Source organism: Petromyzon marinus, assembly GCF_048934315.1.
Source record: "Petromyzon marinus isolate PM22_M1 ecotype Great Lakes invasive population chromosome 68 unlocalized genomic scaffold, UKy_Petmar_22M1.pri1.0 chr68_unloc.1, whole genome shotgun sequence".
Classification (NCBI taxonomy): Eukaryota; Metazoa; Chordata; class Hyperoartia; order Petromyzontiformes; family Petromyzontidae; genus Petromyzon; species Petromyzon marinus.
Window position 1 is genome coordinate 5680752 of NW_027422597.1, and position 72089 is coordinate 5752840.

At 46.8% G+C, this 72089-nt stretch overlaps 2 protein-coding genes across 2 annotated transcripts; one reads left to right on the forward strand and one right to left on the reverse strand.

Moving 5' to 3' along the window:
* Positions 1–28894: 28894 nt before the first annotated feature.
* LOC142908057 (aerolysin-like protein) lies at positions 28895–31119 on the reverse strand. The gene has a single exon (XM_076058226.1). The coding sequence runs from the start codon at positions 31088–31090 to the stop codon at positions 30149–30151; it is 942 nt and encodes a 313-aa protein (XP_075914341.1). The 5' UTR covers positions 31091–31119; the 3' UTR covers positions 28895–30148.
* A 17281-nt stretch (positions 31120–48400) lies between these two features.
* On the forward strand, positions 48401–50672 carry LOC142908038 (aerolysin-like protein). The gene has a single exon (XM_076058181.1). It carries the CDS (start codon positions 48411–48413, stop codon positions 49350–49352), a length of 942 nt encoding a protein of 313 aa, XP_075914296.1. The 5' UTR covers positions 48401–48410; the 3' UTR covers positions 49353–50672.
* The last annotated feature ends 21417 nt before the right edge of the window (positions 50673–72089 follow it).

Consider the following 72089-nt stretch of genomic DNA (forward strand, 5'->3'; position numbering starts at 1 on the left):
CTCAACCCCCCCCCCCCCCCCTTGGCACCAGACACTGTTGATCCTTGAGCTTGACCTTTGCTGGAGTGTGCTCGGGGCTTCCGAGTCAGCACGCTCGTGGTTAGTTGTTAGCCGCTGCACTGCTTGGTCCTGTGAGTAGCAGCTGGCTTTGCACGACCACCCTTTGTGCCCCCCCTCCCTTCCTCCAGGAGGGCTTCTCCTTTGAGCTGCTCGTCGCTGCTCATCGCAGCTCCTCACTCATTTCTCCAAACTCATACAATGTATTCGCACACCTCTTAGCTTCTCAAAACTCTTATAGCTTAAGAAAATACAACTTATCGCAGTCATTAACTTTGCAAGGGACTCAAAACATCAGGATGAATGCAGAAGAAAACTTTCGGCAATACTCCATCAGCGCCGAACTCAATACTTAGCAACACATCGCCCCTCCTCTGCCAGACTCGACACCCAAAAATGGCAGAGCCAGGATTTTCATCGCGCTCGCTGAAGGTGAATGCCTTCAGGGAAGTTGTGGACTGTGTACATAACTGCGCACAATTCTGTATGTCACTTATAACTGCTTTGCCGTTACTTATTGCCAATTATGGACTCGGTCTATTGTCCTATCATCTCATAGAGTCCCTTGCACACAATCATATGCTACACAGTAGCAGTGGGGGTCGCAAAATGCCGATTTATTACTAATAAACCCCAGTGATCCTATGTAATTGAGGGATTTCAATCGGATCTTTGTGGGGGCACGTGCCACCACACCCCCCCCCCTCCCAATGGCTCTGCCAGTGACACCTAAGGTTGATTTCGAAGACCATATCCAGAGCTTGTCGTTGCAAGACTGATTTGGGTCGTTTGGCTTCTCTATTCTATCCAAAATGTTTCGCCTCCGTCTCGTCTTCTCACAAAGGACCGGAATGCCTTTTATTTCGTTCCTCGGCCTGTGATTGGTCAGTTTCCTCTTACGACATTACCTTCCTTTTGATTGTGACCGTTTGTCTGGTGAACTTTTGTGTCTGTCTCCTCTCCCCTTCCTTCAATCATCATGGACACTCTGACCATGCCATGGTCCACCTGATTCCTGCATACAGGCAGAAACTAAAACACTGTAAACCTGCTGTGAGGACATCTAAACAGTGGACCAGTGAGGCTGTGGAAGATTTGCGGGCGTGCTTAGACTGTACTGACTGGGATATGTTCACGACTGCTACCAATAGTCTGGATGAACTCACAGAGGCTGTGACATCCTACATCAGCTTCTGTGAGGACTGCTGTATCCCAACACGTACTATGGTGAACTTTAACAACAATAAGCCCTGGTTCTCAGAAAAGCTCAGAAGGTTGAGTTTGGAGAAGGAGGAAGCGTTTAGAAGTGGAGATAGAGACAGATTCAAGGAGTCGAAGAACAGGTTTAGCAAAGCGGTGAGAGAGGCTAAACGACTGTACTCAGAGAGACTAAAACACAAGTTCTCTACTAACAACGCTGCTTCTGTCTGGAGAGGGCTCAGGCAGATCACCAACTACAAACCCAGAGCCCCCCACACCACTAACGACTCCCGCCTAGCCAACGACCTGAACGAGTTCTACTGTAGATTTGAAAGACAATTGAACTGTCCTGAACCACCCCTTCCCACCCAAGAGGCCCCATCCCCCACCCATACTACAGAGACGAATCTATCCTTTCAGGAGGGAGAAGTTAATAGACTGTTCAAGAGGCAGAATCCACGCAAAGCAGCCGGGCCGGACTCTGTCTCTCCAGCCACCCTCAGGCACTGCGCTGACCAGCTGTCTCCGGTGTTCACCAACATCTTTAACACCTCCCTGGAGACATGCCATGTACTAGCCTGTCTCAAGTCCTCCACCATCATCCCTGTGCCCAAAAAGCTAAGGCCAACAGGACTAAATGATTACAGACCGGTCGCCCTTAAATCTGTGGTAATGAAGTATTTTGAGTGCCTGGTCCGGGCACACCTCAAAGCTATCACAGACCCTCTTCTGGACCCCCTTCAGTTTGCCTACAGAGCCAACAGGTCTGTGGACGATGCAGTTAACATGGCCCTCCACTTCACCCTACAGCATCTGGACGCCCCAGCATCCTACGCCAGGATCGTGTTTGTGGACTTCAGCTCTGCCTTCAACACCATCATCCCTGCCCTGCTTCAGGACAAGCTCTTCCAGCTGAACGTGCCGTACACCACCTGTAAATGGATCACAGACTTCCTGTCTGACAGGAAGCAGTGCGTTAAGCTGGGAACACAAGTCTCTGACTCCAGGTCCATCAGCACCGGAACTGCTCAGGGCTGCGTCCTCAATGGGCTGATCTCTGGTGGGGATGAGTCTGACTATAGGTGGGAAGCTGACAACCTGGTGACCTGGTGTAGCCAGAACAACTTAGAGCTAAATGCTCTAAAGACAGTTGAGATGGTTGTGGACTTCAGGAAGAATACAGCCCCACTCACCCCCATCACCCTGTTAGACTCCCCAGTCAAAATTGTAGAGTCCTTCCGCTTCCTGGGCACTATTCTCTCCCGGGACCTCAAGTGGGAACTGAACATCAGCTCCCTCACCAAGAAAGCTCAACAGAGGATGTACTTTCTACGGCAGCTGAAGAAATTCAACCTGCCAAAGACAATGATGGTGCAATTCTATACAGCGAACATTGAATCCATCCTCACCTCCTCCATAACCGTCTGGTACGCTGCTGCCACTGCCAAGGACAAGAGCAGACTGCAGCATATCATCCACACTGCTGAGAAGGTAATTGCCTGCAATCTACCAACCCTGGAGGACCTGCACACGACAAGGACCATGAGGCAAGCGAGGAAGATTATGGCCGATTCCTCCCACCCTGGACACTCTCTGTTTCAGCTACTCCCCTCCGGCAGAAGGCTTCGGTCCATCAGGACCAAAACCTCACGCCATAAAAACAGTTTCTTCCCATCTGCTGCTGGCCTGTTAAACAAGGCAAAGGGCTTACACTGATTTTAACATTTTATCTACATAATGACACCATGCCGATATTAACTTTGTTTACCTACTTGGATTTTTTATTTTAAATTATATCTTAAAGCTATTTTATATTCGATATTTATTCAATTTTATATACTTCAGCCGCTGGGTGTTAGTTAGACTTTTAACCCTTATTATTATAGTAAGACTTGTTTAAAACTTATTTAAGATTTTAGATTCCTATATGTTGAATGTATGCACCATCCTGCCAAAGTAAATTCCGTGTCGGTGTGAACTTTCATGGCGAATAAAACCCTTTCTGATTCTGATTCTGATCTCATGGCCTGTGGTGAACACATATACTCTCAATTGTCCCTCCGTGTAGCTATTCCAGTTTTACTATTTTTTGCAGTAATTAACTGGGACCACAGCTCAGGGCAAGGTTCACGTGATGGAGACTCGTTGATCGGAGAACGTAGAATGTTGATAAAGTTTTATTCAGGATGAACAACAACGCCGGTCCCTCTGGGGACACGGCTTATATTCTATGCAGCGTGGCTGGCTCCACCCTTGGCCACGACCACCTTCCAGAATCCCCGGGAAAAATCTGAATGTTCAGCACGTGACCACCCCTCGCCCTCACTTGGGCCCCTTTGTAGACTTCATTGGTCACGTGTACTCTCGGGTCAACCAGAGTGCCATGGCCTTTAGTAACCTCATTCCTATGGCCGGCACTCCCACACCCTGTACAGTAGGGCTGACACTACACGCCAAGCGTGGTGCTGTCTAGCGCTATCAATTAGCATTCACCGGGCCCCTCTAGGGCCAGTACAACACCCACACCAATGTGGTGTCCGCGATGTCACTACATCAACCCCCCCCCCACGTACCACTCATGCATCCCCCATCAACAAATGAACCAAACCCCTTAGTGTGCCTCAACAAATAAATACCACAACCCTTTCAATACATTATGTACACTACATACAGAATAAACAGTAACTAACGGGCAAAGGGGATAGAAGAACAGAACAACAATAGGCATAAACAAAGGAAGAGAGAGAAGGGAACATAGAGAAAAAAAAAACGCAGTAACACGCAAAACCTCGGGACCCCCTCCAGCACCAGCATCTACCACCCTCACCATGTAACAACACCCGCAAGCACAATAAAGGCCAGGCCTGCCGAGTGTGACAACCAACTGATGGTGTAGGAGTGTGTATGTATGGGGATCACGAAAACCGAGAGTCTTTGATCGAGTCCTTGTGGCCAGGCAGCAAGGGGAGGTGGGCTTACTCTGCCTGGGGGTCCCTGGGGGAATTTGAAAATGTCCCATCGAAGTCAGAGTCCTGTGCAAGCGCTCCACCATTCCATCCGTTTGTGGAAGGTATGGTGATGTACATATTTTCTTTGCTCCCAATAAGTCACACACCTCCCGCAGCAATTTCGAAGAAAAATTCTTATCCTGATCAGTCAGAAGATGCTTACGGGCCCCCTTGTTCATCACATAGACATCGAGGAATGCCTCGGTGATGGCTGCCACTGACTGGTTGGGAAGCGGCCAGGCCATCGGCCAGCTTGAAAAATATTCGATGCCCACTAGTAAACACTTCTTACGGCGAGGGAAATGGACCAATGATATAAAGAGCGACCAGCTCATTTATCCGGGAGACCTGAATGGATTGCGACATCTTCCGCCATGCCAGGCTAGAAGAAGTCGAGTTTAAGTGTGCCGAGTATCTTATGCACACCAAGGTGCAACAGTGGCTCGTGCACCGCCCAGATGACTTTACCCCGAAAGGCAGTAGGCACGACAATGTTGTAACGGTGCAACCCTTCATCCCAATGCATGAGCAATCTGCCTCTGAGGATGACAGAGGCAACACCCCGTCGATCCCCACCCCCATTCGCCTCCTTGACACGGCGTCGTAACTTGAACAGGGAAGCGCTCTCAAGCTGGAGGTGCCCCCACTCAGCATGGTCCATGCCAATGACAGCGTCATGCGCCATATGATTCTCTGCTTCCTCAGAGGTTTCAACCACGGCCGATGCGACAAGTGGAGGTGGCGAGTCCTTGGTAGGCGTCTTACAGTGCCCCGAGCCCGAGAAAAACGTACACACATCGTTCGTGTGTCGGGTACCTTTGCGATCAAAAACAGTAAAGGAATAGTCCTTGAGGACTGTCAACCAATGTGAAAGTTGGCCAGACGGCTGCTCAATAGGCAGTGCATACTGTAGTGCTGCATGGTCAGAGCGCACCTCAAAGCGTCTGACATAAAGATAGGGACAATACTGTTGCACAAAAAATACAATAGATAAAAGTTCCCCGGCGTGTGACAGAGTACCGTTGTTTGGCCAGAGACAGCACTCTGCTGACATATGCGACAACACTCTCGACGCCATTAACGACTTGAGACAGAACAGCGCCAATTCCGGTGTTGTAAGCATCTGTATCAAGGACAGACGGCAAGGAAAAGTCGGGGTATCGGATGGGAGGGGCGTTCACCAAGCCATCCTAGAGCGGAACAAATCTGGCCTCCTACCTCCAATGGAACTTCTGATCCTTTGCCCTCAAGGAGGGGAGAGGTTTGGCGAAAGTGGCGAAACCGGGGACAAAACGGCTGTAATAAGACACAAGAACGCACACACGTGGTTTTGTCCGGGTCCATCGCTATCCCTGATTAACTGACCATGTGGCCAAGATACCAAACAGATTTTTGGAGCAGGTGCCATTTCTGTGGTTTAAATTTGAGGTTCGTTGCATGCATTTTAAGAAAGACAGCACGTTACCGTTCCAGATGTTCTTGGAACGTACGGCAAAAAACGAAAACATCGTCGATATAAATCAGGCACGAGTCCCACTGCAGGCCAACTAGAACCAGTTACATCAATCGCTGCAATGTAGACGACACGAAATGAAGACCCATCGGAAGCCGATTAGATTGAAACAAGCCTTGTGGTGTCTGAAAGTCTGTCTTGGGCTGAGAGGATTCATCAAGTGGCAACTGCCAAAATCTAGATAGGAGGTCAAGAGTCGAAAAATAACGTGCTCCTGCTAGAGCATCCAGGGAATCGTCCATCCGAGGAAGTGGGAACACGTCAGCCGCATATTACTTATTAAGCTTATATAAATTTTACAGAGAAGTGCAAACTACCATTCTGCTTTTTTAACAAGAACAACCGGGGCTCCCCACGGGCTGGTGGACGGCGAGATAATATCAGCGGCCAACATTTCATCAACCGCCAGCCGTACGTGTTATTTTCCCATTTGGCGCAGTCGGTAGGGGTTCTGCCGGATGGGAGCAGCATCACCCATATCGATGTGGTGATTCAAAAGCGTAGTACGGCCGATGTCTAATTTTCCCTTGCTAAACACATCGGAGAATTCACGCAAAAGCTCCATCAACTCCCCCCTCTGGGACTCGGCCAATTCGTATCCATCCACTTTTCATCAAAAACCACCAACGAGGTTTCCTTCGCGATGTACGGGTGATGCGTGGGCTAGCACGGTGCCTTCCTGTATGACAGATGTATCCAATCCTGAATTCAGGACTTGAATGAACGGTTCCTGGTCATTGGATACCTAAGTTTGGGCCCCCACCAATGTCAACCCACGAATGGCTTTGTTTGAGGGTCCTAGGAGGATTCCTCCCACAGTCGCCTCCTGATCTAGCAGTTTGCGCAATTGTAAGGGAACCGACATTTCTGCGCCAAGGGGAATCTTTACGGTCTTACTCGCAAGCGCTTGTAGAGTAGTGGGAGAAGCCAAAATGGCCATTCGACGGCCTGATGGTAACTCAAGGCAACGCTGATCGATCAAAATTTTCAGGAGCATCTGCCCCAAGAAGTAAGTTCCGAGCAAGCAAGGAACAGCAAGAGACATTGATAAAAGAACTGGTCCTGTCAAATTTGACATCTCCAATACACACCTCCGATGTTATTTTCCCAATAATGCCCAATGAGCTGCCATTTGCAGAAAAGCAGAGAGCCCTGACCAGACGTAGTGTATTACATTTAGGGTGCAGAATGAAAAAAAATCAATTCGGAAATAATAATCGCGGACGCATGTTATATATATTAGGTCTTGAAAAATAAAAAAATATATATAAAAATTAAATGACAATTGACAAATGTTTGATTCCCGAAATCACGCATATCAAAACAAATTATGCTAATCATGATAATTATGCATTTATGCTAATTATGCCCAGCTTCGTTGGCTTGGTGTATTACCTAACGTAATAATGAAATGAAGGTGCAATTGTATGAAGTTATGCAAGTGTAGGTAATTATACTATTTAGGCTTGGCTTCGTTGTCTAAGGGTGTATTATCAATCGTGATAATACAATGTTTCTTGCTTTAACTTTTACTGATTATGTTTTAGTATTTTTACGTCAGGTCTCAAATTCAGATCTTACCACAGGAAACAGCACTTATAATTAAGATTATTATTCATTAACTTAGGAAAGCACCACTCAGACACTTCTGGGTTAAGCAACTTTAATATGTAAAACAAACATAACACTAAAATATGCGAACTCTCATGCTAGGAATGTCAACACAGTACACCTGGGGATGTTCTCCTCATTGATCCGTACATTTAACCCTCAACGGTTAACTTTGTTAAGCGGGATAAAATAACTATCGGCTAATTCCTCAGAGTAAAGCGAGCATACACAGCGATAGGAACAAGTGCTTAAAAATGTATGTGACAATATTCATACGAACAGTAATAAAGAAACATGTGCTTAAGGCAAAAGTATATTTCAATGAATTCATTGGTAAGATTATGCAATTTACGAAATGCCCTGGAACAATAGTGTGCGGCAGTGTCTGTTAGCCTAACATATGCTTATCAATTGGTTATTGGGCTTGAATTGATTTATGGGCAAGATTCCGTCATCAAAATAAATAAATCTCGAAATAATATGATTCCTGTGATTGTGTAGATTCGTAACATAGATGTTAATAAATGTTAGTTTTCTCAATAAATTCATTGGTAGAGTTATGCATTTAACGAAACGAATGACTAAAATACTTCTAAACGACCGTATTCATGCAGCTCAATGGACCCAATAATGTTTTGCACGATCACCTAATAGTTAACGCACCACATTGGGATGGAGTAATCTTATTAGTCCTGATATGTGCGTTATGTGTGTGTGGGTGTATTTTCTTTTTAAGCAGACGTCAAGGCGCCTTGGCGTCTGGTTGTACCGAAAATGCCTTGGTTCCCTGCTGGGCAATGAGTCGTGTGTGTGCGCCTGTCATACACATGTCACTCTCTCTCTCTCTTGGTGGCAACTGCAGGCCTCTCTGCTGCTGGATGACCGCTGAGTTGGCATGACACTCGTCCCTGACGTTGCCCGATTGCGCTTGAAGCTCGTCTGCTGTTCGCCAGCTCCGACACACTTCCTCTCAATGTGAGTATATTTTATATCAGTAAAATATTGTGTGCATTCATTATCGTTTTATTATTGCAACAACGTAAAACACAAATGTCTTAAAAGTGGTGACAAAGAGGAGGAGTGGAGATGTCTAGTTTGCAGAGGTTTGTGGCTCAATTTAAGTGACCAACCCAGTAAATACGGCGGATGTAAAAGTCATCTGAGCAATATAGATTTTGTGGAGAAGCGACTTTTCCACCAATGAAAAGCTCAAAGAAGTGGTTTATTACGTGGAAATGTATATAAGCCAAATACTCTAAACGCGTGATGTTGATATGGAGGGAAAAAACGGAAGACCCGGAGAAAAAATCCATGCGACCACGGAGACGGAGTGGAAACTTCAAATATACAGGTGTCGTGGTCGGGATCGAACCCAAATCCTTCTGCATACAAGGCAAGGGAGCAACATTTCACAACTGCGGCGCTAATTAAGAGTGGACCTTGTGTATGTATATTCTTTGGTTCTTTCGGTAAAGTCACGTAGGTAGAAAAAGAAAACAAAATAAAAAAACAATTCTCACGGCGTTTCGATCGCAACACAAGCAATCGTCCTCAGGCGGAAAAAATAATCCAGCAGTGGAACTGCTGAACCAGCGAGAGAGCTGTTATAACAAGTGGTTATATATGTGGCGATGGGCAAGCAAGCTGGGTCTGAGATAGAAAGCAATTCCATCCACGGACGCAAGCAAGTCAGTTGTGTTAATGGGGGAGATTTATTCTGCCTGAGGACGACCGTTTGTGTTGCGATCGAAACGTCGTGATATATTATTTTTATTTTGTTTTATTTTTCTACCTACGTGACTTTACCGAAAGAACCAAAGAATATGGTTTCCTGCAGTCACGAAAGCTTCAAATCAAGATTGTGTATGTATGTTGAACTTCTTAGCCAACCATACTAATCGGAGGTGTAGGCCAACAAGATGGTCCAAGTTTTGGCACATTTCAGAAATTTCCCCAAATGACCTCATCAGCAGTGAGTGTTTGGATAGCGACCCTCAGCGAAATCCTAATGTGAGGGTTAAGCGATTGGCATGAAGTGCTATGAAATTGTGATTTCATTCCAGTGTATTATTTTCCTACTGCCAAAATTATTTCAGTACGATTTATTAACTTAATATGAAACAACTTTCCATGAATAATGAAAAAATAAATAAGGTACAAATAGTAATAAAAAATAAATTTACAATTGTAAATGTTGTACATTTAGGCTCCTACATAGCCCGCAACATTTACAATTAATGACACGTTGTAAATTGTTAATGTTGGATGATAAAGGTTTACAATGATGGTGAATGGTGAAACGTTTAAACTAAACTATTGCATTTGCTATGGAACACCTTCCAAGCTATTCGCTACTTTTCAGAAGCAACCTGTTGACTAATGAAAGCTGAACGTAGAAGCTTATCACGTTGAAATTCATAGCAGCCAAATAATCTAAAGGCAAATTTGTAAATGTGTAAGGGTAACGTGAACAGCAAGAGAAGGTAGTTTCAATGGGAATGGAGCAGCCTTAATCGATAGTGGTGGCGAGTTTAACGACACATTTATATTCAAAAGATCTAACCCAAAAACCTCTATTATGGAAAACATTGGTCACGAAAGCCGACGTGTTCAACGGAATAAAAACAAACATTTGAATCGAGTGTAAAATAAGTGTGCCCATTGATTTAATGATTATCATATTAAATTTGCAATGCAGAGGTTTCGTTGATCAAATCTAGCGTACATTAGTGTAAATGTTTTTTTCACCCAAACGAAATAATTACTGTGCAGTCGTGCTTGTGATGTCACAGGGGATTTTATAACCACGTGTCATGACAGGAAACCTGTAACCATGCGTCACGGCCGGAACTGATGATGTCACCACTGGGAGTGCTATAAGAACGCACGCTCGCACTTGGCACTCACACACGGACTTTGACAACACGAGCGGCAAGATGCTGATGCTACTACTGCTGCTGTTGCAATTCTGCATCTAATTTGTCCGGTTCCTCTTCTCCCTCTTCGTGGGCAACAGATGCAAAGCTTCACATCTCATCCCCAAGCCACCATGCCCGAACCCTGGCACGGATTCACTGGCATGGACTTTGGTATTGCTCATGATTGGGTTGATGGTCATGACGGTTTTCATTCAGGTCATGAAGCGACGTCATTGGAAACATGGTAAGTAGAAACATGTGGTGTGGGTGTATGGGTCTTGATGTGAGGTTGTGGATCTCGATATATATCTGTCTGAAAGTGCGTGTGTATGTATTTCTGTGGGAGTGCGTGAAGTTTCGTGCTTTTATTTTGTCATCACCTTTCCTTCGTTGATTAAAAAGAAATTTGTAATAAGCGGAGTTGAAAAAAATTGAGCATAGCTGTAAACACATCTCATCATGTGCTGGCAACGTTACCCATTACATGCTTTAATTGTAAAGTTATCTTCTATATTACCCGCTGATAACTCAAGACACTTCAAATTTCTAATTTTATCGAGGGTAACTTTTCCACTGGTCTGTAAACAGACGTGGAGATATGTCAAATACAATACAGTTGCAAATAAAGTTATCACTACATTGCAGAGAAAGTACATTTTCTATTTCAGTCCCTTTCCTAATGATGATCCCTGTTTCACACTTTTCAGCCTTGTTAACGTTTGAAGTGCAAAACGCGATGCTTCGACAGCAGAACGAGAATCTGGGGCGGAGAAGATCGAAGCTGCACGAGGAAAACACGACGCTACGTGCAGGGATGGAGGTGACTCGTCAGGAGTTTGTGGCGATGCAAGCGGAGACGATGCTACAAGAGCGAGCGATGTGGCAACATGAGATGCTGCGTCAAGGAAATGAGAGGCTGCATTTGGAGAACGTGACGCTGCTTCGAAAGAAGGAGACCCTCCTTCAGGAGATTGAGACGTTTCATCTTGCCACTGCCGCCGCCACCGCCGTTACCAACGCCACCCCCGCCAACACCGACACCAATGCCAAGGAAATCACCGCCAGCGCCACTGCCACCAGCACCGCTATCAATGCCACCAACAGTACCCCCATGGCCAAGAAGAAAAAATCCAAATTTTCTTGGTTCAAAAAACATTTTCATTAATTTATGATTGGGGCAATTTTTGGAATAATTTAGTTTTAAATTTACCCATTTAAAAAGTCACACACACTTACACACAAAAACATCGACAACCTTCAGCATAAAATAGCCATACAGGTGCTTTGTTTTCGTGGGGCCGTGTGATGGTTGAGGCCCCACCACTGAGTGAAACTCTTCAGGTTCATCCGACTAGGCATTTGCTCTCATTACGAGACACAGAGAGATACGGATATAGACATGGAGACAGTCAAGGAGACACACACACGGACACGGAGATGAAGACAAAGGTCCCCCTATAGCCTTGTTGTATATATTGTTTTGAAAAATAATAATAATAATAATAAATACATTCTAAAATTGTAATTTTATCAAAAGAAAATAGTTATTGAAGTATTATTGCCACCACAGTACTCCTGTATATGTCCTACTCATCGATCCATACAATTAACCCTCAATGGTTGCGTCGTTAAAACTGAGCAATAGAACAATAGGCTAACTCCTCACAGTAGCACGTCAATACACGACGATAGAAAAAGTCCTTAAAAATGGCGGAACCGTGCTCAAGAAACATGTGGCCAATGGCAAAAGTGCACATCAATGAATTAATTTGAAAGATTAAGCAATTAACAGAATGTCTCTAAACAATAGTGTATGTTCGGCCGTGTAGGTTTGCCTAACAGATGCTTATCAATTGGCTAATGGCACATCAATTAATTCGCCGGCAATATTCTGTGATCAAAATAAATATCTCAAAACAATGGTATTCATGTGAGTGTGTAGATTCATAACATAGATTATTATAAATGTTTAGTGTGTCATCAACGAAGTCATTGGTAAGGTTACGCGATGAAGAAAACGAATGACTAAAATAATTTGAAATGACCCTATTCATGCAACTCAAGCGACAGAACAATGTTTGCACGATCAGCTAATAGTTAACACACCACCTTGAGATGGAAACCCTTTTAGAAACTTGGAACAATCTTATTCGTACCGATATGCGTGAAGTGTGTGTGTGGGAGGGCAGTCACCACGAGGTCCAATAATTATAGCGGACCATATGGTTTGAGTTGTCCACCTACTATTACTGCTAACTGTGGTTCTTACGAATCAGTGGCTTCCGCGGTTCAGCATTCCTTGTACGGAAAATACCTCAAGTCCTCAGCAGGGGCGCCTGGTCGGCGTGTGTATGTGCATCGAACACACGGCGCTTTTGGCTGCACGCTGCTCACACTGGCGCCCGTGCCTGTACTGGCAGGGATGATGGATCCGACTCCGTCTGCATCGATGTGCGCGATAGTCCCATCACAAGACAGCGCTCAGAGATCGTCCTCCTTTGAGCTGCTCGTCGCTGCTCATCGCAGCTCCTCACTCATTTCTCCAAAACTCATAAAATGTATTCGCACACCTCTTAGCTTCTCAAAACTATTATAGCTTAAGAAAATACAACTTATCGCAGTCATTGACTTTGCAAGGGACTCAAAACATCAGGATGAATGCAGAAGAAAACTTTCGGCAATACTCCATCAGCACCGAACTCAACACTTAGCCATACATCGCCCCACCTCTGCCAGACTCGACACCCAACAATGGCAGAGCCAGGATTTTCAGGTAGGGGGGGCAACCCCCCCAACAATGAAAAATGATAAAGGAGTTGTTAGTAAGTAAGGACTTGTCCCTTGCTTTTTATTCGACGCGTGTGCGGCGATGGCGCAGCCATCGATCGAAGGTCGAATTCGAACCGCGTTGTGTGATCGGCATCGCGCTCGCTGAAGGTGAATGCCTTCAGGGAAGTCGTGGACTGTGTATGCAACTGCGCACAATTCTGTATGTCACTTATAACTGCGTTGCCGTTACTTATTGCCAATTATGGAATCGGACTATTCTCCTATCATCTCATAGAGTCCCTGGCACTTAATAATATGCTGCACAGTGGCAGTGGGGTCGCAAAATACCGATGTATTACCAATTAAACCCCAATGATCCGATAGAAATTAGGGATTTCAATCGGATCATTTTGGGGGGCACGTGCCACTCCACCCCCCTCCCTACCACTGGCTCTGCCAGTGACACCCAAGGTTGATTTCGAGGACCATATCCAGAGCTTGCCGTTACATGACTGATTTGGGCAGTTTGGCTTCTCTATTTTATCCAAAATGTTTCGCCTCCGTCTCGTCTTCTCACAAAGGACCGGAATGCCTTTTATTTCGCTCCTCTGCCTGTGATTGGTCAGTTTCCTCTTACGACGTAACTGTCCTTTTGATTGTGACCATTTGTATGGTGAACGTGTGTGTCTGTTCTAATTTATTAAAGTAATTTCCTAAGTGACATTAAGACCTGTCCCCCTCTCTCCCTTTCCTTCAGTCATCTTATGGCCTGTGGTGGACACAGATGCTCTCAATTGTCCCTCCGTGTAGTTATTCTAGTTTTACATTTTTTTGCAGTAATTTACCGGGACCACAGCTCGGGGCAAAGTTCACGTGTTGGAGACTCGTTGAGCGGAGAACGTAGAATGTTGATGAAGTGTTCTTCAGGATAAACAACAACGCCGGTCCCTCTGGGGACACGGCTTGCTTATATTCTATGCAGCGTGGCTGGCTCCACCCTTGGCCACGACCACCTTCCAGAATCCTCGGGAAAAATCTGAATGTTCAGCACGTGACCAGCCCTCACCCTCACTTTGGCCCCTTTGTAGACTTAACTGGTCACGTGTACTCTCGGGTCAACCAGAGTGCCATGGCCTTTAGAAACCTCATTCCTATGGCCGGCACACCCACACCCTGTACTGTAGGGCTGGCACTACACACCAAGCGTGGTGCTATCTAGCGCTATCAATAAGCATTCACCGGGCCCCTCTAGGGCCAGTACAACACCCACACCAATGTGGTGTCCGCGATGTCACTACATTAACCGACACCCCCCCCTACGTAGCACTCAGGCATCCCCCCTCAACACATGAACCAAACCCCATAGTGTGCCTCAACAAAAAAATGCCACAACCCTTTCTATACAATATGTACACTACATACGGAATAAACAGTAATTAACGGGCAAAGGGGATGGAAGAACAGAACAACAATAGGCAAAAACAAAGGAAGAGACTGAAGGGAACATAGAGAAAAAAACGCAGTAACACGCAAAACCTCGGGACCCCTCCAGCACCAGCATCTACCACCCTCATCATGTAACAGCACCCGCAAGCACAATAAAGGCCAGGCCTGCCGAGTGTGCCAACCAACTGATGGTGTGGGAGCGTGTTTGTATGGTGATCACGAAAACCAAGAGTCTTTGATCGAGTCCTTGTGGCCAGGCCCCGAGGGGAGGTGGGTTTACTCTGCCTGGGGGTCCCTGGGGGAATTTGAAAATGTCCCATCGAAGTCAGAGTCCTGTGCAAGCACTCTACCATTCCATCCGTTTGTGGAAGGTGTGGTGATGTACGTACTTTCTTTGTTCCCAATAAGTCACACACCTCCCGCAGCAATTTCGAAGAAAAAGTCTTACCCTGATCAGTCAGAAGATGCTCAGGGGCCCCCTTGTTCATCACATAGACATCGAGGAATGCCTCGGTGATGGCTGACACTGACAGGTTGGGAAGCGGCCAGGCCATTGGCCAGCGTGAAAAATATTCGACGCCCACTAGTAAATACTTATTGCAACGAGGGAAATGGACCAAGGATATCAAGAGCGACTAGCTCATTTATGCGGGAGACCTGAATGGATTTCAACCGTGGCCAACAGGGTTTAGATGGGGGTTTCCACTGCGTGCACTGCACACACCCCTTCAATAAATTAGCGACATATTCCACTATTCCATGCTAGAAGAAGTCGAGCTTAAGTGTGGCGAGTATCTAATGCACACCAAGGTGCAACAGTGGCTCGTGCACCGCCCAGATGACTTCACCCTGTAAGGCTGTAGGCACGACAATGTTGTAACGGCGTAACCCTTGATCCCAATGCATGAGCAATCCGCCTCTGAGGATGACAGTGGCTACACCCCGTCGATCCCCAACCCCATCCGCCTCCTTGACACGGCGTCGTAACTTGAACAGGGAAGCCCCCTCAAGCTGGAGGCGCCCCCACTCAGCATGGTCCAAGCCAATGACAGCATCACGGGCCACATGACTCTCGACTTTCTCAGAGGTTTAAACCTCGGCCGACGCCGCAAGGGGAGGGGGCGAGTCCGTGGTAGGCGTCTTACAGTGCCCCGAGCCCAAGAAAAACGTGCACCCATCGTTCGTGTGTCGGGTACCTTTGCGATCAAAAACAGTAAAGCAATAGTCCTGGAGGACTGCCAACCATCGTGAAAGTTGGCCAGACGGCTGCTCAATACGCAGTGCATACTGTAGCTCTGCATGGTCAGAGTGCGCCTCAAAGCGTCTGACATAAAGATAGGGACAATACTGTTGCACAAAAAAACAATAGACAAAAGTTCCCGGCCTGTGTGACAGAGTACCGTTGTTTAGCCGGAGACAGCACTCTGCTGACATACAGTGAGGGAAAAAAGTATGTGACCGCTGCTGATTTTGTACGTTTGCCCACTGACAAAGAAATGATGAGTCTATAATTTTAATGGTAGGTTTATTTGAACAGTGAGAGACAGAATAACAGCAACAACAAAATCCAGAAAAACGCATGTCAAAAATGTTATAAATTAATTTGCATTTTAATGAGGGAAATAAGTATTTGACCCCTCTGCAAAACATGACTTAGTACTTGGTGGCAAAAACCCTTGTTGGAAATCACAGAGGTCAGACGTTTCTTGTAGTTGGCCACCAGGTTTGCATACATCTCAGGAGGGATTTTGTCCCACTCCTCTTTGCAGATCATCTCCAAGTCATTAAGGTTTCGAGGTTGACGTTTGGCAACTCGAACCTTCAGCTCCCTTCACAGATTTGGTCTGGAGACTGGCTAGGCCACTCCAGGACCTTAATGCGCTTCTTCTTGAGCCACTCCTGTGTTGCCTTGGCCGTGTGTCTTGGGTCATTGTCATGCTGGAATACCCATCCATGATTCTTTTTCAATGCCCTGGCTGAGGGACGGAGGTTCTCACCCAAGATTTGACGGTGCATGGACCCGTTCATCGTCCCTTTATTGCTGTGAAGTTGTCCTGTCCCCTTAGCAGAAAAACAGCCCCAAAGCATAATGTTTCCACCTCCATGTTTGACGATGGGGATGGTGTTCTTGGTGTCATAGGCAGCATTCCTCCTCCTCCAAACATGGAGAGTTGAGTTGATGCCAAAGAGCTCCATTTTGGTCTCATCTGACCACAACACTTTCACCTAGTTGTCCTCTGAATCATTCAGAAGTTAATTGGCAAACTTCGGACGGGCATGTATATGTGCTTTCTTGAGCAGGGGAACCTTACGGGTGCTGCAGGATTTCAGTCCTTCACGGCGTAGTGTGTTACCAATTGTTTTCTTGGTGACTATGGTCCCAGCTGCCTTGAGATCATTGATAAGATCCTCCCGTGTAGTTCTGGGCTGATTCCTCACCGTTTTCATGATCATTGCAACTCCACAAGGTGAGATCTTGCATGGAGCCTCAGGCCGAGGGAGATTGACAGTTATTTTGTGTTTCTTACATTTGCGAATAATCGCACCAACTGTTGTCAACTTCTCACCAAGCTGCTTGGCAATGGTCTTGTAGCCCATTCCAGCCTTGTGTAGGTCTATAATCTTGTCCCTGACATCCTTGGAGAGCTCTTTCGTCTTGGCCATGATGGGCAGTTTGGAATCTGATTGATTTATTGCTTCTGTGGACAGGTGTCTTTTATACAGGTAACAAGCTGAGATTAGGAGCACTCGCTTTAAGAGTGTGCTCCTAATCTTAGCTCGTTACCTGTATAAAGACACCTGGGAGCCAGAAATCTTTCCGATTGAGAGGGGGTCAAATACTTATTTCCCTCATTAAAATGCAAATCAATTTATAACATTTTTGATATCCGTTTTTCTGAAATTTTGTTGTTGCTATTCTGTCTCTCACTGTTCAAATAACCCTACCATTAAAATTATAAACTGGTCATTTCTTTGTCAGTGGGCAAACGTACGAAATCAGCAGGCGATCAAATTCTTTTTTCCCTCACTGTATATGCGACAACACTCTCGACGCCATTAACGACTTGAGACAGAACAGCGCCAATTCCAGTGTTGCTAGCGTCTGTATCAAGGACGGACGGCAAGGAAAAGTCGGGGTATCGGATGGGAGGTGCGTTCACCAAGCCATCCCAGATTGCAACAAATGTGGCCTCCTCCTCCTACCTCCAATGGAACTTCTGATCCGTTGCCGTCAAGGAGTGGAGAGGTTTGGCGAATGTGGTGAAGCCGGGGACAAAACGGTGGTAATAAGACACAAGAACGTACACACGCGGTTTTTTCTGGGTCCATCGCTATACCTGATTTACTGACTATGTGGCCAAGATACCAAACATATTTTTGGAGCAGGTCACACTTCCGTGGTTTAAATTTGAGGTTCGCTGCACGCATTTTAAGAAAGACAGCACGTAACCGTTCCAGATGTTCTTGGAACGTACGGCAAAAAACGAAAACATCGTCGATATATATATCAGGCACGAGTCCCACTGCAGGCCAGCTAGAACCAGTTCCATCAATCGCTGGAATGTAGCCGATACAAAATTAAGACCCATCGGAAGCCGATTAGATTCAAACAATCTTTGTGGTTAAATTTCGATTTAAAGCTTTCGTAACTGCAAGGATTCATCTTCTTTGGTTCTTTCGGTAAAGTCACATGAAATGAGAATAAAATAATAAATTGATAAAATAAAATAAAACAATAATATTCTCATGACGTTTCGGCCACAACACAAGCGGGCTTCATCAGGTGAAGGGACGAGACTGTCTGGAGGACAGTGCTGGAGTGAAAAAGCCACGCTCAGATCGCGACCTTTAAGCTGTGTGAGAAGAAACAAAGCGCCTTGACAAAGGAATTAGCATAGAATTTAGCATTGAAATGGCTGAGTGATTAGCTTGTGACTGGTCACAGAAATGGCTTTGTTAAAGTTAAAGCATACACATCCGCAGAGGCACCCCTTGACAAAGGAATTAGCATAGAATTTGGCATTGAAATAGCTGAGTGATTAGCTTGTAACTGGTCACAGAAATTGCTATGTTAAAGTCAGAGCATATACATTCACCGAGGCACCTAGTACATGTGTGTGTATGTGCATAAGTCCATGTGTGTGTGTCAGTCCATGTGTGTGTGCCTCTATGTGCGTGTGTCAGTACATGCATGTTCGTGTGGGAGTCTATGTGTGTCAGTTGATGTGTGTACGGCAATGTGTGTATGTGCGTGAGAGTTCATTTGAGTTTGTGCTTAGATATGTGTGTATAAGTTCATATGTGTGTGTGTCAGTCTATGTATGTGTGTGTGAGTCGATGTGTGTCTGTAAGTCGAAGTGTGTGCATGGGTTCTTGTGTGTGTGTCTTAGTCGATATGTGTGTCTTTGTAAGTCCATATTTGTGTTTGTTTCGGTCAATGTGTGTGCGAGTCTATATAACATCGGACACTCCAAGCGACGCTCACAACAACGAGCGGAGCGCCGGGTGGCTAAAGCACAGCAAGTTGGCAAAGAAGGGGGCACAGGTGCTGCATCAGCCAGTCGTCTCAGTCAGTCGACTTGTTGCATCTGGCTCTGCCCCGTGATCTCCTGCCAGCGGGCGTTATAAAACTTCACGTGGCCTCAAGGTGCACATAGCCTGCCACAAGCGTTGTGGTTACGTCACCGCCACTTAGTGGCGAATGGCAGTTGTTATTATTGTTGAGTCTATGTTGGTAGCGGGTAGTTTGCAATAAACTTCCTCAGGGTTTGACGACCCTGCTTTACGAGAGTCCCAGGCACAGCTGGCCCGGCTTTCGGTACCTGGTAAGGGCCCCTCTCAGGGTTACGTGGTTACCTCACTGCCTTGTGAGTGTCTCGGGAGAGTCAATGGCTAACGGAGTAAACCTCTACAGAAAATCAGGAGTGGGGCCCCTCAGGCGGTTTTGTGATGCACTGCGGCACATTCTCGGCAGCTCCTGCAGCCAAACTGGTACCAAACGTCATGCTACGTACCCCTGTGGACATACCAGCAAGGCCGAGGGGGGGGGATCCTGACGCATGGGCAACACCAGGATTTCCAGAAGTAACCTGGCCGAACATTGCGCCAATAAGAGGTGCAAAAATGGGGAGAGGACACTCCTCGGCCACCTAATCGTGGCCAAAAAACACGGATGGCAGCAGTCATGGGTTATAAGCTCATTTTAGATTGGCGTAGAAAACGGGCACAACGGGTTGCCATCGTCGGTGGGAGGGGTCATTGCACCCATTGGATAGCTACCGCCCGCCTCAAGCTGGGCTGCCCCCGGCCAATAAGTGCTTTCCCGCCACGGCTCACCTGCTCCAATGGGTGCTTGGAGCTTTTGGTTCACCACCAGACAAGTGGGCTGCAACACCTGCACCAGAGAAAAGCAAAACAAACGAAAGAAGGTTCCAGCCCTTCATTTTGCAAGCTGGAATGTACGTACAATGTGTTATGGACTCTCCGAAGATCTATTCCTGGTCGCCCAATCCTGCGCTTCTAAGATGTCTGGTAACGGGACATGAAAAGCTACGACATCAACCCAAATGACTGGAAGAAAACTGCCAGTCACCGACTCAGCTGGCAGCAGGCTGTGAAAACAGGCCTCAGGAGAGGCGAGGAGAAAAGACACACTGCTTGGCAGACCAAGAGGGAGCGACGTAAAGAAAAAGCAAACACCTCTGGAGCTGCCACCGCATTCACTTGCCATTGCTGTGGTAAGGATTGTCACTCAACAATTGGCCTATTAAGTCATTCTTGGCACTGCAAAACCTACAGCTGACCTCGTAAGGCACAATAGAATTGTCTCTCGAGACACAAAGGCCGATGATGAATTTATATATGTGTAGTGGTTGATTTTACTCGGACAACTTTTGTCTTTCTTCCAACACCACTTTATTTACAGTTATCCACATGTCCTCAATGCTTCACAGTTCCCTTGCTTGCCACGGCTCGCTCACCGTGCTTCACTCGACTCGCTCGCCGCCTTAGTCTCTCCAATCTCTACTTCTCCGTCAGCTACAATGTCACTGTGCTCTCTCCACTGCTGGCTGCTTCGTCTCTGCTCTCCGCTCTATGCTATCACTGCGCTCTCTCCACTGCTGGCTGCTTCTCTCTGCTCTCCGCTATCACTGTGCTTCCTCCACTGCTGGCTGCTTCTCTCTGCTCTCCGCTATAACTGTGCTCTCTCCATTGCTGGCTGCTTCTCTCTTCAGCTCCTGCTTTCCTCTCTCCACTGCTCGCTGCCTTCACGCTTGTGGCCGTCAAGATGCTGTCGCTGCCCTTGTGGTGAGTCGCACGGCCTTCCGCGGTGGCCCTCGCTCTTGGAAAATAATCATCAAATGATTGGAGGCACCACCTTGAAACTGCCACTAACTATGGACTCACTGACAAAATACTAACTGCCATAAAACTGCTGCTAACTATAAACTAACATAATTTTACTGTCATAAAATTGCTGCTAACTATAAACTAACAGAATACCAACTGCCAAAAAACTACTTCTAAATATGAACTGACAAATGTATAACTGCCGTAAAACTTAATGCTAACTATGAACTCACCAAATATTAACCTGTCGTAAGACTACTGTTATGAACTGAAGTTAACTAACAAAATAATAACTGCCATACAACTATTGCTAACTCTAAACTAAAAACTAACAGACCCTTAGAGACCCACAGAGATATGCACAGAGACTCCCAGACCCTTAGAGACCTACAGAGACACCCAGACCCTTAGAGACCCACAGAGACACCCACAGAGACACCCAGACCCTTAGAGACCCACAGAGACACTCAGACCCAGAGACCCTTAGAGACCCGCAGAGTAACCCACAGAGACACCCAGACCTTTAGAGACCCACAAAAGGCACCCAGACTCAGAGACCAACAGAGACACCTGCCGAGACCCCCAGTCACCCACAGAGACCCCAAAGATACCCCTGCCGAGACCCCCAGTCACTCAAAGAAACCCCCACAAAGACCCCCACAGAGTCACCTACAGAGACCCCCACACAGACCCCCACAGTGTCACCCACAGAGACCCCACAGACTCAGCCACATAGACCACCACAGAGTCACCCACAGAGACCCCCCAAGAAACCCCCACAGAGACCCCCACAGAGACCCCCACTTAGACATCCACAGAGACCCCCACAAAGTCACCCAGAGACACCGACAGAGTCTCCCACAGAGACATACCTACAGAGACCCACAGAGACCCAGAGAGTCACCCAAAGAGACCCCCACAGAGACCGCCACAGAGACTCTCACAGAGTCACCAACAGAGACACCCACAGTTACCCACAGAGACACACACAGAGACCCCACAGTGTCACCCACAGAGTCACCCACAGAGACACCCACAGAATCACCCACAGAGACCACCAAAGAGTCACCCACAGAGTCACCCAAAGAGCCACCCACAGAGTCACCCACAGGGTCACACACAGAGACACCCACAGTGTCACCCACAGTGACCCCCTCAGTCACGCACAGAGACCCCAATAGAGTCACCCACATAGTCACCGACATAGTCACCCACAGAGACAACCACAGAGTCACCCACAGAGACACCAACAGAGTCACCCACAGAATCACCCACAGAGACAAAGACAAAGATCCCCCATATAGCCTTAACAGACTGTAGGGGCAAGTGCTGTTAGCGAGCACCTATGAAGGCCGGTAACGGTACACGAGGGGGTGGGTGGCCAGCACCACGCCCGACCGCCTTTGTCTCCCTAGTGGCAATGTTTACACACCGCACCAGGTACTCATTTCAGGCTGAGTCGACCTAGGGGAGGCCCGGGACCGGCTCAGATAATTGTCACTGGTGTTGGCCGTGAGCGGGAATCGAACCCGGGTCGCCAGATTCATAGCGCAGCGCGCTAACCGCTACACTACACCCACAGAGTCACCCACAGAGTCACCCACAAAGACACCCACAGAGTCACCGACATAGTCACCACAGAGACATCCACAGACTCTCCCACAGAGACACCCACAGAGTCACCCACAGAGTCACCCACAAAGACACCCACAGAGTCACCGACATAGTCACCCACAGAGGCACCCACAGAGTCACCGACAGAGACACCCACAGAGTCACCCACAAAGACACCCACAGAGTCACTGACATAGTCACCCACAGAGACACCCACAGAGTCACCCACAGAGTCACCCATAAAGACACCCACAGAGTCACCGACATAGTCACCCACAGAGGCACCCACAGAGTCACCCACAGAGTCACCCATAAAGACACCGACAGAGTCACCGACATAGTCACCACAGAGACACCCACAAACTCACCCACAGAGACACCCACAGAGTCACCCACAGAGTCACCCACAAAGACACCCACAGAGTCACCGACATAGTCACCCAAAGAGGCACCCACAGAGTCACCGACAGAGACACCCACAGAGTCACCCACAAAGACACCCACAGAGTCACTGACATAGTCACCCACAGAGACACCCACAGAGTCACCCACAGAGACACCCACAGAGTCACCCACAGAGTCACCCACACAGAGTCACCCACAGAGTCACCCACACAGAGTCACCCAGAAAGATGCCCACAGAGTCACCGACATAGTCACCCACAGAGACACCACCCACAGAATCACCCACAGAGACACCCACAGAGTCACCCGCAGAGTCACCCACAAAGACATCCACAGAGTCACCGACGTAGTCACCCACAGAGTCACCCACAGTGTCACCTACAAAGACACCCACAGACTCACCCACAGAGACACCCACAGAGTCACCCACAGAGTCACCCACAAAGACACCCACAGAGTCACCGACATAGTCACCCACAGAGGCACCCACAGAGTCACCGACAGAGACACCCACAGAGTCACCCACAAAGACACCCACAGAGTCACTGACATAGTCACCCACAGAGACACCCACAGAGTCACCCACAGAGTCACCCACAAAGACACCCACAGAGTCACCGACATAGTCACCCACAGAGGCACCCACCGAGTCACCCACAAAGACACCCACAGAGTGACCGACATAGTCACCACAGAGACACCCACAAACTCACCCACAGAGACACCCACAGAGTCACCCACAGAGTCACCCACACAGAGTCACCCACAGAGACACCCACACAGAGTCACCCACAGAGTCACCCACACAGAGTCACCCAGAAAGACACCCACAGAGTCACCGACATAGTCACCCACAGAGACACCCACAGAGACACCCACAGAGTCACCCACAGAGTCACCCACAAAGACATCCACAGAGTCACTGACGTAGTCACCCACAGAGTCACCCACAGTGTCACCCACAAAGACACCCACAGAGTCACCGACATAGTCACCCACAGAGCCACCCACAGAGTCACCCATAGAGACACCCACAGAGTCACCCACAGAGTCACAAACAGAGACACCCAGAGAGACAACCACACAGAGTCACCGACATAGTCACCCACAGAGACACCCACAGAATCACCCACAGAGACACCCACAGAGTCACCCACAGAATCACCCACAAAGACATCCAGAGAGTCACCCACAGAGTCACACACAGAGACACCCAGAGAGTCACCCACAGAGTCACCCACAAAAACATCCACAGAGTCACCGACATAGTCACTCACAGAGTCACCCACAGAGACACCCACAGAGTCACCCACAGAGACACCCAGAGAGTCACCCACAGAGTCACACACAGAGACACCCAGAGAGTCACCCACAGAGTCACCCACAGAGACACGCACACAGAGTCATCCACAGAGACACCCACAGAGTCACCCACACAGAGTCACCCACACAGAATCACCCACAGAGATACCCACACAGAGTAACCCACACAGAGTCACCCACAGAGAGTCACCGTTGATTTCGTGGCCTTCCACCTCCCGCTGCACAGTTCCTCGACAGCGGCCCGCCAGAGGATGGAGCCAGAGGTGGCCACGGAGCTGCAGGGCAGGGCCAGCGATGAGCGCTACGGAGTCATCCGGGTCCTGTACACGTTCGAATTCCGCGGCCACAATTGCCTCGTCGTCGAGCTCTTGAAGTACATGAACATTCTCCACCCCCCCACCACCCACCCACGTGCGTGCGCATGTCCATTGCTCCGCTTGATTGTTGATTTATTTCGGAATTAATATTTATTTAATATTTGATCAAGCAACTAGATTAATCGATTTATCACATTTATTACGGCTTTTCGCGACCAATATCATCCATAATAGAGGTATTTTCGGTTAGATCATTTAAATATATACATGTTGTGTCATTAAACCCGCCACCACCTGACACAGTCAACTAGTAAGGGTTGTCACGCAAACATAACGTGCCAATTCGTTACTAGTACAGCACTAGTGTGCAGTGTATAGTGCATTATAATGGTACAGCACAACGATGTGTTGGAGAGCCATGCCACAACATTTACAATCTCTGAGTATGACGTTTCGCCAGTAATTACAACCAGATTCATCAGGCGACAGCTAGATTTTGTGGATAATTCCACCTGTTTCGTTCCTTATGTAGAGGCTCAGATCTGGTAACCACACTTCTGTGCTCTTGCGCAGAGTGGGGGGGGGGGGGGGGGGTGGGGGATTGATTTTCTAATTTGTTCCCCAATAGCTTTATTTAATAACTTTCATAATTATCTTCTTTTGCAGTTTATTTTATGAGTTTAAAGATAGTTAACAATTCTTCAAACGATGTCTCGCCTCGTTAAATAAATTAACTTCATTGAATACATAACTTATTTAATTGCTATTTTGATAATTAATTTATTCAATAATTAAGCTGACAATTTTACAATCACAATTTGTTTGGCAACCGAGTCTCCAAAGCTCTGGGAAGTGGAGCAGCACGCGCCCACGTGGCCCCGTGGGTCAAGCAGCTGAGCGCGGAGAACCGCTGCATTATCGATAACCACAGAACACCGTGGCGACAAAGCAGACGCAGGAAGTCCCCCGGGTTGCGGAAGACGCGACTCACGGAAACGCTCCCCATAAATCACACATTCGATTTTTTCATGAGAATCTATGTATATATAAAAGGGAAATTTGTGAATGTGTGTCTGTTCGAAATGTTTAGCATACTTGCCAACATGCAACAAACTTTAAATTTAAGAAATGTTGATAATAAGGTAATCATTAAAAATAATACATTTATTATTAAATTGTGATATGATAGTAATAAAATGATAGTAATGAAATAATAAAATAGAAATTGTAATAATAACATAATCATGGTGAAATTATAATAAAATCATAATAATGAAATAATTATCATAAAATATTCCACACGCGGCAATGTTCTGTGCGCATTAGTTCCCTCGGCGCTATTGCGGCACGGCGAGGCCGTGGATGAATACCGCGGAGCGACGAGGCGTTTCATGACCCCACCCCCCAAAACTAACCAAGTGGCACAGTCGGTTTGGAGTCTGGGTCGTGGACGTCATCGGAACGGGAAAAGGGTTTTAACGTCATTGTCGTTGTCGTTGTGGTGCCAGGAAGAGCCTCTACGGCGTCATAAGCAAAGGGAGCATCGGGCGAATCTGAGTGAGGCGGTTGAGGGAGTACACCAGGGCCATCCTCGACTTCCTGTTGTACGCCAAGGGGCTTGGCATTGTCCACGCGGACATCAAGCCGGTGAGCGGAGCGAGCGCGGTGGTCGCGCCATCTCGTCGGGGCGCTCGGTTAGCTGGCGTGGAGGCAGTCCAGCAACTGCTGATCGCGGGGTCAATGCGGTGGCTCAGTCCATCTGGAGGGAGGTGGTGGTAGCGGTGGTGGTGGGGTCACGGTACCCTCAGCGAAGAAGATCCGGGGCGAGGTGGACACTCGTACCGAAGAGGCAGCCCGGCCACGGTTGATCGTAGGGTCAACGTGCTGGCTCCGTCCATCTACTGTGACTCTGCCACCTCCTCCTTCCAGATGGAGGTAGCAGGTTGATGGTAGGCCGCGGTTGGTAGGATATGTTAACTACCTCGTCTGGTATACAGGGGTCGTGGGTTCGATCCCCACCCCGACACCTGCTGTATATTTGGAGTTTGGGTCTCTCTCTCCCCGTGGTGGTCACGTGGATTTTTCTCCAGGTCCTCCGGTTTTTCCCTCCACGTTCAGAATCAACATCACCAAGCGTTTAGAGTATTTGACCGCTGCTGTAACAATTCCCCGTGATGATGATGATATCAGCCCACTTCGTTGAGCTATAATTTGTAATGGCCAGGTCGCATCTGTGACAAAAGAGCTGCACAGTGGCACAGAGTGGGGCCTTACAACTAGTAAATTAAAACATAGCTTAGGTTTAGTTTGGGTCTCTCTATGTCTGTGTGGGTCTCTATGAGTATGGGTCTCTCTATGTCTGTGTGTGTCTCTATGAGTATGGATCTCTGTGGGACTGGATGGGTCTCTATGAGTATGGGTATCTGTGGGTGTGTACAGGTCTCTATGAGTATGGGTCTCTGTGGGTCTGTATGGGTCTCTATGAGTATGGGTTTCTGTAGGTCTTTATGGGTCTCTATGTGTATGGGTTTCTATATTTCTGTGTGGGACTCTATGAGTATGGGTCTCTGTTGGTCTATGTGGGTCTCTATGAGTATGAGTCTTTGGGTATGGGTCTCTGTGTGTATGTTTGGGTCTCTATGGGCCTGTTGAAACACGTCTCTAGAGTGTTTGGCTGTGTTGTATATGTGGGCGTGTGAAAATTGATGAAAATAATTAAAATTAAATGAAATTCGAAATTTGCATAATTAATCCGAAATTATGCTAATTCGTGTAATTATGCGTGTAACTATGCTAATTAGAGAGGTAATCGTATTAATTGATACGAGTGGGTGTGGTTGTGTTAATGATAGCCTTTATGATAATCAGGCCCCGCCTCGTTGACGAGGTGGGGTTATCAATCAGGATAACGCAATCAATCGTGTGCAGTTACGCTAGTGTCAATTCGGCCTCGTTGTCTAACTTCGTATTATTGATCAGCATAATACAATGATTCTCGCTTTAGCACTCCCCGAGTGTTCATATTTTAGGTCCCATGTTCATATCGTTCGCTTTAGTTTAATGAGTGTGTATTGGTGTGTTTATAGTTTAGGTTCCCGTGTTCCTATCTCGTCGCAGGATGCAGATCTTATGTAAACATTTCTGGAAAGAATCACACGACCACTTCTGTATTAATCAATTTATTTTCTAATTAAACCTTAACTATAATATGTATGTGAACTCTCAATCTCGGAACTTCAACACGGTATCCATACGGTATCAAGACAGTATCATCAACGACTGTACGATTTCACTTTGATAACACATGCACCCCGCATAAAGCGATTGCTGTTAGTGAGAGAGAGAGTCAGGGCATGCAAATGCTATGCTACACAAAAGCTTATACTTTATAATATGAACGATCATTATGCTTGAAATGGTCAGCACATTATCACAGGCGATTGATTACATGCAACGGTATTCATATAAAAAGACAATCAAACAGTTATTATTTCCAAAGGCATAAATGTAACAACAGATCCACCGGACAGACTATAATATTACCGAAATTTAGTGAGTCGAGGGGCTTGGGCAGGCTGGTGCAAGCGACGTAACCCATTCCATTTTGTTAGGTGGGGGTAGCAGTGAGGCTCTTTTGTGGCGGGGTGGGGCTGGGGAGGGCTCTGATTTCCCGGGGGTGGGGGGTGGGGTTTGGTTTGGGGCTCCCAGTAGCAGTCGTTAGGAAGCAAAGGTGGGTGGGTGAGTGAGTGGGTAGGTGAGTGGGTGGGTGAGTGGGTGGGTGAGTGGGTGGATGAGAAAAATACAGACACACATATGGACTTAAACACACGTATGGACCTACACGCACACATATGGACTCAAACACACAGACAACTCGACTCAAACACAAACACATTGACTTACATACACACATATGAACTTACACACACATATGGACTAACACACACATGGACTAACACACACACACACATTTGGAGGTTTGATTGATGAGCTGGCACTGCTAAGGTTCTGGATTCGAAATTAGGTCAGCACTCAGACCTCTGAGCGATGTGGCCATATCTCTCTTGCGAGAATCGAGAATATAGGTTTATCATGCGCGATTGAAATTATATCTAAAAACCAAGATCTCACTTCTGCTACGTGTTATCTGCACACATAATAGCTTACGTTTTGATAACTGTGATGGAAGGGGTTATCTTCGTGCAGTCATTCGTGACCGGGTTGAGACCATCAACTCACCACACTTGACTGTGCAGTTTCATTACCGGCGAATGCCTGGATTCGAACAAAGGTTTTCATTGATGCTGGCTAAAAGGGGTTGTGGATGTGATAATCATGACACTGAATGCAAAGACAATCCAATGAATTTTTAAAGATATTTTATTTTGCATCACAAGCCCAAAGCATTGCATAACATGCAACTGACTAGTTGCATGCAATTCCCTATAATTAAAGAGCATGCAATTGTAATCTAAATGCATTAATCCAGATGGTGGTGCTGATGGAAATGATAGTACTACAAGAGAAGTTCTTTAATTTTCTGGTGTCACCTTTGGAGAAATTGTTGGTCATTCGAGGCCAGTTATCATTATTTGTATATTCATTGTAGTGTGAAATGGAAAACAAATATGAGCGTTTCTGAAAATAGGTGTCCCAACACAAATGAAGATTGGTTGATTGTTTGAGGAATCTTTATCTTTCCGTCATCGTTTTGTTTGGTATCATTCACACGTGGATGTCTTCTCTCTATAATTTTAGTGGAAATGTTGGTCAAGTCCATCGATTATTCTGTTCGTGGCAGCATGCAGAAACTGTATTGTCAAGATATATGTTTGTATGATTTGCCGTGGAGAATGTCCTTAGCTGTGTGCTTCATTTGGGTTTTCACTCTTCACCTTCTAATTTCTGAAGCCCATAAAGCATCACCTCTTTCACCTCCTTCCAGTCATTTATGTCGTTCATCCAACTTGTACTTTGATGTTTTGAACCCCTCCAGATTTGCACTCTACCGATGAACGATGCCTATGCCAGTGTGTATTGTCTTGTTACATTGCCCAAACCACTGCAGGAAGTTTATTTCCATTTGCTTTTGCTAGTTGGGGCTCATTCTCACGTAAGTAAATGGCAAAACTGACGTTTAAATGTACTTATGCTATTTGTACTTATATACTTTATTCTTATTTCTTTATATAAGTTTTAGCTACTGGCTTACCATTGATCTACTTTTTCCTCCTATCGTGTTGTGTATTGTTTGTTGTTGTAACTTGCTGACTCGCCCATACTGGACATCTGTAAAAAAGAGATTAATTTATCGTCGGATTCCTCCGGGATAAAGACAGATTATGATCATTCCATTGTGATTTCTGAGCGAACAGACTCAATTACATGCGGTATGTGCGAGAAAAATTCGTTGAAATAACTGCATCTCCGTGTTAATTATTTTTTCACCGATTCAAAGGTTCCTTAATTGCACCAACTGAACTCTCCCAAATGGCATATGTATTGCATCATATTTTATACCGCAGGGTTCAATAAACTATTAAAGAAAGATAGGCAGCGTTGAATGCAGCATGCAGCTAGTAAAGCGCAGCACCTGCGTGCTTTTCCGATGCCGTTTCACTTTTCGTTTGTTACTACAGTCGCCTTGGTGTAGGCGAGGCCCTTGTAGACACCCTCCATAGGGATGTCGTAGGTGGCGCCGTTCAATAAGGAGATGCGCACCGTACCCTTGTACGGGAGGTCGATTTCCGCGCGACCGATATTGATGTCGATCGCAGTGGTCTTGCGTGGAGGAACCGTGACGTCGAATGAGAGGAGCTCGGTTTTCGATTCTGAATTCTCCACGGCGTGCGTACTCTCGGTGCTAACGGTAAAACTAAAGCCATATTCAACCTCCACGACATCCGGAACGCCGGCTGAGACGCTGATGCTCACGGTTGCCTCCAGCTTGTTTGTGATCGACCAGGAGGAGGTTTTGGTCACGGTCTTGGAGGTTTCAATTTTATAGGTTTGGGGGACAGAACCAGTGTTCTTGTAACTGAGTGATTTGATCTCTTCCATCTGGACTTTTGGAAGCTCCCTGTGCAGTGTAGGGTATGTCACGTTGATGAATTCTGAACTTTTAACCGAATTGATGAAGAGGAAGCCCATGCTGTCGATGTCTGAACCGCCTTTGCCCTGAATTCCAAGGCAGATTCCAGAGCGGACGTCGACTGGGTACTCGGTCTTTAGGCCCCAGTCTGTCATCTTCACGAAGAATTCCCTGCCTTTGGTTGTCCTGAACTTGAAGGCGCCCAGGCGTGAGCCAGCCCCATTCCCCCACAGTGAGAGGGACGAAAACAGCTCCCCGGGCTGGAACACAAACTCTTTGTGAGATCCCGAGGGACTGCCGTACTGTGCAGTCCTTCCGTCCGTCAGCCAGGCCTTCACGCACTTGATCTGCCACCCTCCAACCCACACCCAGATTTTTTCCAGCGTTGCTCCATTTCTCCACCCATCAAAACTGAAGGCTGTTCCTCCTTGTCCTCCACAGGTGTGTAAGGCCAATGCATAAGGCATTTTCTCCTTTCTTCCTGCACATTACAAGATACAGATTTGTTTAAATAATGAAAGGAATTTAAAACATCGTGATTTTCACAGTTTGACTTTCAAAACCACATTTTATTGACACATTTGTAATAGTTATGCACTTCTAAATTTGCATGTCGACTCAGATGTTATCGACAATTCAATAACAAATATCACTATTGCGAAAAAACGGTGAAAAAGCAGTACATCATCATGTTGGGAAATTAAAAAAAACACACACATTGGATCAGATTATTAACTCGTAATGGCTAACTTACAGCTAAAGACAATGAAAGAAGAGCAGACAGTGACAAGGTTAGATAATTTACAAGAATAACTGTTTGAGGTTAAGAGAGCCTTGTCTGCAAGAGAAATACAGCTTCTCTGAAATAAAAGTTGACACAACACAGTACAGCAAATCCTTCCCTCGAGGTTTTACTGATTTTGGCCAAATGTATAGAGGTACTGTTCGCCGATTGTGCCCCTGTGGCTCGACCATTCGCAGTTGATCTAGAGATTCCTGTATGCATGGTAAATTTACTGCTCGCGATTATGCTGCCATGAAAGTACACAATGCGCCATCTTGTCCCCATCTTATTGCCCAAGTGGCCCATCGTGGTATCCCAGGCCACGTGGTGTTCCTAGATTCCAGTGGATAGACAGTGAGGTTCAGCCGCTCACGATTTTAACTTCCTGCAGTGAACAGTACTGTACACGGTTACCTATACAGTACATCTACGAATAGCCCCTCCTGTATTCAAAAAGCTTTCTTTAAGATGTTTGATTCAAGCATAGCCTCATCCATATGGAATCACAAATTAGCGCAAATAGATTTTCATTCCCTTACGTTACTTAAGAGACATCGGGGCCTGACCCTTTTCAGATTTCCTAAAATAGAACAAAGCAATCGCTTTCAGAACTTTATTCAATAGATCAACAAGAAAAAGTATAGGACATGGAAAAACTGGGAGAAGGCTCGGTGAGCTGCTGGTTATTTGCTGCCGTTACCTAAGCTCCTATCAAATATAGATCGCGGGTCCTGAAACCATTATTCACGGTTTCTAACACATTGGGGAAATGCAACCACAGGTGAATCTCATTCCACTCCTTAAACACATTGGGGAAATGCAACCACAGGTGAATCTCATTCCACTCCTTCATATGTAGACAATCGCCTCTGTGGGGCAACCAATCACTAACAATAGGATGCACAAGGGCTAACTGGCCTGGCTGGAGAGAGATAGGCTTGGAAAGGGTGGGGGACCTTCCAAATAAGGTTACCAAAATATCAGGGACACGATCCAAAGCTACAAACAAAAACTTTTACCACATCACTCACCCAATCTTGGATGGTCTGGTGGAAAAAGGAAATGAAAAGTTTGTGCAGGAGATTGAGACCGGGTTAGAGCCAAAACTAGAAAGCTGAGGGGGAAAGGCTGCTGGGACAGGACATTCCTCACCAGAAATGGACTCAAATATGGTTGGGCTCTGACAGCAGACCGCAGGTCCCTTCCTCTAAACATAATTTAGTTCAAATTCACACATTCCTCTCCTAATTGCCCTAGATACCACAATGCACGGTACAGATGTAACTGAATGCCTTCTGGACGTGCCCAGATATTTTAGAATTTTACGAGAATTTAACGGATTATTTTAATCGGAACTTGGCACAGAGCTAAGCCCCTCAGTGGACTAAACTTTGCGGGGCATGAAACCAAAAGGGCTATCGGTACGCCAATATGCCTTACTGAAAACCGGCTATATTGTAGCAAGAAAGACAATACTAGCAAATTGGAAACAAGAACCCCCTCTTGGGGACTCTGGCACAGAACTATCCGTGCCTTGGCGGGAATCAGCTCCTTAACCAGGATCTACCAGGGATATAATAAGAGTAAGAGGCAATGTGGTCCCCATTTTTATTGACCCTGCGTGAATAACCAGAAAAGTAGGGAGCGGGGCAAGGGGATGAACTCCAGACACTGAAACATTGCAATAGGCACCGTTGCTCCTAGGGGAAAATAAGAAGGATAAGCCCAGACATCACGCTTATGTTACTTTGTTTCCTGTCTAGTTTGGATAAATTATTCCCCTTCCTCCCCCTTGTCCTTCTTCTTCCCCTTCCCAGTTAATCTGCAGCTCCTGATCGTTGCCTCTGTGGTAGGTCAGCGAGCCCAAGGGCATCCAGACGGGTCCCCATTTTAGGATTTAGTGCACCGGCTTCGACACACGTTCGTAATTGGTATCTCCCTCTGTGATGGCCATGTTCTGGACTCTTACAAAAAAACATGCATTGGATAAATAAAGGGTGGACGATTGACTCAGGACATCAAGAGTCGTGTTTTTCTTCTTCATGTGATGCAGTGTGGATATCAAAGAGAGAGAGAGAGGAGGGAGACAGGAAGAGAGCAAAGTGAGAGGGGAGGCACGAGTATTGCGCAATCGACGTCACTTTTAGATAGACAAACGTCATCAATGCATTTGTATGTAAAGTTTTTTTCCTGAACATTTACACCAACGTTGTATGATTGTCAATTGAATTCACATCTTTATATTTTTAGGAGTTGCTTGCTGCTGATGCTGTTATACGTTGTTTTTTCACTGATTTGTGACAGTACCTTACAGAACGGATTTGTAGTGAAAATAAACACAGAAATCCGATAGCATCTTGTTTTGCCAACATCACACCAAGCACGCAGGTTCTCAAGGGGTGCCAGCTCAGAGGCACTTACCTGGGAGTCACCTGTCCACCACACACACCACCTGAATTGTTCATAACGAGACCAGTCAGGAGTAACCCACACACTCACCTTAAGGTTCTCTTCCCAGAGCATGCTTTTCTATCACCAGAACACTGTCATTTATACTACTGTTGCACAGGCCACGTGATCCAGCCACAGCCTAAATTATGCATCGCTTCGCATCACTCACGTCAGGATAGTTTATGTAAATAGTTTGGCATATTTACAGAAATTATGAATTTTTAATCTATCATACATATATATTTTTCAAACTTGAACCTCTCTTTCTTTTTCATGATGACGAGGTGGAGTGAATCAATGAGTGGTGTATTATCAAAAAAGGTTCTTCCAACATTATGGAACCTTGTTTCCGCGCCAAACATCGTAAACCTTCCATAAAAATATATTCTGAAGCAGAAAATTAGTAGTGCCAGATACACCAGCCACATTTATAAATATGTTGTGTAACATCGATCCTTACCCACCGTGTAGCAATATTTTAATGTAGATGTAAAATTCAATGAGGGATGTGATTATCTTGGTGTGTTCTGAGACTGTTGTTGTACATATCCGGGAGAGATCTGAGATTGTTGTTGTTGTCTTGGTGAGGGACTGTTGTTGCTGTTGTCTTGGAGTTGTCTGGGACTGTTGTTGTTTTGGTGTATAACTCTTGTACTTGTCATGGTGTTGTCTTGGACTCTTGATGTTGTTTTTGGCCTTTTGCTGTTTTGCCCCAGGCGTGCATTTTGTGTCAAAAAATTGGCAGGAATGTATGTTCTTGTGCAATTTGTACATCTATACAGCAGTATCTCACTTAACGAGCATTCTGTCTCTGCTTATTCGAGCGATTTCAATACAGCTTAATTTGTTCCAAAACGAGCAACACTCTAAAGGCACTACTTTTAGTTGCAAAAATGATCATCTTAAGCAGCGTTAAAACAAGAATAGCCAAAACATAACCCTCGTGCTCCTCCCAAGAGACCTCATTAGTTAACGCGTGTTGGGCTAAAACAAGCGTTCGATAACTCCTCGTTGGGTAAGGATTTCGCGTATTTATAATCTGTTGGTGTACCCAGAAAATCCTTACTGACTCTCAAGATACACTTTCGAAAGGGCCTCTCTAAGTTTCACAGTAGGGGACGATTTAGCTGCTCTGTGTAATCTCAATTGAGTAATTTTGCAGATACATTTTCAACATTGGAATGTTCGGCCACACCAGAAACATTTACAAATAAATTGTGAAAGAAGAAAGGCAGAGAACCCATAGGAAACCCATCCAGGAGCAGGTCAGAAATCGAACAAAGAACATCTAAACTGTGAGGCACAAGTGTTAAAACTCTGCCACCCCGCCTACAGTATCAAATTGAATCCACGAATTGAAATAGAATTGCAAAGAAAAAAAGCCCGCTTCAACTACAATGGAAGTCAAATGGTAATGAATTTTAATTATGACTAAAGTTTGTCATCAGAATCCCTAAAAATATGACGAAAAATGTAGTGCATTTAGTGAAACAGTTAAGCCATAACTGTTTTATTAGATTAATCTGATATACCAGTCGTTCCCAACCAGTGTGTTTGATGTGTACACCTTCCAGCCTAATATCTTGTCCTCATTCCCTGACCAGCACATAATCTACTGCGAATCATCCCTAACTTTACTTTACAATCCCTGTCCATACCCCCTTTGGAGATGGTACACCAGACAGCCACTAATAGAAGATTAATGCAGTAATTTATCCAAACTTTTAGGCTCCACAGTCCCAGAGTGTCAGTCTACTGTATTCCCAATAACTCGTTTGGTGCGACTGAGTAGTTTCTACTTCGAAAATATCCTTTAAAAATACACAGACCATAAAAACGAGACGTGACAAATGAAACACTACAATCGAGCAGACAGAGGTTACGAATCAAGCCATATTACACAATACAAATAAGTAAGACATGCACGTGTAAGATACACGATATAGAAAATTAGCCAATGCAAATGAGACAAACAGCAGAGACAGTTCATAAGATTCAGGGCATTTTAGATGAGTTATTACGAATTGGATATTAGATGGGCAAAGGGAATAGGTAGGATATGTTAAACAGTATCAATTGAGCGCGAATTATAAAGTAAATAATCAAGAGCATCCCCACGCTGAGAAACATGCAAGGAAAGCAATCTTGCTAGCAAGCTGTTATGAGTAGCAAAAAATGTTGCGTAAAGCAGACGTGTCACATAAGAAGTACCGATATAGATGTCTCTTCCATCAGCTGTCAACAGGTGGTTGACAACGAGGCTGAATGAAATAGTTCCTTTGATTTCGGTCACTGGACACGACATTCGCTGTGCCGTGAGGTATGGTGAATTGAATATTGGCTTGGCAACATTGATCGGTAATATTTAACGAATGAATAATCAATAAATAACCGTGATAGTGTTAATGTATTGAGCCTATCATATTTATTTACATAGTATTTTTGGGGGTTTTTTTGGAAGCGGAAATTCCTTAGCCCACAAAAAAAGCATCATGGAGAAGGAAGTGAAGTGGCACTGCTGTGACTCTGCTTATCTGAAACCCGATTCACACCACCATCCATCACAGAAGAATTCTCTCATCAAGACTCTGTACCATAGAGCCCAATGCATATCTGACCAGGAAGACATAGGCAGTGAACTCAAGCACGTACACCAAGCTCTTAATGCTAATGGTTACACCGACTATACAATCCGCAAAGCTATCACTCAAACCATGAAGAAGGACCCTCTTGAGGAGCCTTTCAAAACCATCACCTTACCCTACATTGCGGGGATCACAAAAAAGATCTCCAAAATCTTGAATAAACACAAGATCCAGGTCGTTTCAACACATTACATAAAATCCGTGATCTGGTTCCGTCTGTAAAAAGATGTGATTCCGGACATACGGTAGCCTGGTGTCTACAAACTAAGTTGCCTCAGTAGTAGTAGTTACATTGGAGAAACCAAACGCCATGTCTCGGACCGCATTCGTGAACACAAAGCAGACCTTAAACACGGTAGGACCAACACCTCGGCCATGGCAGATCATTGTTATAATTCAGTAGGCTCACATGACATTGACTTTTCCAAGACAGAGGTTCTTTGTAAGCCATCTGGCTACCATGAGAGATTCGTTCATGAGGCTATCCACATATACAAGCACAGAGAAAATTTCAACCGAGAAGATGGATTCTGGCTTAGCAATCATTGGAAAGATTTGATTAACCATTTCAGGTCTAAATTGATTGTTCACGTTTACAGTGGCTTTCAGACAGCATACATTAATTTTTCGTCTCCCCCCTCCTCTTTTCAGAACATAGATGGACTAGTCCTTCTAAATAAACTGCCAAATCGCTGCGTGTGGCGCTGACGTTTTTTTTAATAAATAAATGAATACACCGTTAAAAATACATTAATTAATGCAAACCGACACACCTGATGACGACCGTTTCATGTGCTATGGTCGAAACGTCGTGAGAATTTTTATATATATTATTATTTTATTGTTTCCCTTCAACGTGACTTTACTGAAAGAGCTAAGATTATACTCTAGAATTAATTAACCCACGTCCCAACGACGCTGCGCGTGCCCGTGCACCTGTTACTTCTCCAGACTTTAAGACGCCAATTCAGCCCTGACAACAACACCAGCCAAACACAGCCGTCTCTTGCTCCATAGCTTAATTGGCCTAATCATGACATCATTGTCCCAACCATCGCATATGTTTGTCCCAATATGACCCATACTCTCCTGCACCCACGCGATCTCACCATTTACCCTCATGCGCCTATTTGTTCCACTACATATGTATGTATGTGTGAGTCGATATGTGTGTGTAAGTCTATGTGTGTGTGAGTCCATTTGTGTGTGTAACTACATATGTGTGTGTCTAAAGTCGATGCCTGTGTGTGTGCGTGTAAGTCGATGTGTTTCTATGTGTGTGAGTCGATGTCTGTGTGTAAGTCCAGGTGTGCGTCTGCTTTTTTCACCCGGGCACCACCGGGTACTTACCGCTAGTTAGATATAAATCTAACAATGAATCAAATTTTTGTTTCATGTACAGCATATACAGTACATACAAATACATATTTAGTTAATCGGTACTAATATATTAGGGGCCATCCATAAATTATGTCATGCACTTGGGGGGGGGGGTCAGACATTTGTGACGATGTTTGACGAGGGGGGAGGGGTTTGAGAAATGTCACGTCACATCAAAATGTGCAACTTTAAATAAATATAGGCAGCACCTTCTACTTAATTAATTATACGTTTTAATGAATGTGTTTTTCCTACAACATCAGAGTGCAGCGCCACATTAAAAATGCACTACAATGACAATAGTTTAAAGCGATTTGAAGCATATTCTTAGTTTTTTCGGTAAAGTCACGTTGAAGAGAAACAACAAAATAATAAAATATATATAAAACAATAAAAAACATTCTCACGACGTTTCGACCATAACTCAAACGGTCATCTTCAGGTGTGTTGGTTTGCATAAATTAATTTTTAAACGGCGCATTTATTTATTTATAAAAAACGTTAGCGTCACGCGCAGCGATTTGGCAGTTTACCCAGGACTAGTCCATCTATATTTTGAAAAGAGGAGGGGGGAGACGAATTTTTTTATAATGTATGCTGTCTGAAAGCCAATGTAAGCGTGAACAATCAATTAAGAACTGAAATGGTTTATCAAATCTTTCCAATGATTGCTAAGATAGAATCCATCTTCTCGGTTGAAATTGTCTCTGTGCTTGTATATGTGGATAGCCTCATGAACGAATCTCTCATGGAAGCCAGATGGCTTACAAAGAACCTCTGTCTTGGAAAAGTCAATGGCATGTGAGCCTACTGAATTAGAACAATAATCTGCTACGGCCGAGGTGTTGGTCCTACCGTGTTTAAGGTCTGCTTTGTGTTCACGAATGCGGTCCGAGACATGGCGTTTGGTTTCTCCAATGTAACTACTACCACAGAGGCAACTTAGTTTGTAGACACCAGGGTATTGTATGTCCGGAATCACATCTTTTACAGACGGAACCAGATCACGGATTTTATGTAATGTGTTGAAACGGACCTGGATCTTGTGTTTATTCAAGATTTTGGAGATCTTTTTTGTGATCCCAGCAATGTAGGGTAAAGTGATGGTTTTGAAAGGCTCCTCAAGAGGGTTCTTCTTCATGGTTTGAGTGATAGCTTTGCGGATTGTATAGTCGGAGTAACCATTAGCCCTAAGAGCTTGGTGTACGTGCTTGAGTTCACTGCTTATGTGTTCCTGTTCGGATATGCATTGGGCTCTATAATACAGGGTCTTGATGAGAGAATTCTTCTGTGATGGATGGTGGTGGGAATCCGGTTTCAGATAAGCATCCGTATGGGTAGCTTTCCTGTAGACAGAGTGGCTCATTGAACCATCAGGTCTCTTTTTAATTAGGACATCCAAAAAAGGTATCTTGCCATCTATTTCGACTTCCATGGTAAATCTGATGGCTGGGTGTATGGAATTGATGTGGTCGAAGAATTGGTCTAGAGCAGGCCGGCCATGTGGCCAGATGACAAAAGTGTCATCCACGTACCTCTTCCATAAGGATGGGCGCAGAGTGGCAGTCTGGATGGCGTCAGTCTCAAATTTCTCCATGAAAATGTTAGCTATAACTGGAGAAAGGGGGGAGCCCATTGGGGTGCCCTCAGTTTGTTTGTAGAAAGTTCCATTCCAAGTGAAGTATGTATTGGTTAAACAGTGTCTCACCAGGGGGGATACCTCAGTGTTTAGTCCTTGATGAACCAAGTCTTCAATGATTGCAATGGTGTCAGGTACAGGAACCTTGGTGAATAAGGAAACTACATCAAAACTGACAAGCAGGTCGTCTGGGGACAGGGAAATACCCTTGATTGTCGATACCAGGTGAGTAGAATTTTGTACCGCAGAGGTGGTCTTTCCAGTGAAAGGACGCAGGATTTCAGACAAAAAACGAGCTAGTTTGTAGGTGGGGGAGCTGATTGTAGAGATTATGGGACGAAGAGGTGTATCAACTTTATGTATTTTTGGTAAGCCATATAATCTTGGTGGCCTGGCAGCAGAAGGTTTCAACGAAAACTGTTTAGATTGATCAATTAATGCGGTTGAATCAGAAATTATTTTGTTGGTTTGTGTGACGAGGCTGTTGGTGGGATCTCTTTTTATTTTTGTATAACTACCATCGTCGAGTAATTCTTTAATTTTGTTGTTGTATTCTATTTTATCCATGATGACAGTAGCATTGCCTTTGTCAGCTGAGAGAACTACAATATCATTCCTCTTTTTTAATTTATATAATTCAAAACGCTCATCTTTGCTGAGGTTGCTAGCTGGCATCTTAGCGTTTTTGAGGGTTGCAGCGATTTTAGATCTTGCTACGTCTGCAGCGATGTGACCCAGGCCCCTGAGAGCAACGTCTACTTGGGCAATTATATCATTAACTGGTATGTGTTTAGGTGTGACTGCAAAGTTTAGACCTTTAGCTAAAACGGATTTCAGACCATCGGAAATAGAACTGTTACTGCGATTAATTACGACTTTATTAACGTCTAACTTTTTGGTGTGTGGGTCCGGTCTTTTGTTGAAGAGGAGGTTAAATTTGGAAATCAGGTTTTCCTTACATTTGGTCGACATAGTAGCAGCTGAAGAGGCAGTCATATTGTCTACATGTTCCCAATCCGATGTGGACATTATTGCCGTCAATGATAAGTGTGATTTGTAGAGTGTCTTGTCTAACTGATCTAGTTCTGTGCGTATAAGTCTGATTTTTTCTGAGATAAGAGCTAAGCTAGTTTTGGAAAGAATTCGTTTCGCATTAGAAGAAGTTACAGCAGCAGAGGTCAGTGTAAATGCGATTGGTATTACCCCAGAGTCGCGGCATCTCTTCAGGAAGGTGAGAGACTCGATCAGCTGAGCTTTCTTATCCCGGAGTTTGTTGAAGGATCTTAAAGTAATGTGAAAACCCTCCCCGTAGAGGCGATTAAATTTTGATTTAAAGCTTTCGTGACTGCAGTAATTCATATTCTTAGTTTTTTCGGTAAAGTCACGTTGAAGAGAAACAACAAAATAATAAAATATATATATAAAACAATAAAAAAAATTATCAAGACGTTTCGACCATAACTCAAACGGTCATCTTCAGGTGTGTTGGTTTGCATAAATTAATTTTTAAACGGCGCATTTATTTATTTATAAAAAAAAACGTTAGCGTCACGCGCAGCAATTTGGCAGTTTACCCAGGACTAGTCCATCTATATTTTGAAAAGAGGAGGGGGGAGACGAAATTTTTTATAATGTATGCTGTCTGAAAGCCAATGTAAGCGTGAACAATCAATTAAGAACTGAAATGGTTTATCAAATCTTTCCAATGATTGCTAAGATAGAATCCATATTCTCGGTTGAAATTGTCTCTGTGCTTGTATATGAGGATAGCCTCATGAACGAATCTCTCATGGAAGCCAGATGGTTCATCAAGGACTAAACACTGAGGTACCCCCCCTGGTGAGACACTGTTTAACCAATACATACTTCACTTGGAATGGAACTTTCTACAAACAAACTGAGGGCACCCCAATGGGCTCCCCCCTTTCTCCAGTTATAGCTAACATTTTCATGGAGAAATTTGAGACTGACGCCATCCAGACTGCCACTCTGCGCCCATCCTTATGGAAGAGGATACGTGGATGACACTTTTGTCATCTGGCCACATGGCCGGCCTGCTCTAGACCAATTCTTCGACCACATCAATTCCATACACCCAGCCATCAGATTTACCATGGAAGTCGAAATAGATGGCAAGATACCTTTTTTGGATGTCCTAATTAAAAAGAGACCTGATGGTTCAATGAGCCACTCTGTCTACAGGAAAGCTACCCATACGGATGCTTATCTGAAACCGAATTCCCACCACCATCCATCACAGAAGAATTATCTCATCAAGACTCTGTATCATAGAGCCCAATGCATATCCGACCAGGAACACATAAGCAGTGAACTCAAGCACGTACACCAAGCTCTTAGGGCTAATGGTTACTCCGACTATACAATCCGCAAAGCTATCACTCAAACCATGACGAAGAACCCTCTTGAGGAGCCTTTCAAAACCATCACTTTACCCTACATTGCTGGGATCACAAAAAAGATCTCCAAAATCTTGAATAAACACAAGAACCAGGTCCGTTTCAACAGATTACATAAAATCCGTGATCTGGTTCCGTCTGTAAAAGATGTGATTCCGGACATACAATACCCTGGTGTCTACAAACTAAGTTGCCTCTGTGGTAGTAGTTACATTGGAGAAACCAAACGCCATGTCTCGGACCGCATTCGTGAACACAAAGCAGACCTTAAACACAGTAGGACCAACACCTCGGCCGTAGCAGATCATTGTTCTAATTCAGTAGGCTCACATGCCATTGACTTTTCCAAGACAGAGGTTCTTTGTAAGCCATCTGGCTTCCATGAGAGATTCGTTCATGAGGCTATCCACATATACATGCACAGAGACAATTTCAACTGAGAAGATGGATTATATCTTAGCAATCATTGGAAAGATTTGATAAACCATTTCAGCTCTTAATTGATTGTTCACGCTTACATTGGCTTTCAGACAGCATACATTATAAAAAATTTCGTCTCCCCCCTCCTCTTTTCAAAATATAGATGGACTAGTCCTGGGTAAACTGCCAAATCGCTGCACGTGACGCTAACGTTTTTTTATAAATAATTAAATGCGCCGTTTAAAAATAAATTTATGCAAACCAACACACCTGAAGATGACCGTTTGTGTTATGGTCGAAACGTCTTGAGAATTTTTTATTGTTTTATATATATATTTTATTATTTTGTTGTTTCTCTTCAACGTGACTTTACCGAAAAAACTAAGAATATGAATTACTGCAGTCACGAAAGCTTTAAATCAAAAATTCGATTTGAAGCATGTTTTACATCTTTTTTTTTTTGGGGGGGGGGGGCAGAGCTTCGTGACGTCATATTTGAGGGGGGTCTGACTTTGCGTGACGCCGCGTGACGAAGGGGGCGGGGGGTCAAAAATTGTTCAAAATCGCGTGACGTCATTTGGACGGCCCCTTAGTCGAGTGTCATCACAGGTGAAAAGTCGTCTCTTGTCCGTGCGCCTCCACCCATCACACATGCGCCAAGTGATCTGGCTAACCGAATCAAGTAAAACTTCCTAAACGCTTGATTTCGTGTAAAATTTTGTATTTCATATGCCAGATAGCAGACCAGCCAGCCAATCACAATGGTGGCTAATTCTGTCAGCCTTTGATGTTCCAGAGTCACAGCAGTGCCACTTCAGTTCCTTCTCCAATATGCTTTTTTTGTGGGCTAAGGAATTTCCGCTTCCAAAAAAACCCCCAAAAATTATATCTAAATAAAAAGGATAGGCACAATACATCAACACTATCACGGTTATTTATTGATTATTTATTCGTTAAATATTACAGATCAATGTTGCGAAGCCAATATTCAATTCACCATACCTCACGGCATAGCGAATGTCGGGTCCAGTGACCGAAATCAAAGGAACTATTTCATTCAGCCTCGTTGTCAACCACCTGTTGACAGCTGATGAAAGAGAAGAGACATCTATATCGGTACTTCTTATGTAACACGTCTGCTTTACGCAACATTTTTTGCTACTCATAACAGCTTGTTCGCAAGATTGCTTTCCTTGCATGTTTCTCAGCGTGGGAATGCTCATGATTATTTACTTTATAATTCGCCGTCAATTGTTACTGTTTAACATATCCTACGTATTGCCTTTGCCCATCTAATATCCAATTCGTAATAAGTCATCTAAAATGCCCTGAATCTTATGAACTGTCTCTGCTGTTTGTCTCATTTGCATTGGCTTATTTTCTATATCGTGTATCTTACACGTGCATGTCTTACTTATTTGTATTGTGTAATATGGCTTGATTCGTAACCTCTGTCTGCTCGATTGTAGTGTTTCATTTGTCACGTCTCGTTTTTATGGTCTGTGTATTTTTAAAGGTTATTTTCGAAGTAGAAACTACTCAGTCGCACCAAACGAGTTATTGGGAATAAAGTGGACTGACACTCTGGGACTGTGGAGCCTAAACGTTTGTATAAATTACTGCATTAATCTTCTGTTAGTGGCTATCTGGTGTACCATCTCCAAAGGGGGTACGAACAGGGATTGTAAAGTAAAGTTAGGGATGATTCGCAGTAGATTATGTGCTGGTCAGGGAATGAGGACAAGTTATTAGGCTGGGAGGTGTACACATCAAACACACTGGTTGGGAACGACTGGTATATCAGATTAATATAATAAACCAGTTATGGCTTAACTGTTTTTAAAAATGCACTACATTATACGTCATATTTTTAGGCATTCCGATGACAAACTTTAGTCATAATTAAAATTCATTACCATTTGACTTCCATTGTAGTTGAAGCGGGCTTTTTTTCTTTCCAATTCTATTTCAATTCGTGGATTCAATAAGATACTGTAGGCGGGGTGGCAGAGTTTTAACACTTGTGCCTCACAGTTTAGACGTCCTTTCGTCGATTTCTGACCCGCTCCTGGATGGGTTTCCTATGGGTTCTCTGCTTTTCTTCTTTCACAATTTATTTCTAAATGTTTCTGATGTGACCGAACATTCCAATGTTGAAAATGTATGTGCAAAATTACTCAATTGCGATTACACAGAGCAGCTACATCGCCCCCTACCGTGAAACTTAGAGAGGCCCTTTCGAAAATGTATCTTGAGAGTCAGTAAGGATTTTCTGGGTTCATCAACAGAATACAAATACATGAAATCCTTACCCAACGAGGAGTTATCGAACGCTTGTTTCAGCCCAACACGCGTTACCTAATGAGATCTCTATGGAGGAACACGAGGGTTATGTTTTGGTTATACGTGTTTTAACGCTGCTTAAGATGATCATATTCGCAACTAAAAGTAGTGCCGTGAGAGTGTTGCTCGTTTTGGAACGAATTAATCTATATTGAAATCGCTCGAATTAGCAGAGAAAGAATGCTCTTTAAGTGAGATACGCCTGTATAGATGTACAAATTGCACAATACCATACATTCCTGCCAATTTTTTGACACCAAATGCACGCCTGGGGCAAAACAGCAAAAGGACAAAAACAACAGCAAGAGTCCAAGACAACACCATGACAAGTACAATAGTTATACACCAAAACAACAACAGTCCCAGACAACTCCAAGACAACATCAACAACAGTCCCTCACCAAGACAACAACAACAACAACAACAATCTCAGATCTCTCCCGGATATGTACAACAACAGTCTCAGAACACACCAAGATAATCACGTCCCTCATTGAATTTTACATCTACATTAAAATATTGCTACACGGTGGGTAAGGATCGATGTTACACAACATATTTATAAATGTGGCTGGTGTATCTGGCACTACTAATTTTCTGCTTCAGAATATATTTTTATGGAAGGTTTACGATGTTTGGCGCGGAAACAAGGTTCCATAATGTTGGAAGAACCTTTTTTGATAATACACCACTCATTGATTCACTCCACCTCGTCATCATGAAAAAGAAAGAGAGGTTCAAGTTTGAAAAATATATATGTATGATAGATTAAAAATTCATAATTTCTGTAAATATGCCAAACTATTTACATAAACTATTCTGACGTGAGTGATGCGAAGCGATGCATAATTTAGGCTGTGGCTGGATCACGTGGCCTGTGCAACAGTAGTATAAATGACAGTGTTCTGGTGATAGAAAAGCATGCTCTGGGAAGAGAACCTTAAGGTGAGTGTGTGGGTTACTCCTGACTGGTCTCGTTATGAACAATTCAGGTGGTGTGTGTGGTGGACAGGTGACTCCCAGGTAAGTGCCTCTGAGCTGGCACCCCTTGAGAACCTGCGTGCTTGGTGTGATGTTGGCAAAACAAGATGCTATCGGATTTCTGTGTTTATTTTCACTACAAATCCGTTCTGTAAGGTACTGTCACAAATCAGTGAAAAAACAACGTATAACAGCATCAGCAGCAAGCAACTCCTAAAGATATAAAGATGTGAATTCAATTGACAATCATACAACGTTGGTGTAAATGTTCAGGAAAAAAACTTTACATACAAATGCATTGATGACGTTTGTCTGTCTAAAAGTGACGTCGATTGCGCAATACTCGTGCCTCCCTTCTCACTTTGCTCTCTTCCTGTCTCCCTCCTCTCTCTCTCTCTCTTTGATATCCACACTGCATCACATGAAGAAGAAAAACACGACTCTTGATGTCCTGAGTCAATCGTCCACCCTTTATTTATCCAATGCATGTTTTTTTGTAAGAGTCCAGAACATGGCCATCACAGAGGGAGATACCAATTACGAACGTGTGTCGAACCCGGTGCAATAAATCCTTAAATGGGGACCCGTATGGATGCCCTTTGGCTCGCTGACCTACCACAGAGGCAACGATCAGGAGCAGCAGATTAACTGGGAAGGGGAAGAAGAGGACAAGGGGGAGGAAGGGGAATAATTTATCCAAACTAGACAGGAAACAAAGTAAAATAAGCGTGATGTCTGGGCTTATCCTTCTTATTTTCCCCTAGGAGCAACGGTGCCTATTGGAATGTTTCAGTGTCTGGAGTTCATCCCCTTGCCCCGCTCCCTACTTTTCTGGTTATTCACGCAGGGTCAATAAAAATGGGGACCACATTTCCTCTTACTCTTATTATATCCCTGGTAGATCCTGGTTAAGGAGCTGATTCCCGCCAAGGCACGAATAGTTATGTGCCAGAGTCTCCAAGAGGGGGTTCTTGTTTCCAATTTGCCAGTATTGTCTTTCTTGCTACAATATATCCGGTTTTCAGTAAGGCATATTGGCGTACCGATAGCCCTTTTGGTTTCAAGCCCCACAAAGTTTAGTCCACTGAGGGGCTCAGCACTGTGCCAAGTTCCGATTAAAATAATCCGTTAAATTCTCGTATAATTCTAAAATATCTGGGCACGGCCAGAAGGCATTCAGTTACATCTGTACCGTCCATTGTGGTATCTAGGGCAATTAGGAGAGGAATGCGTGAATTTGAACTAAATTATGTTTAGAGGAAGGGACCTGCGGCCTGCTGTCTGAGCCCAACAATATTTGAGTCCATTTCTGGTGAGGAATGTCCTGTCCCAGCAGCCTTTCCCCCTCAGCTTTCTAGTTTTGGCTCTAACCCGGTCTCAATCTCCTGCACGAACTTTTCATTTCCTTTTTTTCCACCAGACCATCCAAGATTGGGTGAGTGATGTGGTCAAAGTTTTTGTTTGTAGCTTTGGATGGTGTCCCTGATATTTTGGTAACCTTATTTGGAAGGTCCCCCACCCTTTCCAAGCCTATCACTCTCCAGCCAGGCCAGTTACCCCTTGTGCATTCTATTGTTAGTGATTGGTCGCCCCACAGAGGCGATTGTGTACATATGAAGGAGTGGAATGAGATTCACCTGTGGTTGCATTTCCCCAATGTGTTAGAAACCGTGAATAATGGTTTCAGGACACGCGATCTATATTTGATAGGAGCTTAGGTAACCGCAGCAAATAACCAGCACCTCACCGAGCCTTCTCCCAGTTTTTCCATGTCCTTTACTTTTTCTTGTTGATCTATTGAATAAAGTTCTGAAAGCGATTGCTTTGTTCTATTTTAGGAAATCTGCAAAGGGTCAGGCCCCGATCCTCCTAAGTAACGTAAGGGAATGAAAATCTATTTGCGCAATTTTGTGATCCCATATGGATGAGGCTATCCTTGAATCAAACATCTTAAAGAAAGCTTTTTGAATACAGGAGGGGCTATTCGTAGATGTACTGTATAGGTAACCGTGTACAGTACTGTTCACTGCAGGAAGTTAAAATCGTGAGCGGCTGAACCTCACTGTCTACCCACTGGAATCTAGGAACACCACGTGGCCTGGGATACCACGATGGGCCACTTGGGCAATAAGATGGGGACAAGATGGCGCATTGTACTTTCATGGCAGCATAATCGCGAGCAGTACATATATCATGCATACAGGAATCTCTAGATCAACTGCGAATGTTCGAGCCACAGGGGCACAATCGGCGAACAGTACCTCAATAAATTTGGCCCAAAACAGTAAAACCTCGAGGGAAGGATTTGCTGTACTGTGTTTGTCAACTTTTATTTCAGAGAAGCTGTATTTCTCTTGCAGACAAGGCTCTCTTAACCTCAAACAGTTATTCTTGTAAATTATCTAACCTTGTCACTGTCTGCTCCTCTTTCATTGTCTTTAGCTGTAAGTTAGGCATTACGAATTAATAATCTGATACAATGTGTTTTTTTTTTACAATTTCCCAACATGATGATGTACTGCTTTTTCACCGTTTTTTCGCAATAGTGATATTTGTTATTGAATTGTCGATAACGTCTGAGTCGACATGCAAATTTAGAAGTGCATAACTATTACAGAGGTGTCAATAAAATGTGGTTTTGAAAGTCAAACTGTGAATATCACAATGTTTGACCTTTAATAATTTAAACAAATCTGTATCTTGTAATGTGCAGGAAGAAAGGAGAAAATGCCTTATGCATTGGCCTTACACACCTGTGGAGGACAAGGAGGAACAGCCTTCAGTTTTGATGGGTGGAGAAATGGAGCAACGCTGGAAAAAATCTGGGTGTGGGTTGGAGGGTGGCAGATCAAGTGCGTGAAGGCCTGGCTGACGGACGGAAGGACTGCACAGTACGGCAGTCCCTCGGGATCTCACAAAGAGTTTGTGTTCCAGCCCGGGGAGCTGTTTTCGTCCCTCTCACTGTGGGGGAATGGGGCTGGCTCACGCCTGGGCGCCTTCAAGTTCAGGACAACCAAAGGCAGGGAATTCTTCGTGAAGATGACAGACTGGGGCCTAAAGACCGAGTACCCAGTCGACGTCCGCTCTGGAATCTGCCTTGGAATTCAGGGCAAAGGCGGTTCAGACATCGACAGCATGGGCTTCCTCTTCATCAATTCGGTTAAAAGTTCAGAATTGATCAACGTGACATACCCTACACTGCACAGGGAGCTTCCAAAAGTCCAGATGGAAGAGATCAAATCACTCAGTTACAAGAACACTGGTTCTGTCCCCCAAACCTATAAAATTGAAACCTCCAAGACCGTGACCAAAACCTCCTCCTGGTCGATCACAAACAAGCTGGAGGCAACCGTGAGCATCAGCGTCTCAGCCGGCGTTCCGGATGTCGTGGAGGTTGAATATGGCTTTAGTTTTACCGTTAGCACCGAGAGTACGCACGCCGTGGAGAATTCAGAATCGAAAACCGAGCTCCTCTCATTCGACGTCACGGTTCCTCCACGCAAGACCACTGCGATCGACATCAATATCGGTCGCGCGGAAATCGACCTCCCGTACAAGGGTACGGTGCGCATCTCCTTATTGAACGGCGCCACCTACGACATCCCTATGGAGGGTGTCTACAAGGGCCTCGCCTACACCAAGGCGACTGTAGTAACAAACGAAAAGTGAAACGGCATCGGAAAAGCACGCAGGTGCTGCGCTTTACTAGCTGCATGCTGCATTCAACGCTGCCTATCTTTCTTTAATAGTTTATTGAACCCTGCGGTATAAAATATGATGCAATACATATGCCATTTGGGAGAGTTCAGTTGGTGCAATTAAGGAACCTTTGAATCGGTGAAAAAATAATTAACACAGAGATGCAGTTATTTCAACGAATTTTTCTCGCACATACCGTACATAATTGAGTCTGTTCGCTCAGAAATCACAATGGAATGATCATAATCTGTCTTTATCCCGGAGGAATCCGACGATAAATTAATCTCTTTTTTACAGATGTCCAGTATGGGCGAGTCAGAAAATTTCAACAACAAACAATACAAAACACGATAGGAGTAAAAAGTAGATCAATGGTAAGCCAGTAGCTTAAACTTATATAAAGAAATACGAATAAATAAAGTATATAAGTACAAATAGCATAAGTACATTCCTGCCGATTTTTCAACACTAAATGCAAACTTGGGCAATGCAACAAAACGACGACAAAAACAGTTCCAGATCAAACCAACACAGCAGAGGGTATCTTCATAATATTTGATTTTACAATCTAACTATCATTTCACAGATAAGAAATCATTTTTAACGTTACTTTTGCCATTTACTTACGTGAGAATGAGCCCGAACTAGCAAAAGCAAATGGAAAAAAAACTTCCTGCAGTGGTTTGGGCAATGTAACAAGACAATACACACTGGCATAGGCAACGCTGATCGGTAGAGTGCAAATCTGGAGGGGTTCAAAACATCAAAGTACAAGTTGGATGACCGACATAAATGACTGGAAGGAGGTAAAAGAGGTGAAGCTTCATGGGCTTCAGAAATGAGAAGCTGAAGAGTGAAAACTCACACGAAGCACACAGCTAAGGACATTCTCCACGGCAAAATCATACAACCATATATCTTGACAATACAGTTTCTGCATGCTGCCACGAACAGAATAATCGATGGACTTGACCAACATTTCTACTAAAATTATAGAGAGAAGACATCCACGTGTGAATGATACCAAACAAAACTATGACGGAAAGATAAAGATTCCTTAAACAATCAACCAATCTTCATTTGTGTTGGGACACCTATTTTCAAAAACGCTCATATTTGTTTTCCATTTCACACTACAATGAATATACAAATAATGATAACTGGCCTCGAATTACCAACAATTTCTCCAAAGGTGACACCAGAAAATTAAAGAACTTCTCTTGCAGTGCTATCATTTCCATCAGCACCACCATCTGGATTAATGTATTTAGATTACAATTGCATGCTCTTTAATTAAAGGGAATTGCATGCAACTAGTCAGTTGCATGTTCTGCAATGCTTTGGGCTTGTGATGCAAAATAAAATATCTTTAAAAAATCATTGGATTGTGTTTGCATTCAGTATCATCATTATCACATCCACAACCCCTTTGAGCCAGCATCACTGAAAACCTTTGTTCAAATCCAGGCATTCGCATGTAATGAAACTGCACAGTCAAGTGTGGTGAGTTGATGGTCTCAACCCGGTCACGAATGACTGCACGAAGATAACCCCTTCCATCACAGTTATCAAAACGTAAGCTAGTATGTGTGCAGATAACGCGTAACAGAAGTGAGATCTTGGTTTTTAGATATAACTTCAATCGCGCATGATAAACCTATATTCTCGATTCTCGCACGAGAGATATGGCCACATCGCTCAGAGGTCTGAGTGCTGACCTAATTTCGAATCCAGAACCTTAGCAGTGCCAGCTCATCAATCAAACATCCAAATGTGTGTGTGTTAGTCCATGTGTGTGTTAGTCCATATGTGTGTGTATGTTCATATGTGTGTATGTAAGTCTATGTGTTTGTGTTTGAGTCGAGTTGTGTGTGTGTTTGAGTCCATATGTGTGCGTGTAGGTCCATTCGTGTGTTTAAGTCCATGTGTGTGTCTGTCTTTTTCGAACGGACAACACCCGATGTGTGTGTGTGTATGTCGAAGTGTTTGTGTGTGTCAGTCCAAGTGTGCGTGTCAGTCCATTTTTGTGCGTATCAGTCACTCTCTGTGTGTGTTAGTCCATGTTTGTGTGCTAGTCGATGTGTGTGCATGGCACCATCTGAGTGTGTAAGTTAACGTGCGTTTGTGTGTCTATGTTTGTCAGTCGATGTGTGTGTGTTGTAGTCCACATGTGTGTGTAAATCCATACATGTGTGTGTGTGTGTCACTCGATGTGTGTGTGTAAGTCAATGCGTGTGTGTGTCTTAGTTGATATGCGTGTAAGTACATCAGTGTACTATACGTCAATGTGTGTTTTTTAGTCCACGTATGTCCGTGTGTAAGTCGATGTGTGTGTGTGAGTTGCTGTATGTGTGTACGTCGATATATATGTGTGTAACTCCATGTGTGCGTATCTAAAGTGGATGTCTATGCATGTGTGACTCCATATGTGTGTGTGTGTACGTCTATGTGTTTGTGTGTGTGAGTCAATATGTCTGTGTGTGTCAGTCCATGGGCGTGTGTGATAGTCGCTTTGTGTGTGGCTCCATGTGAGTTAGTGTGAGTCCATTTCTTTGCATGTCTGTAGCTCCATGTGTGCGTGTGAGTCTATGTGTCTGTTTTATTGACCTGGTCAAGGACTATGATACTATCAGTAGGCCAGGCCTTTGGTGTTCTTCATGCTTTCGGAGTCCCTCCCCCTTTGCTCACGATACTTAAGGACCGTTATGATATTGAGCGGCCCCGCGTCAAACTACAGGCCGTCAGTCACAGCCATTCCCTCTATACCTTGGGGTGTGACAGGGATGTCCTCTGGCTCCCACATTATTTAACATATCATTTGAACACGTAGGTGGTGAAGCCTTCAATGGCTGTACCGGAGGAATTACCATGTGATACAGATACAATGGGAGGCTGATCGATGCCCGGGTGCGGTCAAGGGATGGCTCCCTATTTCTCAACCATGTTATGTATGCCGATGCTCTGGTGATTGCTACTCACTCAGAGGAGGAGTTGGAGTCGTTGCTGCTGAACCTGGAGTGTGCCACTAAGAGGTTGGGCCTTACCATCAGCCCTACCAAAACTAAGCACCTGCCTGGGTATTTTGTACCATCGGACAATCCACCGCCACAACTCACAATTGGTGATGCGGCAGTTGTGCAGAGATTGCAGAGATTCCCATACCTGCCCAGTGTACTCATGACCAGCTCCGGTTTAAAAGCAGAGGTCCCACTCCAAATCAGTCGAGCGCCATTATATTTTCATCGGCTGCGTTATGCTGTGTGGAAGGTACCTGGTCTTCTCGGCCACGGTAATTCCCTCCCTTCTCTACGCTTGCGACACGTGCACCCCCTTAATGGAACATCTTCGCCGGTTAGAAACATTTAGGCTGGCCTGCTCACGATCCATCCTGGGTTTAACCGTGTGTGTGTGCATCTAAGTCGATGTTTTCTATGTGTGTGGGTCGATGTCCGTGTGTAAGTTTATGTGTTTGTCTGCCTTTGTCGCCCGGGCAACGCCGGGTACTTACCACAAGTAGTTATATGAACACGTAAAAAAATAATTGAACATTTTACGTATAAAAATATAAATACAGTAAAACCTTGAATTGCGAGAAACTTGGTCTTGGTCTGCGAGTGTTTTGCAAGACGAGCAAAATTTTTAAATAAATATTAATTTGATAAACGAACGAGGTCTTGCAATACGAGTAGTACGTATACGCTTTGTCTAACGAGCGTCACGTGGTCACAACTGATATACGAGTGCCTTGATATACGAGTGCTTTGGATTACAAACACGTTTCCGGAACAGATTATGCTCGCAATCCAAGGTTTTACTGTATACGTGTGCATACATTTAGAAATTAACGTGTCGTAGTGCGATGACAAGCGGTGTCGTAGTGGTAGACACGCCGTGGTGCTGGTGCGATAACAGCGGTGTTGTAGTGGTAGCAGCTAGACGGTGCCACGTGACGCCCCGTGGTGCTGGTTGCGATGAGAGAGGTGTGGTAGTGGTAGTAGCTAGGCGGTGCCACGTGATGCACCGTGGAGCTGGTGCGATGACAGCGGTGTGGTAGTATGTGGGACTCTGTGTAATGAGTTTGTCTTTGTGTGGTGAGTTTGTGCGTCTCTGTGTAGTGAGTCTGTGGGTCTCTCTGTGAGGTGAGTTTGTGGGTCTTTGTGTGGAGAGTCTGCGGGTCTCTAAGTGATGAGTCTCTGGGTGCTCTGTGTGGTGATTGTGTGGGTCTCTGTGTGTGTCTGTGAAAGGTTAGTCTGTGGGTATATGTGTCGGTCTGTGTGTGGTAAGTTTGTGTGCCTGTGTGTGGTGCGTGTGTGGTTCTCAGTGTGGTGTGTGTGTGGGTATCTATGTGGTGAGTCTGTGGGTCTCTGTGTGGTGACTGTGTGGGTCTCTGTGTGTGTCTGTGTGCGGTTAGTCTGTGGGTCTCTGTATGGTTTGAGTGTGGGTGTCTGTGTGTGGTGAGTCTGAGTCTCTTTGTGTGTCTGTGTGGTGAGTCTGTGTGCCTCTGTGTAAGGTGAGTCTGTGGGTGTCTGTGTGGTTTGAGTGTTGGTGTCTGTGTGTGGAGAGTCTGTGAGTCTCTGTGAGAGGTGAGTCTGCCGGTCTCTGTGTGCCTCTGTGTGAGGTGAATCTGTGGGTGTCTGTGTGGTTTGAGTGTGGGTGTCTGGAGAGTCTGTGAGTCTCTGTGAGAGGTGAGTCTGTGGTTATCTGTGAGGTGAGTGTGCGTGTCTGTGTGTGGTGAGTCTGTGGCACTGTGGGTCTCTGTGTGAGGTGAGTCTGTGGGTGTCTGTGTGGTTTGAGTGTGGGTCCTTGTGTGAGGTGAGTCTGTGGTCTCTTTGTATGTCTGTGTGGTGAGTCTGTGGGTCTCTGTGTGAGGTGAGTCTGTGGTCTCTTTGTGTGTCTGTGTGGTGAGTCTGTGGGTGTCTGTGTGAGATGAGTGTGGGTGTCTGTGTGTTGTGAGTCTGTGGGTCTCTGTGTGAGATGAGTCTGTGGGTCTCTGTGTTGTGAGTTTGTGGGTCTCAATGTGTGTCTGTGTGTGGTGAGTGTGTAGGTCTCAGTGTGTGGTTCTCTGTGTGAAGTGAGTTTGTGGGTCTCTATGTGAGGTAAGTTTGTGGATTCTAGATTTTACAGCTTAAAGGACGCGACCTGGGCTTGGCTGTTTTCACTCCAACGCTGTCCTCATGACAACACAGTCCCTTCACCTGATGAAGGCTGCTTGTGTTGTGGCCGAAACGTCGTGATTTTTGTTGTTTTATTTTTTACCTACGTGACTTTACCGAATAGAACCAAAGAGTATGGATCCTTGCAGTCACGAAAGCTTCAAATCTAGAATTGGTCGTGCATGTCACGTATATCGTTTATTGATAAATTGTAATCACAGTTCCTGTGATCACTGTTACATTGTTTTTATAGCTTTATTTTGGTGATTTCGAAAAGGTTCTGGTTTAGCCATATTTGTTTGTTGAAATACACAGAGTTAGACTGGTAACTGTAATTGAAATTGTTTTATGGTTGTTATTGTTTGACAAGCATCCCACTGGGATTTTTGCACACAGCGTTGATATGCGGTGCTTTTTCTGGAAGACTTTGCTGTGTTTTTCCTGGATTTTTTCTGTTGCATGTAGTCACTTTAAGATGTTTCTTGTTCTTTTTTTAGTTGGTTGCGGTTGCACCCGATTCAAGAGCCGAATGGCTCACAGGGCTATACCTAATAAATGAACTGAACTGAACTATGGGTCTCTTTGTGTCTCTATGGATAAGCGCGGTTTCTTAAGCGAAAACTGGGGAATGTGGTGGTAGCTTAACATAGGAGACGATGGGAGCTCTATGGGAGTTTGCCGGCGAAGGCAATTGTAGTGCGGATAGGTAGCGAAGCTTATGTCATGTAGGGAATGTGGAGGGCAGGAAACGTGAGAGCCTATGGGAGCTCTATTTGATTGACCGGCGACGGCGATTTTAATGCATAGTGCGGATAAGCGTGGTTTCTTAAGCAAATTGGGGAACGTGAGGACAGGTAATGGAGACTATGGGAATAGCCTGTGGAGGTGATTGTAATTTGTAGTGTGGATAAGAAGATGGTTACGTCGTGTAGGAAATGTGGTGGAAGGTTTGATGTAAAACCTATGGAAGCCTATAGGAGTAGCCAGTAAAGGTGATTGCAATTTGTAGTGTGGATAGGTTAGGTAAGCTTTGTTAATGACGACCCGTGCAGAACTCATTAATTGTAACTCAGACACGTGTCCCATCCCCCTTGTGACGTCACCACGGCACTTATAAGGCCATGTGAAGTTTCGAAGGGTTGCTGGACAGACCCAGCAGGTGCTTTGGGTTGACTGCTGTGCCAGGCTCGTTGCAGGAGGAGGTTACGGGACAGACTCAGCAGGTGCCATGGGTTGATTGCTGTGCCAGGCTAGGTACAGGAAGAGGTCACGGGACAGTCCCAGCAGGTGCTATGGGTTGACTGCTGTGCCATGCTAGGTGCAGGAGAAGGTCACGGGACAGACCCAGCAGGTGCTATGGGTTGTACTGCTGTGCCAGGCTAGGTGCAGGAGGAGGTCACGGGACAGACCCAGCAGGTAACATGGGTTGACTGCTTTGCCAGGCTAGGTGCAGGAGGAGGTCACAGGACAGACCCAGCAGGTGTCATTGGTTAACTGCTGTGCCAGGCTAGGTGCAGGCAGAGGTCACGGGACAGACCAAGCAGGTGCTATCGGTTGACTGCTGTGCCAGGCTAAGTGGAGGAGGAGGTCACGGGACAGACCCAGCAGGTGCCAAGGGTTGACTGCTGTGCCAGGCTAGGTGCAATTGGAGGTCACGGGACAGACCCAGCAGGTGCCATGGGTTGACTGCTGTTCCAGGCTAGGTGGAGTAGGAGGTCACGGTACAGATCCAGCAGGTGCCATGGGTTGACTGCTGTGCCAAGCTAGGTGCAGGAGGAGGTCACGGGACAGACCCAGCAGGTGCCATGGGTTGACTGCTGTGCCAGGCTAGGTGCAATTGGAGGTCACGGGACAGACCCAGCAGGTGCCATGGGTTGACTGCTGTGCCAGGCTAGCTGGAGTAGGAGGTCACGGGATAGATCCAGCAGGTGCCATGGGTTGACTGCTGTGCCAAGCTAGGTTCCGTGAGGAGGTCACGGGACAGACCCAGCAGGTGTCATGGGTTGACTGCTGTGCCAGGCTAGGTGCAATTGGAGGTCACGGGACAGACGCAGCAGGTGCCATGGGTTGACTGGTGTGCCAGGCTAGGTGCAATTGGAGGTCACGGGACAGACCCAGCAGGTGCCATGGGTTGACTGCTGTGCCAGGCTAGGTGCATCTGACAACAAACATCTGGGCAGTTCACCTCCATTGGTTCAAGCAAAGCCTGTCTCTTGCGAGACACGGAGCTGCGCAGACTCCAAATACACAGCAGCAGCAGGCATCTTCAGGGTCGGGATGGAACCCACGACCTCCTGCGCACCAGGCGAGGTAGTTAAATTTCATCAGGGTCGGGATCGAACCCACCACCTCCTTTGTAACCAGGCGAGGTAGTTAACATCTCATCAGGGTCGGAATTGAACCCAAGACCTCCCGTACACTAGGCGAGGTAATTAACATTTCCTAGCCACTGTGATGATGAGAGAGAGAGAGAGACGTAGACTCCAAATATACAGCAGCAGGAATCGTCAGGGTCGGGACAGAAACCCACGACCTCCTGTATACCACGCGAGGTAGTCAAAATCTCACCAGGGTCAGGATCGAACCCACCACCTCCTGCGTCACCAGACGAGGTAGTTAACATCCCATCAGGGTCCGGGATCGAACCCACGACCTGCGTAACCAGGCGAGGTAGTTAGCATCTCATCAGGGTCGGAATTGAACCCACGACCTCCTGTGAACCAGACGAGATAGTTAACATCTCATCAGGGTCGGGATCGAACCCACCACCTCCTTTGTAACCAGGCGAGGTAGTTAACATCTCATCAGGGTCGGAATTGAACCCACGACCTCCCGTACACTAGGCGAGGTAATTAACATTTCCCAGCCACTGTGATGATGAGAGAGAGAAGTAGACTCCAAATATACAGCAGCAGGAATCGTCAGGGTCGGGACAGAAACCCACGACCTCCTGTATACCACGCGAGGTAGTCAAAATCTCACCAGGGTCAGGATCGAACCCACCACCTCCTGCGTAACCAGACGAGGTAGTTAACATCCCATCAGGGTCCGCGATCGAACCCACGACCTGCGTAACCAGGTGAGGGTGTTATCATCTCATCAGGGTCGGAATTGAACCCACGACCTCCTGTGTATACCAGGCGAGATAGTCAACATCTGGATCCAAGTCACCTGAGACCCCAGGCAGCAGCAACTCGCCACAACAAACACAACTGCAACGTTCTGTTGAGTCCGCTTATTTATTAACAACAACAATCGGTAACAAACAATGGTCTAGATATAAATATATGTACACGTTATTACATTATAACTTATTTTTGTATCTCTATCCTAACTCTTCACACGCGCACGTGGCTTGGCAGGCTCTCGTCCATTGTGTGGTGAGTGTGAATGGTGAGCGTGGGTGGTGAGTGTGGTGTGGTGAGTGTGGTGAGTGTGGGTGGTCAGTGTGGGTGGTGAGTGTGGTGACTGTGGGTGGTGAGTCTGTGGCACTGTGGGTCTCTGTGTGAGGTGAGTCTGTGGGTGTCTGTGTGGTTTGAGTGTGGGTCCTTGTGTGAGGTGAGTCTGTGGTCTCTTTGTATGTCTGTGTGGTGAGTCTGTGGGTCTCTGTGTGAGGTGAGTCTGTGGTCTCTTTGTGTGTCTGTGTGGTGAGTCTGTGGGTGTCTGTGTGAGATGAGTGTGGGTGTCTGTGTGTTGTGAGTCTGTGGGTCTCTGTGTGAGATGAGTCTGTGGGTCTCTGTGTTGTGAGTTTGTGGGTCTCAATGTGTGTCTGTGTGTGGTGAGTGTGTAGGTCTCAGTGTGTGGTTCTCTGTGTGAAGTGAGTTTGTGGGTCTCTATGTGAGGTAAGTTTGTGGATTCTAGATTTTACAGCTTAAAGGACGCGACCTGGGCTTGGCTGTTTTCACTCCAACGCTGTCCTCATGACAACACAGTCCCTTCACCTGATGAAGGCTGCTTGTGTTGTGGCCGAAACGTCGTGATTTTTGTTGTTTTATTTTTTACCTACGTGACTTTACCGAATAGAACCAAAGAGTATGGATCCTTGCAGTCACGAAAGCTTCAAATCTAGAATTGGTCGTGCATGTCACGTATATCGTTTATTGATAAATTGTAATCACAGTTCCTGTGATCACTGTTACATTGTTTTTATAGCTTTATTTTGGTGATTTCGAAAAGGTTCTGGTTTAGCCATATTTGTTTGTTGAAATACACAGAGTTAGACTGGTAACTGTAATTGAAATTGTTTTATGGTTGTTATTGTTTGACAAGCATCCCACTGGGATTTTTGCACACAGCGTTGATATGCGGTGCTTTTTCTGGAAGACTTTGCTGTGTTTTTCCTGGATTTTTTCTGTTGCATGTAGTCACTTTAAGATGTTTCTTGTTCTTTTTTTAGTTGGTTGCGGTTGCACCCGATTCAAGAGCCGAATGGCTCACAGGGCTATACCTAATAAATGAACTGAACTGAACTATGGGTCTCTTTGTGTCTCTATGGATAAGCGCGGTTTCTTAAGCGAAAACTGGGGAATGTGGTGGTAGCTTAACATAGGAGACGATGGGAGCTCTATGGGAGTTTGCCGGCGAAGGCAATTGTAGTGCGGATAGGTAGCGAAGCTTATGTCATGTAGGGAATGTGGAGGGCAGGAAACGTGAGAGCCTATGGGAGCTCTATTTGATTGACCGGCGACGGCGATTTTAATGCATAGTGCGGATAAGCGTGGTTTCTTAAGCAAATTGGGGAACGTGAGGACAGGTAATGGAGACTATGGGAATAGCCTGTGGAGGTGATTGTAATTTGTAGTGTGGATAAGAAGATGGTTACGTCGTGTAGGAAATGTGGTGGAAGGTTTGATGTAAAACCTATGGAAGCCTATAGGAGTAGCCAGTAAAGGTGATTGCAATTTGTAGTGTGGATAGGTTAGGTAAGCTTTGTTAATGACGACCCGTGCAGAACTCATTAATTGTAACTCAGACACGTGTCCCATCCCCCTTGTGACGTCACCACGGCACTTATAAGGCCATGTGAAGTTTCGAAGGGTTGCTGGACAGACCCAGCAGGTGCTTTGGGTTGACTGCTGTGCCAGGCTCGTTGCAGGAGGAGGTTACGGGACAGACTCAGCAGGTGCCATGGGTTGATTGCTGTGCCAGGCTAGGTACAGGAAGAGGTCACGGGACAGTCCCAGCAGGTGCTATGGGTTGACTGCTGTGCCATGCTAGGTGCAGGAGAAGGTCACGGGACAGACCCAGCAGGTGCTATGGGTTGTACTGCTGTGCCAGGCTAGGTGCAGGAGGAGGTCACGGGACAGACCCAGCAGGTAACATGGGTTGACTGCTTTGCCAGGCTAGGTGCAGGAGGAGGTCACAGGACAGACCCAGCAGGTGTCATTGGTTAACTGCTGTGCCAGGCTAGGTGCAGGCAGAGGTCACGGGACAGACCAAGCAGGTGCTATCGGTTGACTGCTGTGCCAGGCTAAGTGGAGGAGGAGGTCACGGGACAGACCCAGCAGGTGCCAAGGGTTGACTGCTGTGCCAGGCTAGGTGCAATTGGAGGTCACGGGACAGACCCAGCAGGTGCCATGGGTTGACTGCTGTTCCAGGCTAGGTGGAGTAGGAGGTCACGGTACAGATCCAGCAGGTGCCATGGGTTGACTGCTGTGCCAAGCTAGGTGCAGGAGGAGGTCACGGGACAGACCCAGCAGGTGCCATGGGTTGACTGCTGTGCCAGGCTAGGTGCAATTGGAGGTCACGGGACAGACCCAGCAGGTGCCATGGGTTGACTGCTGTGCCAGGCTAGCTGGAGTAGGAGGTCACGGGATAGATCCAGCAGGTGCCATGGGTTGACTGCTGTGCCAAGCTAGGTTCCGTGAGGAGGTCACGGGACAGACCCAGCAGGTGTCATGGGTTGACTGCTGTGCCAGGCTAGGTGCAATTGGAGGTCACGGGACAGACGCAGCAGGTGCCATGGGTTGACTGGTGTGCCAGGCTAGGTGCAATTGGAGGTCACGGGACAGACCCAGCAGGTGCCATGGGTTGACTGCTGTGCCAGGCTAGGTGCATCTGACAACAAACATCTGGGCAGTTCACCTCCATTGGTTCAAGCAAAGCCTGTCTCTTGCGAGACACGGAGCTGCGCAGACTCCAAATACACAGCAGCAGCAGGCATCTTCAGGGTCGGGATGGAACCCACGACCTCCTGCGCACCAGGCGAGGTAGTTAAATTTCATCAGGGTCGGGATCGAACCCACCACCTCCTTTGTAACCAGGCGAGGTAGTTAACATCTCATCAGGGTCGGAATTGAACCCAAGACCTCCCGTACACTAGGCGAGGTAATTAACATTTCCTAGCCACTGTGATGATGAGAGAGAGAGAGAGACGTAGACTCCAAATATACAGCAGCAGGAATCGTCAGGGTCGGGACAGAAACCCACGACCTCCTGTATACCACGCGAGGTAGTCAAAATCTCACCAGGGTCAGGATCGAACCCACCACCTCCTGCGTCACCAGACGAGGTAGTTAACATCCCATCAGGGTCCGGGATCGAACCCACGACCTGCGTAACCAGGCGAGGTAGTTAGCATCTCATCAGGGTCGGAATTGAACCCACGACCTCCTGTGAACCAGACGAGATAGTTAACATCTCATCAGGGTCGGGATCGAACCCACCACCTCCTTTGTAACCAGGCGAGGTAGTTAACATCTCATCAGGGTCGGAATTGAACCCACGACCTCCCGTACACTAGGCGAGGTAATTAACATTTCCCAGCCACTGTGATGATGAGAGAGAGAAGTAGACTCCAAATATACAGCAGCAAGAATCGTCAGGGTCGGGACAGAAACCCACGACCTCCTGTATACCACGCGAGGTAGTCAAAATCTCACCAGGGTCAGGATCGAACCCACCACCTCCTGCGTAACCAGACGAGGTAGTTAACATCCCATCAGGGTCCGCGATCGAACCCACGACCTGCGTAACCAGGTGAGGGTGTTATCATCTCATCAGGGTCGGAATTGAACCCACGACCTCCTGTGTATACCAGGCGAGATAGTCAACATCTGGATCCAAGTCACCTGAGACCCCAGGCAGCAGCAACTCGCCACAACAAACACAACTGCAACGTTCTGTTGAGTCCGCTTATTTATTAACAACAACAATCGGTAACAAACAATGGTCTAGATATAAATATATGTACACGTTATTACATTATAACTTATTTTTGTATCTCTATCCTAACTCTTCACACGCGCACGTGGCTTGGCAGGCTCTCGTCCATTGTGTGGTGAGTGTGAATGGTGAGCGTGGGTGGTGAGTGTGGTGTGGTGAGTGTGGTGAGTGTGGGTGGTCAGTGTGGGTGGTGAGTGTGGTGACTGTGGGTGGTGAGTGGGGGTGGTGAGTTTGGTGAGTGTCGGTGGTGAGTGTGGGTGGTGAGTGTGGGTGGTGAGTGTGGGGTGGTGAGTGTGGGTGGTGAGTGTGAGTGGTGAGTGTGGGTGGTGAGTGGTGAGTGTGGGGTGGTGAGTGTGGGTGGTGAGTGGTGAGTGTGGGTGGTGAGTGTGGTGTGGTGAGTATGGGTGGTGAGTGTGATGAGTGTGGGGTGGTGAGTGTGGGGTGGTGAGTGTGGGTGGTCAGTGTGAGTGGTGAGTGTGGTTGATGAGTGTGGGGTGGTGAGTGTGGGTGGTGAGTGTGGGTGGTCAGTGTGAGTGGTGAGTGTGGTTGATGAGTGTGGCGTGGTGAGTGTGGGTGGTGAGTGTGGGTGGTGAGTGTGAGTGGTGAGTGTGGTTGATGAGTGTGGGGTGGTGAGTGTGGGTGGTGAGTGTGAGTGGTGAGTGTGGGTGGTGAGTGTGGGTGGTGAGTGTGGGTGGTGAGTGTGAGTGGTGAGTGTGGGTGGTGAGTGGGGGTCCACTCCGCTACTCTGCTGTGGGCCGCCCACCACAGAGCAGCAGGCGGCTGAGCAGCGAGCGGAGTGAGCGGAGCGCCCTGCCCACACGCGCCAGGACCCCTCGCACCCTCTCCTCCTCCTCTTCCTCCTTCTCCTCTTTATCCTCCTCCTCGTTGTCGTCATCCTCCTCCTGCGTCTCCACCACCTCCACCACCTCCATCCCCTCTCTAAATATCTGGGTGAGCGGGGACGATGGCAATGGCGATGGGAGCTTCTCCTCCGTCTCCGCTCTGTGAAGAGAGAGGCAGGAGCACCACAGCAGCACATCATCATCAACATCGTCATCATCATCGTCATCATCGTCATAATCGTCATCATCATCATCGTCATCATCAGACCCAAAGAGACCCATAATCATAGAGACCCATACAGACCCCAGAGACCCATAGACCCGCAGAGACCCATAGACCCACAGAGACCCATAATCACAGAGACCCATAGAACCACAGAGACCTATTGTCCCACGTAGACCGGAAGCGACTTGGCCATCTCAGCTGATAGCCGAATCAAGAGGGCTGACAACATCATCTTCATCGCGTGGACATTCATAGCGGCAGTCAAATACTCGAAGTGCGTGACGCCGAATCTCAACGAGGAGGGGAAAATCTGGAGGACCCTGAGAAGAATCCACGCGGTGACCACCACGAGGACAGAAACGGAGACTGCAAATGTACAGCAGCAGCGGGATCAAGCCCACGACCTCATGTATACCAGGCGAGGTAGTTAACATCTCATCAGGGTCGGGATCGAGCCTACGACCTCCTGTATACCAGGCGAGGTAGTTAACATCTCATCAGGGTCTGGATCGAACCCACGTCCTCCTGCGTACCAGGCGAGGTACACAGAGAGAGGCTCACCGTGGCTCAGCAGCTGCAGAGCCCTGCACAAGAGTGGTGCCGACGCTGCTGCTCATGGTGGTGGTGGCCCAGCTGGTGGTGGTGGCCCGGATAGTGGTGATGGTGGGAGTGGCCTCGCTGACAGTGGGGGTGGCCTCGCTGGTGGTGGGGGTGGCCTTGTTGGTGGTGAGGTGGCCCAGCTGGTGGTTGTGGCCCGGTTGATGGTGGGGGTGGCCTCGCTAGTGGTGGGGGTGACCCAGCTGGTGGTGGTGGCCCGGGTGATAGTGGGGGTGGTCTCGCTGGCAGTGGGGGTGGTCTTGCTGGCGGTGGGGATGGCCCAGCTGCTGGTGGTGGCCCGGGTGGTGGTGCCCCTGATGGTGGTGGTGGTGGCCCAGATGGTGGCAGTGGTGGGGTTGGCCTCGCTAACGGTGGGGGTGGCCCTGCTGATGGTGGCCCGGGTGATGGTGGTGGCCCGGATGGTGGCGGTGGTGGCTTCGCTGGTGGTGGGGGTGGCCTAGCTGGTGGTGGTGGCCCGGGTGATGGTGGGGGTGGCCTCGCTAGTGGTGGGGGTGACCCATCTGGTGATGGTGGCCCGGGTGGTGGTGGGGGTGGTCTCGCTGGCGGTGGGGGTGGTCTTGCTGGCGGTGGGGGTGGCCCAGCTGCTGGTGGTGGCCCGGGTAGTGGTGCCCCTGATGTTGGTGGTGGTGGCCCGGATGGTGGCAGTGGTGGGGGTGGCCTCGCTAACGGTGGGGGTGGCCCTGCTAGTGGTGGCCCGGGTGGTGGTGGTGGTGGTGGTGGTTTGGAGCCAGCTGTGAGCCAGCGCCTGCTCAGGCGTCATGCGGAGATTCGGATCCCATCTGTTGGGAGACGCACGGGGAGGGAGGGAGGGGTGGGGGGTGGAGACGCACACGTGGTGAGAGGGGCATGGTGAGATGATTTGACAGGTTGGGAGGTGGGGGGAGTTTGGGGAGATGGCAGCGGCGGGGGGGGGATGGAGAGGGTGCGAGGGAGTGTTGGTGGGTAGTGAGTAGGTGGTCTAGATTGGTGGCAGAGCTGTCAACCCGTACGGTTTATAAGATATTCTTTGGCAGGGTAATTGAGTTTTCAGGTCCGTGCGTAGTGCAACCGTTTCCATTCTGGGTAACAACAATTATTCGTGTCTATTTGTTTGTGTTTGTCCCTTCTGATGGGACTTTGCAGAATGAACATTGAGATTTATAAGGGTCACAGAGTGACCACTAATGTCTGAGTTGGGTCTGTAGTAAGGTGGGCAGTGATAAGGTGTTGACAGGTATGGGGTGGTGAGTGGGGGTGAGTGAGTGGGGGTGAGTGGTGTGGGGATGAGTGGGGGTGAGCGAGGGGCGAGTGTGGTTCGTACTTCAGGCAGCGGCTGACGAAGTCGATCAGCTGAGGGCGGTGGCCCTGCATTGCGCGGTGCAGGGGGAGGCTTCCTGGTGGCCGCTGCTTGGACAGGTGTTAGGGGAGTCCCTCAGAGTCTGCAGAGAGACAGAGACACGCACGCAGAGTCACCAACCATCACGTCTCCCACATACTCCCTCATCCACTTAACTACCCACCTTCCTATCCACATTCTCACCCACTCACCCACCTACATACCCACTCACCCACCCTCTCACTCATCTACCCATCCACTCACCTACCCACCCACGCATCCAGCCACCCACTCACCTACCCACCACCCACTCACCTACCTACTCACCTACCCAACCACTCACTCATCCACCCACTCACCCACCCACTCACCCACCCACTCACCTACCCACCCACCCGCTCACTCACTCACCCGTACACCTATGCTTCCTAACGACTGCTACTGAGAGCCCCAAACCAAACCCCACCCCCCAACCACGGGAAATTAGAGCCCTCCCCAGACCCACCCCCCCCCCACAAAAGAACCCGAAAAAGAGCCTCAATGCTACCCCCAACTAACAAAACGGAATGGGTTACGTCGCTTGCGCCAGCCTGCCCAAGCCGCTCGACTCACCAAATAAAATTGTCCTGTTTGGGGCTTCGTCCACCATTTTTTTCGGGGGCATGCCCAGGGTCTGCGCACGGTTTCGGACGAAGACAAAAGGAGGAGTGGGGGGAGGGGGGGTTACAGCCGGTGTAGCCTCAGCGGGCCCATTGGGGCAAGTGCCGTCTGTCAGCGGTAAGTAGTGGCGAAGGCAGCGCGTGTGGAGGCCAGCACTGTGTACAAAGACAACAATCCCCCCCTCGCCGTATTAGCCTCATCTCATTTCTGGGGCAAGGGCTGTTAACAGCGAGGATCACCTTTGAAGGCCGGAACGGCACACAAGAGGGTGGGTGCCCAGCATCACGCCCGGCCACCTTTGTGTCCCCCAGTGGAAATGTTTACTACACACTGCTACACCAGGTACTCGTTTGAGGCTGAGTCAACCTATGAGAGGCCATGGACCAGTTCAGATATTCCTCGCTGGTGTTCTGTGGCCGTGAGAGGGAATACAAATTCATGGGTATCTGTGGGTCTGCATGGGTCTCTATGAGTATGGGTTTCTGTAGGTCTGTATGGGTCTCTATGAGTATGGGTTTCTGTGGGTCTGTATGGTCTCGATGAGCATGGGTCTCTGTGCAGACCAACAGAGACCCATACCCATAGAGACCTGCCTGCCCACCCACTATACCCACCGTACCCACCCACCATACCCACCCACCATGCCAACCCACTATACCCACCATACCACCCCACTGCTCGTACCTCGATGCAGCAAGGCAGGTGTTCTTCGTCGGTCGGTAAATCGAAGAGCACCTTGCCGGTAGCAAACTCGGCCAAGGTGCAGCCCAGGGCCCACATGTCCACAGGGCAGGTGACACGGTAGCCCAGCAGCAGTTCCGGGGCCATGTAGGGCAACGTCCCGCCCACGTTTTGGGCTGCACAGCAACAAAAACAACATAGACGATGAATATAAAGTAGTCCCTCAATCAACAGTGACGTGGGTTGAACAGGTTTTTTTCTTTTTTCGGTCGGGTAAACGCATAGTCGGCTTCTGCGACCAATATTTCACGGCGGAGGCGAGATTTTGGGCTGGACCGTGTACTCTGGCTGCCCGCCTGATGATGATGCTCGGCTGTAATCGCTCGAATTGTAAACGTCGTAGTGGGTTTATATCTCCAGCACACTGGTTAGTGCTGTGCAAGTGGCGCATTGGAGCGTCCTGTTTACATGACGCTGAACCTCACTGGCTGGCTGAATCAGATGGCGGTGGGTTTGACAACGCAACGTTTATGGTGACGCTAACCCTGAAAAAAATACTCCTTGCACGCAAAGCCACTCACTTTTATGCTTCAGGTAGCAGCTGCACCCGAAGTCGGTGACCCTCACTTTGCCAGCCGCGGTGAGCAGAATGTTGTCCTGGACAAAGGGGAGAGACAGAGAAGGAATTCCACGCTCTGAGGTTACGGCAAGAGTGTCCAGCCAGCAGTGGGTCGATCACGGAAAGTGACGCATTTACACCCACACGGGCAGCCCCACCCACCCCCCAGCCCACTGTCGGCATGGGCTATGTGCCTGAGACCCGTTCAATGTCGTTTTAATAAATAACTAAACTTATTTGTTTTATTTTACTACTATGCTGCTGTGTAGCTATTTTATCGGAAACGACCTGGCCATCACGTAATAACATAATCTCAATCAAGTAGCTGATATAACCATCATCATCAGCATCATCATCAGCATCATCAGCATCATCAGCATCATCATCATTGCGTGGACATTTATAGCAGCAGCCAAACACTCTAGAGACATGTTTCAACAGGCCCATAGAGAACCAAACATACCCACAGAGACCCATACCCAAAGACTCATACTCATAGAGACCCACATAGACCAACAGAGACCCATACTCATAGAGTCCCACACAGAAATATAGAAACCCATACACATAGAGACCCATAAAGACCCACAGAGACCCATACTCATAGAGACCTGTACTCACCCACAGATACCCATACTCATAGAGACCGATCCAGTCCCACAGAGATCCATACTCATAGAGACACACACAGACATAGAGAGACCCATACTCATAGAGACCCATACAGACATAGAGAGACGCAAACTAAACCTAAGCTATGTTTTACTTTACTAGTTGTAAGGCCCCACTCTGTGCCACTGTGCAGCTCTTTTGTCACAGAAGCGACCTGGCCATTACAAATGATAGCTCAACGAAGTGGGCTGATATCATCATCATCACGGGGAATTGTTACAGCAGCGGTCAAATACTCTAAACGCTTGGTGATGTTGATTCTGACCGTGGAGGAAAAAACCGGAGGACCTGGAGAAAAATCCACGTGACCACCACGGGGAGAGAGAGACCCAGACTCCAAATATACAGCAGGTGTCGGGGTGGGGATCGAACCCACGACCCCTGTATACCAGACGAGGTAGTTAACATATGCTACCCACCGCGGCCTACCATCAACCTGCTACCTCCATCTGGAAGGAGGAGGTGGCAGAGTCACAGTAGATGGACGGAGCCAGTACGTTGACCCTACGATCAACTGTGGCCGGGCTGCCTCTTCGGTACGAGTGTCCACCTCGTCCCGGATCGTCTTCGCTGAGGGTACCGTGACCCCACCACCACCACCGCTACCACCACCTCCCTCCAGATGGACTGAGCCACCGCATTGACCCCACGATCAACAGTAGCCGGACTGCCTCCGAACCAGCTAACCGAGCGCCCCGACGAGAGGGTGCGACCATCGCGCCCGCTCCGCTCACGGGCTTGATGTCCGCGTGGACAATGCCAAGCCCCTTGGCGTACAACAGGAAGTCGAGGATGGCCCTGGTGTACTCCCTCAACCGCCTCACGCAGATTCGCCCGATGCTCCCTTTGCTTATGACGTCGTAGAGGCTCTTCCTGGCACCACAACGACAACAACAATGACGTTAAAACCCTTTTCCCGTTCCGATGACGTCCACGACCCAGACTCCAAACCGACTGTGCCACTTGGTTAGTTTTGGGGGTGGGGTCATGAAACGCCTCGTCGCTCCGCGGTATTCATCCACGGCCTCGCCGTGCTGCAATAGCGACGAGGGAACTAACGCGCACAAAACATTGCCGCGCGTGGAATATTTTATGATAATAATTTCATTATTATGATTTTATTATAATTTCACCATGAATATGTTATTATTACAATTTCTATTTTATTAATTCATTACTATAATTTTATTACTATCATATCACAATTTAATAATAAATGTATTATTTTTTATTATTACCTTATTATCAACATTTCTTAAATTTAAAGTTTGTTGCATGTTGGCAAGTATGCTAAACATTTCGAACAGACACACATTCACAAATTTCCCTTTTATATATATACATAGATTCTCATGAAAAAATCGAATGTGTGATTTATGGGGAGCGTTTCCGTGAGTGCGTCTTCCGCAACCCGGGGGACTTCCTGCGTCTGCTTTGTCGCCACGGTGTTCTGTGGTTATCGATAACGCAGCGGTTCTCCGCGCTCAGCTGCTTGACCCACGGGGCCACGTGGGCGCGTGCTGCTCCACTTCCCAGAGCTTTGGAGACTCAGTTGCCAAACAAATTGTGATTGTAAAATTGTCAGCTTAATTATTGAATTTATTAATTATCAAAATAGCAATTAAATAAGTTATGTATTCAATGAAGTTAATTTATTTAACGAGGCGAGACATCTTTTGATGAATTGTTAACTATCTTTAAACTCATAAAATAAACTGCAAAAGAAGATAATTATGAAAGTTATTAAATAAAGCTATTGGGGAACAAATTAGAAAATCAATTCCCCCCCCCCTCCCCCACTCTGCGCAAGAGCACAGAAGTGTGGTTACCAGATCTGAGCCTCTACATAAGGAACGAAACAGGTGGAATTATCCACAAAATCTAGCTGTCGCCTGATGAAGCTGGTTGTAATTATTGGCGAAACGTCATACTCAGAGACTGTAAATGTTGTGGCATGGCTCTCCAACACATCGTTGTGCTGTACCATTATACTGCACTATACACTGCACTATACACTACACTACTATACACTACACACTAGTGCTGTACTAGTAACAAATTGGCACGTTATGTTTGCGTGACAACCCTTACTAGTTGACTGTGTCAGGTGGTGGCGGGTTTAATGACACAACATGTATATATTTAAGTGATCTAACCCAAAAATACCTCTATTATGGATGATATTGGTCGTGAAAGGCCTTAATAAATGTGATAAATCGATTAATCTAGTTGCTTGATCAAATATTAAATAAATATTAATTCCGAAATAAATCAACAATCAAGCGGAGCAATGGACATGCGCACGCACGTGGGTGGGTGGTGGGGGGGGGTGGAGAATGTTCATGTACTTCAAGAGCTCGACGACGAGGCAATTGTGGCCGCGGAATTCGAACGTGTCCAGGACCCGGATGACTCCGTAGCGCTCATCGCTGGCCCTGCCCTGCAGCTCCGTGGCCACCTCCAGCTCAATCCTCTGGCGGGCCGCTGTCGAGGAGTTGTGCAGCGGGAGGTGGAAGGCCACGAAATCAACGGTGACTCTCTGTGGGTGACTCTGTGTGGGTGACTCTGTGTGGGTATCTCTGTGGGTGACTCTGTGTGGGTGACTCTGTGTGGGTGACTCTGTGGGTGTCTCTGTGGATGACTCTGTGTGGGTGTCTCTGTGGGTGACTCTGTGGGTGACTCTCTGGGTGTCTCTGTGTGTGACTCTGTGGGTGACTCTATGGGTGTCTCTGTGGGTGACTCTGTGGGTGTCTCTGTGGGTGACTCTGTGGGTGTCTCTGTGGGTGACTCTCTGGGTGTCTCTGTGTGTGACTCTGTGGGTGACTATGTCGGTGACTCTTTGGGTGTCTTTGTGGCTGACACTGTGGGTGACTCTGTGGGTGACTACGTCGGTGACTCTGTGGATGTCTTTGTGGGTGACTTTGTGGGTGACTCTGTGGGTGTCTCTGTGGGTGATTCTGTGGGTGTCTCTTTGGGTGACTATGTCGGTGACTCTGTGGGTGTCTTTCTGGGTGACTCTGTGTGGGTGACTCTATGGGTGACTCTGTGTGGGTGTCTCTATGGGTGACTCTGTGTGGGTGACTCTGTGGGTGTCTGTTTGGGTGTCTCTGTGGGTGGCTCTGTGTGGGTGTCTCTGTGGTTGTCTCTGTGGGTGACTCTGTGTGGTTGTCTCTCTGGGTGTCTCTGTGTGTGACTCTGTGGGTGACTCTGTGGGTGTCTCTATGGGTGACTCTGTGGGTGGCTCTGTGGGTGACTTTGTCGGTGACTCTGTGGGTGTCTTTGTGGGTGACACTGTGGGTGACTCTGTGGGTGACTACGTCGGTGACTCTGTGGATGTCTTTGTGGGTGACTCTGTGAGTGACTCTGTGGGTGTCTCTGTGGGTGTGAACATCCGTGGAGGGATGCAGGCAAAGCCGATGAGTCAGATGCCTTCTATGACCTCCTGTCACAGGTGCTGGCTAAAGTGGCCCCTCGGGATAGAGTCATCATGTTGGGTGACTTCAATGCCCGAGTTGGTCATGATACTGGTACCTGGTCTGGAGTGATTGGAGGGCATGGACCAGATCAGCTCAATAACAACGGTAGGAGGTTGCTAGATTTTTGTGCAGCCCATGGGCATGCAATTACCAACACGCTGTTCCGGCATTGGCGCATCCACATAACATCATGGATGCATGCCGGGTCCAAGCAAAAACATCTGCTGGACTACATAGTGATGGACCAGCGGATGCCAGCCCATGTCCTTAACACCAGGACCTACCGTGGAGCTGATCTGCCCTCTGACCATCGACTAGTCATCTGTAACATGCGCCTGCTATTCTTCCACTCCGGTGGTGGGTGTACACCCAGGACCCCATTCCAACCTAAAGTGGCCTGGTCTCAGTTATCTGATGAAAGTTGCAAGCGAGAATTTCATCATCGCTTGCGGCTGGGATTGGCATCGTCCCCGACTCCTCCTGATGTCGAGGGTAAATGGGCGAGGTTTAGGACTGTGACTCATGCAGCTGCAATGGCTGCTTTGGGTACACGGTCAAGACCTCCCCAGAGACCCTGGCTGACAGAAGAGGTCTTCAGGATGGTTGAGAAAAAGCGACAGGCCCACTGTCATCGGCTACAAAATCCCACGTCAGAGAATGAGGAGGCTTACCCCAGCCTTCGCTCGGAGGTTCGGAGAGCCGTGAGGCGCTGCAAGGATGGGTGGTGGTCGCGGGTTGCTGAGGAGATGGAGTCTGCCTCAGTGTCCCGTGATCACAAATCTCTATTTAACTCCATCAAAAAACGAACCTGCTGCGCCACACCTATTACCATCATTAGGGGAAAAACGCTGATCCAATCTCCGACCCCCAGGAACAGGTTTGCAGATTTGCTGAGCAATTTCTGTGATGTCCTGGGAGAGGGAAAATCCCTCAGCCAGGAAAATATCGTGGCACAAAGTGAGGATGACCCTGTTGAGGCTGCGGTGCCTCAAATATTGGAAGAAGTCACCCCCTGTGAGTGGCTGGCTGAGGTGCCATCTGTTGAGGAAGTACTGAAGGCGATCCGGAGTCTGAGACTCGGAAAGGCAGCGGGCAGAGATGATCTCCCAAGCGAAATGCTGAGGGAGGGTGGCGTTTGTGCACAGACTTCCCTATATGACATCATAACAACGGTCTGGACCACTGGACGGGTTCCGCAAGATTGGAAGGATGCCCTGGTGGTCCCCCTTTTTAAGAAGGGGCATCTCACTCCTCAGTGTGCCGGGAAAGGTCCTGGCAAGG

What these genes read in the sequence shown, in the direction of transcription:
- LOC142908057 (XM_076058226.1), bottom strand. Translation starts at nt 31,090, where the DNA reads ATGCCTTATGCATTGGCCTTACACACCTGTGGAGGACAAGGAGGAACA.
- LOC142908038 (XM_076058181.1), top strand. Translation starts at nt 48,411, where the DNA reads ATGCCTTATGCATTGGCCTTACACACCTGTGGAGGACAAGGAGGAACA.